The following is a 72089-nucleotide window of genomic DNA, read 5'->3' as shown; positions in this document are numbered from 1 at the left end:
AAAAAAACTGGCACAAGGTGGAGTAAAAAACAGTAACGTTCCTTATTTCCTGTTTGCTCCAGTAACGTCTTGTGATGGTGAGAGAAGTTTCTCTTAATACAACTGTTGTTGAGTGATCGCAGGTGAAATTTTAATTTCGATACTTTACGCATGCACTTAGTTATAAATTGCAACAGTTGATGTCATTTGTTTTGCTCAAGAATGATTAACAGAAGTGATTCACCTTTATATTAATGCGAGTGTACGTGTCCAGTGTGTCCCACCGGGTACTTCACCCTTTCGATCTGATGTCAACAAACAGCGACGTGAACTCCATGTGCACACAACTTAAAGGTAAGGGGCTGAAAATGAATACTCTAGTTATTACTATCAGTTTTATTATAATGATAAAAACATGAAGATAAAGACGGACACAGAAAAAGAGAAAGCAGAACAAGTTATGAAAGAGAAAAAGAGGGAGATGAGAAAAATATGAGGGGAGAATAAATGAGAGATGAAGGAGCAGGGTGAAGTAACAAAGGAGACGAAATATGGAGAACGAAGGAAGAGCAAAGCAGTATGAAGGAAAGAAAGAGAAAAAAAGGGAAGGCAAAACGAAATACGAGAAAGGAAAGTAGGGAAAGGAGGAAAATGGAGTACATATAGTAGAAAAAGTAGGTATCTCGCTAGACACAATATAATTGAGACTTAAATCTTCCGAATTAGGAAACCTAATTAGTTTTGTCGGTATACAGTATGAGGTCATGCAAAAGTCAGAATAATAGCAAAGGCAAGGAGAATGGGTCATATTAGAAGCCGGATATCAGAGAACAGTGCAATATCATACAAACATTGAATAATCAAACGTAGTAAAGATTGGAATAGTTATGTCTCCAGAATGGGCGAAAATATGATTACTATACTTTGTTCCATAATGTCTGACAGGAGAAGTAAAGTTTGCCGACATAGGAGAAGAGAAGTATAATTACTATTCAACCAATGGCAGAGGTCTCATACCATGCTTGACTTGACGTTGGGCGGTCTAAAGCGTTCTACCCCCCTATGTCGGCAATATTTACTTCTCCTGTCAGACATTATGGAACGAAGTATAGGATTATCAGAGATAATCGTTGTAATGAAATACCCTGAAAGAACCCATAAACCTTGGTCTTACTCGTTATCTATGGAAACGTGATTGATAAAACTGCTATCAGAAAACAAAAATGAAGGAAAAGTACAAAGAAAGTGTCGCAAGAAAGCGTGGTACCGAGAAGAATATTATCTTAATGAGCATTCCTGCTTAGTTAATTAGATATCGATATAAAACACTTTGTGACGACTAAAAAGTAGTTTTGAGTGCAAGTCATGTCTTTAGGTCATTTTCACTCAGTCGCATAAGTGAAGAATAGAAGTGGGGTATAAAACATGTATTTCTTGAATTAAGATGAATTCGTGAATTTTGTTACCAATTTAGGCCTGTTTTATAATGAAAACTTGGTAGTAATGAATGTCAAGAAAGTGTCAGGAGATTTATGAAATCCCTTGGATTCCACGAAATACCTTTATTCTTGGTGTGTAATTTTTATGCAAGGTAAAAGGGTGGATTTAAGAATTAAATATAGGCCTATACTATCACAGACAGGAAGAATAGTATGCCTACAATAATTAGATAATGGAGCGAAGAAGACTGTGAAATGACACTACGAAAGAACGATAAATGAGAGGAAAAAGATACGCGATTGCACGTCCTTGCAAGGGAGTTTGGGGTTGTGAAGAAAATCTACGTGATCTCCAAGCTTCTTGGCCACTTTTGCGCATTCCACTTTCAGCCCGTTCTGTTAAAGGAACTTAAAAGAATTTGAAGGAGAAAAGCCGAAAATGGACGTAATCTAATAACTACCACATGAATGAAAGGACCATATGGAAAACAAAAATAAATAAACAAACAAGTAAATAAATATAAACAAACAAATCAATCAATTAATCAATCAGTGATAAAAGAGGGAGACACACCAGTACACGCCTGTGTAAGGTCTTTTGGAACTCATTTCAACATTTATTTGAGCACCTAACCTAAAGGTAACTCGTCTCACTTCGTTTATACCGTCCTACTTAAGGGACTTAGGTAAATTTTGCAGGGGGAGAAAAGCCGAAAAACCCGTAAATTAGCTAGAAAGTTAAATGGCTGGACAATAAAATTAAGCCAGCCGCGCACGATCATCCGCAAGAATGAGGAACAGCGACTAGAGCTGCATCCCAAAACAACCACGTTCCGTCAACGAGCCGTGGGAGGCACCGCCTAAGCCAAGTCCACCCTGCCAGCCGGAGATGTAATAAGCATCGCCGCCAAGAATGAAGTCAGAGTAAACTTTTCATGTCAAACTGTTACAATTTTTCTCTCCTTGTAGGTCTACTATAGACGTTTCACATCAAAACAAAGAGCCGATAGTTCCACCACAAAGTTAGGCTCAGTAGTGTAACGTTTATAGTGTGTGCAGAGGTAAATCTTTAATTATTGTTTGGTACGGTAAATCTGAAAAGAATGATTTGATAGGTTCTACTACTAAGTTAGCCTCAAGAGAGTAGCGTTTATAATGTAGGGAAAGGAAAATCTTTAATTATAATTATAATAGGCCTAATAATAATAATAATAATAATAATAATAATAATAATTATTATTATTATTATTATTATTATTATTATTATTAAAGATTTTCCTAATAATAATTATTATTATTATTATTATTGTTTGGTACGGTAAATCTCAAAAGAATGATTTGATAGTTCTACTACTAATTAGACTCAAGAGAATAGCGTTTATAATGTGGGCAGAGGCAAGTTTAATTATTTTTTGGTACGGTAAATCTCAGAAGAATGATCTGATAGTACTAATACTACTTTAGACTAAAGAGAATATCTTTTATAATGTGGGCAGAGGTAAATCTTTAATTATTGTTTGGTACGGTAAATCTCAAGAGAATGATTTGATAGTTCTACTACTAAGTTAGACTCAAGAGAATAGCGTTTATAATGTGGGCAGAGGTAAATCTTTAATTTATTGTTTGGTACCAGACACTGATAATGTGATAATTGAAAATAGCAATAAATACGAAAACAAAAGATTGCACAGTCCAAAAGTTTCTCACCCTGGTTTATTGGTTTATTTTAACTGTATCCTGTGATCGTGCAAGTATACACTGTGTACTTTTTCTTAATCGCATGTGAACCTCGGACACAGAAGATGAATTAGCAACTAAAATTATGTGGATTTACTCACCTCTAAGAACCAGAAATATCAACTTCCCTGAGATTATACAAGAGAAAGCAAATTAAAACACATGTCCTGCATATGCGACTGTCACACTCACACACTGAAAGCGTTGCCGGTCTCAATAATGGTGATCACAACGTCGCAGTGTAGTTCTCTGTAGTGAATATCTAACGTCTATAAGCGCGAAGATTTGAAAGTGGGAAGCAAACAAAGTTGGGTGCAAGAATTGCTTGGGGTAGGGGGTGAGAAACTTTCGGACTACCCTATAGTACCACCAAGAGCGCTGATACAGACGTGATCGCTACTCTATATTCTTACTTCTAACTCGTTGAGATAAATTGACAATTACCTAAAGCTCTTGGACCTTTTCAGCCTAAAAATATTTACGTAAAGATTAATTTTCGGTCCTACAGAATTTATCTGTTTTGGTAACAATGGTTATTAAAGTAGAAAAAATTCAATGTTTATATTATTGTTACTGGACATCGGATAGAAATATCTTTTAGCCAGGAAAATAGCATTATTATTATTATTATTATTATTATTATTATTATTATTATTATTATTATTATTATCATCATCATCATCATCATCATCATCATCATGTCATTATTACAATCACAATGGGGACTTTTGGATTTGGAACATTTCCACTGAATGAACACGGAGGATGGGAATATAATACACATTATACAGAAGAAGACAACTACACGTATAGATTTGTGAGATGTATTAATGCATCCAAAGTTACCCAAGGGCACAAAACAGGCTTCTGATAAAAAAGATAGTAAAATCTTCGTAGGCGGTTATACTGTTGCCAACTTTACGAGCAGATTACCTGTCCGCCAGTATGGGATAGTGTAGCCCAGGGATGTTAAGGTCAGAAAACCGTACACAACTCTCCGTGCTATAAAACACTGAGTGGTTACAATGAATCTATTCTACAGGCAGTAGCGATAAACAAGGAGTGAGCAAAATCAACTCTATTGGCCTACCACTCAGGGGCGGCTCGTCCATAAGAGCTGCGGAGCTGCAGCACTCCCTGCTTTGACAGAAAAATAAAAATAATGTTTAGTTTAATTTTTAGAAGAATTGTTACAGCTTTTATTGGTAAATTGCTTTATATATCATCTGGCCGGGAATATGTACTATTATCTTATGCATTATCTTTTTGCGCGTCGACTGTATTGGAATTGACACTGCATTCAAAGTCATCCTGGGATCTGCAGGGTGGTCAGCTCATAGAGAGTGTGTCTTGCATGGTCAGGGGGTAGAGAGGTGAAAGGAAGCAGAGGGAAACTGCCGCTGTTTAAAACCCATATCTCGCTGCAGTGGCTTGCAGAGCCAGGCCGCAAGGGATCTTTCCTCTCCTCCCACACCGCTATTGTAATGCTACGTCAAATGGATTCTCTATTCCCTTGAAACTTAATGACAACATTTTTATTTTCTTTTCACATACTTATTGTTGTAGAATCTTATCGAGTTAATATAACGAAATTAATATTCTCTTTTGCCTTATTATTACGTATACAGTACCTGGCCACATTATTATAATCACTCACATTTGTACTATATTTTACATATTACTTCCTCATTTGAACTCTGGTTTCCATTCTTAAGCAGAATTCACATTACATATTTAATTTTTAAACAGTATTATGTATAATTACAATTATAACAATGTTAATTCAAGAAATATTGATAAATAACCAACCACACCTCATTTTTACAGAAATTTCAGTATTTCGTACGACCTCCTTTGGCTTTAATTACAGCTTCAATTCTCTTTGGCATGCTTACATTATACTTCTGTATATTTCCTGGATCCTCTCATTGTGATTCAAACATGCATCAGCCTTTCAATAAGTCGAACTCTGGTAGTAATAAATTATTTTGCCATCTCTCTTTTTACGAGTCCCCAGACGTTCTCAATGGGATTCAAGTCCGGTGAGTTTCCCGGCCATGGCAAAAGTGGAATGTTTTTGGAAGCCAAAAACGTTTTGACTCTCCTAGCAGTGTGGCAAGGTGCACCATCTTGCATAAAAATATATTTCTCCCCATTTGGGAACCATTCGTTCAGCTGAAGGATAAGCCTGTTTTCCAATACCTGGATATATTGATCTTGTTTCATTGTTCCCTGAACAATGTAGAGTCGTCCTGACCACAGACCATATCATGACTGATATTGGCTGTTTAACTGTGTTAACCAGGCATCCAGGAGCAAAAAGTTTCTCCCTTTCGTCGACGAACAAACATTGCTTTGTCCATCCAACACTGAAAGGTTGATTCATCGGAGAAGCAAACCTGAAAATTGTCAAAGAAACTGATAAAAACTCTAAATTAAATACTGTATTTAATACTTAAAGACAAAATTTAGAGTTTTTATCAGTTTCTTTGACAATTTTCAGGTTTGCTTCTCCGATGAATCAACCTTTCAGTGTTTGATGGACAAAGCAATGTTTGTTCGTCGACGAAAGGGAGAAAATTTTGCTCCTGTATGCCTGGTTAACACTGTTAAACAGCCAATATCAGTCATGATATGGTCTGTGATATCAGGCAAAGGTTCAGAACGACTCTAGTTTGTTCAGGGAATCAATATATCAATATATCCAGGTATTGGAAAACAGGCATATCCCTCAGCTGAATGAATGGTTCCCAAATGGGGAGAAATATATTTTTATGCAAGATGGTGCACCTTGCCACACTGCTAGGAGAGTCAACACGTTTCTGGCTTCCAAAACATTCCATTTTTGCCATGGCCAGGAAACTCACCGGACTTGAATCCCATTGAGAACGTCTGGGGACTCGTAAAAAGAGAGATGGCAAAATAATTTATTACTACCAGAGTTCGACTTATTGAAAGGCTGATACATGTTTGAAATCACAATGAGAGGATCCAGGAAATATACAGAAGTGTATTGTAAGCATGCCAAAGAGAATTGAAGCTGTACTTATAGCCAAAGGAGGTCGTACGAATTACTGAAATTTCTGTAAAAATGAGGTGTGGTTGGTTATTTATCAATATTTCTTGAATTAACATTGTTATAATTGTAATTATACATACTATTGTTTAAAAATTAAATATGTAATGTGAATTCTGCTTAAGAAAAAAACCAGAGTTCAAATGAGGAAGTAATATGTAAAATATAGTACAAATGTGAGTGATTATAATAATGTGGCCAGGTACTGTATATCCAGCCTCCAGCAGAACCTAATATTTGCCTTAACTCAAAATGATTGCACGAGTAGAATCCTTTTGATATAGCACATAAAATACCAAAGAGACTTCTTTTCCAGTTGTAGAAAATTGTTGACCATCAGTATATCTGAGTGTTGCTTTGGTGTGACGTTTTAGTGGCGTAACTTAACCAGTGCAAATGTGTAAGCATGAGTGTGTGTGAATTACAGAATATTAATTTTATTTTTCTTAACTTTCCCTTGCCGAGAATATTGATGTAATGAAGTGAAATTAAAGGGTCGTCCGTTACCCGACTTAAATCTTACTTAAGCTTCATCCAGCCGAAATAGTGCTTATATGTGAGGAAGTATAACAATGAAATTTACGCTAAGCATTTGTGGTTACGTGGATGTGAACAAAAAAAATCTGTATTTTGTTTTCCTTGCCTCCTCTTCGGTGGTGATGCCGCATGGACTAGGAGTGGTGTGACAGATTTAGGACATTTGCCCCTAAAAAGCAAAATGCACGAATCTTCGCAGTCTCACCTGAAAAATGTTGTTTCATTGGCTATGTTACGCAACTCATACTGCTGTGCAATTAAGTGAAAAGAAACAGAACAAACATTCTCAAACATAATCAAGAAGTGAGAAAAAATCCTGAAATTATTTTAAAAAATATTGATTGTATCAAATTTTGTGGCCAATATGAACTTCCCCCTAGGGGACATGATGAAAAAACGATTCGAAGAACCCTGATGTGTTTCGTGGGTTGCTACAGTTCGTGAGTAATCTAAACGAGCCTCTCAAAAATCATTTGGAACATGCCACTGTTTAAGGTTATTCTAAGACAATTCAGAATGAACTGGTAGATTGTAAGTTGAGTGTCTGCCGATCTGAAATTCAGACTGAAATCGATGGTATTAGTTTTGTTAGGGATTAGCAAATGGTCCCACAGACATCTCCCAACTAAGCCAGGAAGTTTTGGTTTTTGGATATGTAGTGCATTTATTTTTGTCCTATACTTATTAGTAATGGTATCAAGAAGTGAAATTTGTATGTACCGAAATCTACTGCAGCTCTCTCCCAATCCACAAGTTCACGAGCCGCCACTGCTACCACTGCCACTGCGAGATGACTTAGAATGCATGTTTTGCAGCAAGTTCATCTCTAATAGATGCAATTAAATACAAAGAAGTACAATTTAATAATAAACATAGACTCTCCTTAACTTATACAGTTTCAGATAATAACTAGGATCTAATTAACTGTTACACAGTTATCTACTGTAATAATGCAATTAGAACATAAACGCTGCTTTTCTGTTTTAAACTAATACAAAAGGAAAAGAAATCACAGGACATTCTTCATATGGTACAATAAAATAATAGGCCTGCAACAAATAATAAACATATATTTCCTTCAACTTAAGCAGTTTTAAATAATGAGGCCTATCTAATTAAAATTGTTATGCAATTATTACATAAGCCTAATCATATACGTACTTATTATATGAAGATCACACTTCTAGAAACAAATTGAAATTCCTGAATTCTCGCCTAATTCAGAAGTGTATTTTTTGCTTTTTGCAGACACCAATCTTCTTATGTCAGGCGAAATGTTGTTTCCTAAAGCAACATGTAGCATAACCTGCATATTATCATCTGATAATCCTGATCTTAGTCTTAGTTTTTTTAGGTTTAGAAGTGAGAAAAATTGCTCACATTCGTACGTACTGCCAAATATAGAAATAAATTGGCCGCAAATCTTCGTACCCCCGAATAGAGTATATCAGGATTCAAAGCTTTATAAAATATGGGAATAACTTCACGATCATAGTGTGTCTTTGCTGGTGCATCACTGATGAAGTCAATACTTTTTATCGAAAGACCTGAATTGGCAAACATCCCACGTCCATAGAAGTACATTTTTTCAGGACAGCAAAGAAACTAAATAGGCTTGCAATATAAGAATACATATTGACTTAAAATACTTGTATACTTAAAAACACAGGCTTACACTTGGATAGAATAGTATTTTTTGCAGGATGGTAGTCTATGCAAAACACAACATGTCAGGTAAAACGTCGAATTTGGTAAATTTTAGACTTGGAACTCGTAACTGACATATAACAAATCTACGCTATTAGCAACACATTCTTTTCTTTGCGCTTCATTCTGTAAACATATATACAATGCACTAAGAAAGAAGTTCCACAATACATCTACACATATTTTTACTACTATTTGATGTCAACAAAAGCAACAACACAGTAGAGCCCCAATTATTCACCGATCGGTGGATTAGCCGACTGTCTTTCTTTCGCTCTTTTTTCTGCAGGAAAAACCCATAATACTGTACAGTATCTTATATTAGTCCTTATTTCTCCTAGAGTTTGTTATTACAAGCATTTACCCTGACACAGTATTGTTGCTGCTGCAATTACCTGTGCATGTTTTCCCAACTTGTAAAATCGCCACTACTTGCTTTCAAAGAAATGATGTCACGAATTTCCCCACAATTTATAGCCAACCTATGCACCATTCAATCCTTGTCCTACTCCGTACTGTGTAACTTCTACGCAAAATGTCTTCCATGAATATAAAGAAAGAAATGTTTGATAAGTACGGAAAAACGAGCCTATAACTGAGCTGTGTGGGAAAAGGGAAACCTAACGCGTCTCGCATCAGAATACGGGATGGCGTTATATCTGTGCGCGATTTAATAATAAGAAAAGGCAAAGTGTATAAAATAATAATTATGTGGATCCACAACACGAGACCTGTACTATTCCTATCTTTCCACAAATATCCATTACAAGGCATTTCCTTGCCCCTTAAAAACCCATTGTTGACACCCAGACTTACATTAGTTAACTTTTGATCCATTATCCAGCATGTTAAATACATCACCACTGAGGAAATTACGAAACTGTGAATTATGCATCTCATTTATAAAATATTTTGTGGTACGAATTATCCGAGTTTTTCGATTAACCGTTGAATCCAACCCCTTCATTACCACGAATAATAGAGGTTCTACTGTATTTGAATACATCATTCTGTAGATTGGCTAATAATTTCAGGAGTTTGACACTGCTTCTCTCTGTAACTAAATAATTTCCACATACCAAACAAAGAGTACCATTTCATTTTTCACTACATAAGAAGTCAAGAGTCTAGTCAGCCTGAAACTTACTTAATGATTTCTTCGTCAATGTGTAATGTAGAACCCTTGTGTTCATAAGTGACTTGTACCTGCGTGCTCTACGTGCTCTGATCAGCGCATACGGGCGGTGAGGCACGTTTGCACTCTTGTTGACATCACTGGACTGCAGTCGATTACTAGAATGTAATGTCATTGTTTTAGTACGTGAATTTGTTCCACAAAGACCATTACGAGCTAGACTCTGAGAACAATAACTCCAATAAGAGTTACGAAAATGTGTGATATTTTAGAATGTTACACTTTACATTCCCAACGAAAATATCTGGATATTTTTATGTTTTAAAAATATACTGTATAAAAAGCAACAAAACGTGACATTTTTTCTTAACACTGTGACCTATGTATCTTCTGAGAAGTCTACGATTTTATATTAAAAAAAATTGTCAATCCCATTTCTCGGTGTTCAGATACATTGCAACTACAAAATTATTCTCTAAAAAGTAATGGATCCTTGCAAAGAATTTAACCACAGAAAAGCATTATTCTTTTAAGCAACACATGACTTTTATTTGTATTTTTAAGTAATAAAACTAAAGGCTGATTCACAATAAACCGGGAACGGAAAGAACAACGAGAACGGAAATATTGTTAAAATAAATGTATTTAAATATTGTGAATGCTCACATTTAAATACATTTATTTTAACATTATTTCCGTTCTCGTTCTCGTTGTAGTTTTCGTTTCCGTTCCCGGTTTATTGTGAACCAGCCTTTAATGTTTGTAAGTTATTTTGCTAACCCCCGTTAATAAGATGTTTATTGTAAACTGATAAATAAATAAATAAACGGACGAATAAATGAATAAATAAATAAATAAACAGAGAAACAGACACACAGACAAATAAATAAATAAACAAACAAACAGATAAACAGACAGACACGTATACATATAGGCAGACAAAGAAAAACAGAGAAATAAAATAAATAAATACACTAAGTAAATAAAAATAAGCACATAAATAAATATACAAACGAAAGGACAGACAGACAGGCAAACAAACAGACAAATAGTGAAATAAATAAATAATTAATTAAATAAATAAGCATTGTTGTTATACCTCTGTCGGATTTGATGTAGGAACAAGGAATGGAATTAAACACAGTGATCATACGATACAATTGCATGGAATGATGAGCATGTTGGTAACGTAAAAAAGACAAACTGGGAACATATTAATCTTTATCTGCTTTAAGTGACACACCATGGGACAGACGTATCGCTAAAGAAACTATACGTACAAAAAAGTAAAAAAATAATATGGTGAAAACGCAAAGAAAATATAAATCAAACAAGTGGCAACAGAAATGTAATTTTTTGGAGAATTTACAATGTTATGGGAGAGACAAAAAATATGGAAACTAATGTTCGCTGGACATGTGGAAAGGATGTGGAGAGACAAAATGCCACGGGAGAATTTTACAGTGGACGTCAATGGGAAGAACAAAGAGATGAAGGCAATGCGTAGTAATGCACTGTACGGTAGCGAAGATTATGATTGTGTTAATAAGAAAAATTAAGGAAGAAATTGGTGGTTTAATAGATATTAAACTGGCATCACACTTTATGAATAAGCATACATGTGATCATTGTAAAATATCGTCGTTGTTCCTGCATAACCCCTATATGCAAAATATACAATTGTTCAGTAGGAGGAAAAAACACATTTATTCATTCTATGGCAGTCGTACATAGGGGATTGTGAATTCTTACATTTTCGAAAGAAATAAATATAATTACATATAGGAGATTTTATTATTTGCTGTATCACTATTTAAGTTATTTCATAGAGCAAAAATCTGAAAATCGATAAATATGTCACATAGGAGTTATTGCAGGAACAACGACGATATAAACTTTCGTAACACATAATACTTGTTTCAAAGATTATTAAAAAAAGCAATATACCTTATTGACAGACGGTGCCGTTTCGACACTCATGTCGTGTCATCGTCATTGCCTCCTGAACTATTGTGGCTTTAGCTCGTCTTATTTTCCGGTGTTTGCTGTCGTCTGTGTTGGGAGTATGCTGTTCTTATGATAGTGGGAGGTTGTTTGTGTGTTATGTAGGGGAAGGTGTTGTACTTTGGGTCAATTGTACCTTGGGTCATTCATCATTTCTCTGCCATTTGTGTTTTGAAAAATGAAGTATTACAATCAAGTTACATATTTGTACACAAGAGTCCTCTCACAAAGCTTTGGTGATCTTCAGATACAGCGGTTTGCTTTCTTTATGAAGAAATTTGTTTTTGATCTCAGAAAGTATTTAGTTTGTAGTGTGTTCTTTATTTTTTTTACGGGGCTGTGTTATAATTCAAGACATTTCCAATAGTAAGGTAAGATCTTTGTTTCTTTCTTGTTCGAATGGTATACGTATTAGGTTATTGTTAGAATATAACCTAACTTTTGAAACATGATGTTCAGTTCACAATGAGCAGTAGTTGTACCTCGGTCCACTTGAAGCGTTGTACCTTGGGTCGACCCAAGGTACAACATTGAACTGATAATGAGCAGAAGTGTACAAATCATTATAAATTATTAGTTAATTTAATATAGTTTATTGCTCAATATGTTGGAAATATTATATCATCATACTTTTATTTTTATAGAACCATGCCAAGAAGCAAGAATGGAAAAAAGCAGGAAAAAGTAGATGTAGAAGCATTTCGCATGGCTATAAAAGATGTGTTAACGAATGGAACTAAAGTGCGAACTGCTGCCAAAAATTATGATATTTCGAAAATTACGTTGTCTAGGCACTTAAAAAATATGCAGGATTCTAATGAAAATGAGTTTGTGTACAGAGCTAACAATGATGTGAAGAAAGTGTTTACTTTGCCACAAGAGATTGAATTAGTAGAGTATTTGAAACAGGCGGCAAAGCTACATTACGGTCTAAATAGAAATGAAGTTCTGAAACTTGCATATCAGTATGGATATGAAAATAATTTGGCTATTCCAGAGAACTGGAAAATTGAGAAAAAAGCTGGCGACATGTGGCTTAGTCATGAGGCTACCACCTCCCTACCAATAAGGTTAATCTAAGAGACAAACTTCTCAACTACAATTGCAGTTAATTTCAGTAGTTATGATGTTAAGTAGATCGATTTTGTATTTGTTATATGCTTAAAATGCATTATTGCATGAACATGTTGCAAAGGAATTGTATCTTTAATTTGTTTCCTATTATATTCCAGAAGTTTCGTGATTTTTAGATAATATGTACACTTTGCATTCATATTTAATGTTTATCCACAATTTGTATTCTTGTTTCTTTTCTTGTAGGCTAAATTTATAATGTGACCCAAGGTACAACATGGGGTGACCCAAGGTATAACCTCATGTTGTACCTTGGTCCATTATACTTGTATACATTTAATTGAATATAAAAATTATCAAAGTAATTAAATTCGTAAATAAAGATTACCAATGATATCTCAAAGAGTAGCTTCATCTTATTTTATAATTTGGGCAACCTAATAATCATAATATGGTAAAAATAGAAATTAAATGTAAAAATGACCCAAGGTACAACACCTTCCCCTACTATTAGATCCATTAATGAATGTGCGCTGAATTGTAATTGACTATTAAGTATATGTTGTGAATATGCTATTGCGTGTTTGCAGATTTCGTATTTTACTTTTTCGTGTGATATGTAGTATCTCTACATCTGTTTCTATGTTATTGCAATCGTGGTTGTTATTAGTAATGTGTTCTGCGTAATTTGATGTAATATATGGTTTAGTTACTGCTTTAATGTGCTCACTGTACCTTATTTGGAATGAACATCCAGTCAGTCCTATGTAGGAATCTGGACAGCTATTGTAAAAATGTTATGTTTTATTTAACGACGCTCGCAACTGCAGAGGTTATATCAGCGTCGCCGGATGTGCCGGAATTTTGTCCCGCAGGAGTTCTTTTACATGCCAGTAAATGTACTGACATGAGCCTGTCGCATTTAAGCACACTTAAATGCCATCGACCTGGCCCGGGATCGAACCCTCAACCTTGGGCATAGAAGGCCAGCGCTATACCAACTCGCCAACCAGGTTGACCAGCTATTGTATTTTAATTTGAAAACTCTAGTTGAATTGTATTTATTTGTTTATTTGATGTGATTGTTTACATAGTTTTGTATTGTATTATTTGTTTTGAATGCTATCTCGTATTTTAGTTTCTTTAATGGAGGTACAATTTTGTAAGAACAATGGAAGGAGTCCATAATTGTACCTATTTTTAAGAAGGGGGACAAGACTAACTGTAGTAACTTTCGAGGAATAACACTTTTGTTGACGTTGTACAAAATTTTGTCCAATATTCTTTTGAGTAGATTAACTCAGTATGTAGATGAAATTATTGGGGATCATCAGTATGGTTTTAGGCGTAAGAGTTCGATTGTTGACCAGATTTTTTTGTATTCGACAGATATTGGAGAAAAAAATGGGAGTATAAGGGTACAGTACATCAGTTATTCATCGATTTCATAAAGACATATGACTCGGTTAAGAGAGAAGTTTTATATAACATTGTTATTGAATTTGGTATTCCCAAGAAACTAGTTCGATTAATTAAAATGTGTCTCAATGAAACTTACAGCAGAGTTCGTATGGACCAGCTTCTGTCTGATGCTTTTTCAATTCATTGCGGGCTAAAGCAGGGAGATGCACTATTACCTTTACTTTTTAACTTCGCTCTAAAATATGGCATTAGAAAAGTTCAGGATAACACAAAGGGTTTGGAATTGAACGGGTTACATCAGCTTCTTGTCTATGCGGATGACGTGAATGTGTTAGGAGAAAATCCACAAACGATTAGAGAAAACACGGAAATTTTACTCGAAGCAAGTAAAGCGATAGGTTTGGAAATGAACCTCAAAAAGACAAAGTATATGATTATGTCTCATGACCAGAATATTGTACGAAATGGAAATATAAAAATTGGAGATTTATCATTCAAAGAGGTTGAAACATTCAAATATCTTGGAGCAACAGTAACAAATATGAATGACACTCGGGAGGAAATTAAACGCAGAATAAATATGAGAAATGCCTGTTATTATTCGGTTGAGAAGCTTTTGTCATCTAGTCTGCTATCAACATCAACATAACTTTTAGCCTAAATCATGTAATAAAAAAGGATAACGTACAAAACTACACCAAATTTCTAGGACATTTTATAGATTCCAGTTTAACATGGGAAAAACATATCGAATATATATGCAAAAAGTTATCAAAAGTTACATATTTATTAAAGAAATTAGTGACGTGCATTTCTCAAAATTATTTAAGATGTGCCTACTTTTCGTTCTTTCAGTCGATAATTCGGTATGCTTTAATTTTCTGGGGAAATGGTAGTAAAATTGGGAGTGTCTTGATTTTGCAAAAGAAAGCCATTAGAATTCAATGTCAATCAAACTATACCATTAGTTTTAAAACTATATTTTATAGGCTAATTGGCTTTTAATTAATCCTTTCTACTCTGTAAATGAGTTTCTTAACATATATTCATATGAAATTGTTTTTTAATAAATAAAGTTGTTTACATTTAATTACAAATTTTACATTAAGAGTGAAATGTTTTCATTAATTTTTAGAGTTTCAAAATGTTTTATGTTTTCATTTTAATTAAACTTTACTGTTTTCAATTATACGTTTATTTTCAAATGTATTTTTTCCCTTCTCTATTGTGACGAAGCCCCTTACTGTATGTTTAATGGCTTAATGAACTGAATTGAATTGAATTATTGTCAAAAAATCTTAAAGTTAGAAATTATAAAACAGTTATATTACCGGTTGTTCTGTATGGTTGTGAAACTTGGACTCTCACTCTGAGAGAAGAACAGAGATTAAGGGTGTTTGAGAATAAGGTGCTTAGGAAAATATTTGGGGCTAAGAGGGATGAAGTTGCAGGAGAATGGAGAAAGTTACACAACGCAGAACTGCACGCATTGTATTCTTCACCTGACATAATTGGGAACATTAAATCCAGACGTTTGAGACGGGCAGGACATGTGGCACGTATGGGCGAATCCAGAAATGCATATAGAGTGTTAGTTGGGAGGCCGAGACGTAGATGGGAGGATAATATTAAAATGGATTTGAGGGAGGTGGGATACGATGATAGAGACTGGATTAATCTTGCACAGGATAGGGACCGATGGCGGGTTTATGTGAGGGCGGCATTGAACCTGCGGGTTCCTTAAAAGCCATAAGTAAGGTACAATTTTGTGTGTGTTGGTATGTTAATATTATATAGGCTATTTATTCTGTGTGTGTTGTTTGTGTTGGTTTGTTGTGTTTCTGTTTTGCCTTTTTATTAAGGTGTCTATTATATTAGGATTGTAACCGTTATCTTGTGTTATATATCTTATTGTATTTAGCTCTTCAATGTAGTTTTCGTTGTTCATTGGTATGCCAATTAATCTATGTGTAGTTGTACGGAAAGTTGCACGTTTATGTTGTATGGAATAGCATGATAAATTGTGTATATGTGTTGTGGTTGTAATGGGTTTCCTGTTTATCTTAAATGTGCTTGTTATTTGTTCTGTTATTGCGATGTCTAAAAAAATATATAGATTGCTTAGGCTATGTTCTATTCAAATTTATCAGAAGGAAGAGAAAATAACTGGTAATTATCTGAAATGATTAACAGAATGGCGGCTTGGCGACTTATATACTACAAGTTATGATTTTCTGTATTGCGTAGAATGAAACAGCAAATACATTTATATAGACTAGTTAAGAATAGGTCTAAAAAGAAAAATTTTCTTCCAGAGAGATATTTAATCTTTAAAGAATTATATCTTCTCTCATTTGCGATTTCCTTCTAAGTTCTAATTCCGTCACGGAAGAACAATCATGGGCAATGTTTAAAGAACTTTCCCTTCAACTATTTGATTTTATTCTTCTTCAGAAGATACAGCTTATTAAAAAACAAATTTCAGCCTTCTCAAATAAATTTTCTCCATTCCTTCCTATCTGGACTATTTTCTAATTTTTCACCTTCAACTCTTTAAAATCTTCAATCACATCATCTCTCCATCTAATTAAATTTTAGGTCTTCCATGTGCTTTTGATAGTAATGGATTCCAATTATAAGTTGTAGTATTTATTATTTGTGGAAAAGTATAGCTGATGCAAAGGCGAGACCTGGCATGTGAGGTACGCGTGATGGGAAAGAATGAGCTATCAGTAGAGGGCGGAAAAATGTGCGTTACCATGCGATACAGGTTAGTTTGGTCTGAAGTACGGATGACGTCACAGGTACAAGCGCAATAATATAAATGCACTACGAGAGGGCGGCAGTACAAGTAAGAACCAACAAAAGACCTTCAGTGTCAACTTCTAGTCTTGTGGGGAAGGAAGGAAGGAAGTGTTTACAATAGGCCTACTGTTTATTGCCTTTGTGCAGGTGATAGTGTTGTGTAAAAGGGATTTAAAATACCTGAGTCGAAGGATTTGGAATTAAACAGTCTAAGTACTAAATACTGAAGAGAGATTTTGATTCCGCAAGGGGAAAATATTTTGTGTGCCGTGCGCAAATGTGAAATTAAAATATGTAGGAAATATTACATAGAGCGGCATTATAACAGCAAGAAACATACCGAAAACGTACAAAAGTCTTCGACATCAAATAATGAAAAGCAAACACGATCTGAATTTAATGTATATTTATGTAATATGATGATTTCTGCAAATATCCGATTCAAGTAACTTGATAATTCACATTTTATAGATGAAAAGGCGAAAGAAAAGTTCCACAAATTCTGCCAAAAAATACCGGTTATACAGTAATTATGTGTAACATTTTGAGTGAAGGGAAAAACGACGAGACTACGATGCTTTTTTCATTTGCGTCTCTAACATCTTGTAACATGGAAAGAAACTGTTTGAGTGAGAGAGATGTCGAAATTTCTCTTTGGATAATTTAGGAATGTATATTGTGGTTCAGCGTAATGCATCCTTTAATCATCCAAGTGGTGGCAGTTAGCATTTGAGGTAAGTTTTTAAATCATCAGAACTATATTACAATTTCATTCCAGTATTTATAGATCGATTGAATAGAGTGATGAGGTTCTCATTACCAGACTGTACTCTCTTGCCTCTGTTTACGTGAGTGAATGACAACAGTATAGTCCGTTGACACTAAACTTAAGGCATAACGCACATTTTTCCTCCCTTTAGCTATAGTAACAGAATTTCTCTCATGATGGTTAGTCTAATATCATACGAATCTACGAAAGTGTATCTCAGGCTAAAACCTATCTTCCCCCTCCATACCCATTGGTGATAAAGCCACGACACATGATGCGATCACAGAATAAGTCTTACCTCCCCTGTTGTACTTAGAATCTCATTAAAAGCAATTAAAATCATTTATATTATTCGTGATATTTTAAATTGATTTTTTAATAATACTGTATCAGCTGCGCGGCTATCTAGCGTTGGTGGAATTAGTTATAGCGAAATAAATCCCTGCGGTGGTTGCATGCTTAGTGCATGCCACCAGCCTGTCACGCAGGCGGTCGGAGTTTGACACTTGTGGCAGACAATAATAGCCGGTGTGTGGAATTTCCATTCCTACATGGTTGTTCTGAAAGCCTGCATTTCTGGTAATGTAAATATTTCATTATTTCCTTTTTGTCGAAATTTTACATCTGTGTACATACTCGTATATCAGTATTCTCGAAGTTTTATATACATTTTAAATTTTGTTTCGATGGTTTGAAAACATATTCATTACGTCTAGTCTATCTTCGTCTCTAATAGTCCAACTTCCACTATCATATAATAATAGCACAGTTAGGAGCAAAGTGCTGGTAGTCTTGTATTCTTTGGAATGCAAAATTCTGCATTTAAGAAATTGTACGCCACACCTGCGATGAGATGAGGTGATTATGGAGATTTGTTGGGATGCCACAAGAGAATCGGAGCTCTCAGAGAAAACCCCTGTGTTACCTGGACTACGGACTTACCCAAAACAACTTATAAACAAGCTGTGAACAATAGATACCCACCAGACGAATGGTTACATATCTACACAGATGGGTCTACTATCGATAACAACTCAGGATCAGGAATTACGTGTGCGTTATTCTCATTTTATCAACCAGCAGGATATCATACAACAAATTTTGATGCGGAAATAATGGCTATTCATATCTCACTCCAACACCTACTATACAGAATAGATAAATTTCAAAATGCTGTCATTCTTTCTGATTCTAAAGCAGCATTATATGCAATAAATTAATATAAAATGATGTCAATCCAAATTAAAGAATGTCACAAAATGATCCAACAACTACAAAAACTACAGAAAAAAATTCAATTACAATGGATACCTGCACATTGCGGAATTGCTGGAAATGAAACTGCTGATTTTCTTGCCAAAAATGGATCCAATTTAATTCAGAATACAAATACAAGCCTACCTTTTACATCCATGAAAAGACTAATTAAAACAAATATAAAATCAAGCAAAATCGAGCACTATGTACCAAAGCCAAAGATAAAAAATGGAGCATTTTAATTAAAAAACCAGAAATTATTCCAGAAATCGCACGTAAATCTGCAGTAACAAAATTCAGACTGTTTACGGAACACGATTATTTGGCCAAACACTTGAATAAAATAGGAATTTACACAAATCCAAATTGCCCTCTATGCAACAAAGAAGAAGAAATGACTGAAGATCATCTACAAACCTGTGAAGTTCTACCTGATGGATCCACCACAGAGAAATATTGGAGAGCAAGAACGCTAATGGCTTCGTTGCCAAAGCCCGGCATTAGATAATAACAACAACAACAACAACAACAACAACAACAGTTATAAATGAGCCGTTCAGAGCAAAAGTGGTGTAAGTCGAAATTGGGTAATGAGGTTTCAAGTAAAAATTCTGTAAAATACAGCGGAAAATAGCAATTAATATGACCTTCTTGCTACCCACTGACTACTAATAGTTTAAATAAGTTGAATATTAATTGCTACTTTGCGCTGTATTTACAGAATGTTTACTTTAACCCTCATTATCCATTTTTGACTTACACCACTTTCGCTCTGAACGGCTCAAATCAGGGATACACCGGGGACAGAACCCGGGTCCACAGAATTATAAGTTCAGCACTCTAGCTACTAGATCACCATGGCGGTTTATAGGCTATATATAATATTCATGCCTAAATATTCTCACCGTTTATTTCAAAATGCTTACTGTGTAATATGTATCTATTAGTCAGCGGTGTATAGAATGGAAGGAGAATGGAACTGGCCATCACACCCCATTATCTTCTGGCTTAGTTGCCTCATGAGGGATGCCTTATTGTGTCACTTGTGAGGTTCAAACCTGTTTCCGGACAGCTGACCAACACGCGCGCGCACACACATACACACACACACACACTCACTCACTCTCTCTCTCTCTCTCTCTCTTTCGCTCTCTCTTTTTAAAAATGAAGTGCGACGGGTTAAAGAGAACATATTATTATCTTAAATTCTAAAATTAGTTTAAGCAAAACCTATCAAATGAGCGGACATTCTTGGCAGTCACGAATAGGAGGTTATTATTCGTTTATTGGAAGGTGTCAAGACAGCGTTATCTTATCCAGTAGGTTATGACGGAGGCACGTATACGCAGCTTGGAAATTTACAACCGTCCTTGTTGCTAGTGGCAAGTTCGCAGTCAGCACTGCTCGGTGCCACAGACAGAACTTCACAAAATGAAGACCTCCATATTTCTGGCGTTGATATGCTGGGCCTTGCTACTCTATCACGTGAGTATGACTTGTTTCATTGTGATGGGGTGTGTGAATTTGTAAGCTTAAAACGTAGAATACATAATTAAACATTAGTAAATATTGAAAAACGATTTCAGAAGAAAGAAACAAACATTTTACATGTATCTAGGCTACGTATGATTGTTTATGGCTTTGTGAGTCCCCTAATAACTTACGTATATGTATATGAGAACATATTTTGACCAAACTTGGTATTTGTATGGAATTACACAACGGCACCACAGTAACATAAGTCCTATTCTTTAAATTTAAAAGCGTGGTCCGAAAGAAAATTGTCATCTTAAATAAAAAGTTCTCTGTACTATCAGAATTATTCTGAATAGGCTCTAATTAATTATTTTATATAATTTAAGCAAAATTTGTGAAATTATTACAGACGTCAAGCTACTCCAGAGAAAAAGTAGACAGAAAGAAGAGAGATATTGATGGTTATTTCACTGATATGAATTATGAGCGAAGACACTGAAGTTAAATGTTACTCAAATATTGAAATTTGCGTTGATTTTACTGTATTTATACATGGGTACACTAGTATTTTTTGCATATTTTATTCTTGTCCGTTACTACATTCTCTTTTTTTTTTTTTTTCATAAATTGTGTATGTGTCAATTTATTATTATGAATTATGGTTGAAAACGAATACAGCAGTTTTATTCTTGAATCTAATTTCGACCTTCAAGTTCATGTTTGAAATGCTCATTTTATTTTTTTAAATATGTACAATTACTTTATATGAAGGGTTCAGAACCATAGTGGGCCAAGCGCCATTTACTAAAACCGTAGAAAACAAGGGTTAAAATGAAGTTATTACCATAATTCAATGGAAACATATAGCAAGTAATAAAAGTATACACATTAAAACTAAATGATATATCAATCTTCATTAAACTATGGTATTCACTTAACTTTAACCCTTGCTTTCTCCGTTTTTAATAAATGGCGCTTGGCCCACTATGGCTCTCAAATCTACATATACGGCATTTAGTTAATTATACCAGTGTACAGTAAACAGTGTTTCGTGCAGTAGCGTCGTAGTCTAATACCGCGAATTCACGAAGCGAGGCTGCCTTGAGGCTGCCTCATGCTTTTGTTCGGTGGATAACGTCCCTCGCAATAATGAGCAGCGGCCTAGTAAGGATGCCAATTGGATGCGATCAAAAGTGTCTCGGAATGATTAACTCGCTCCGTGTGGACCATTCGTTGGTAAAGATGTAATAACACAACCTGACCTTGGCTGCCTTAATTGCCGCGCACTAACTGATGGCTCACGCTGCTTTGCGTTCTTGTCTCGCTACCAAATGAACAGAACCGCGAGGCAAACAACAAGCGAGAGTGCCTCGAGAGGCGGCTGCGTGTGGCATCCTCGCTTCGTGGACTCACGGTTTAAGGCATCATGCCTAGGACTCGCGTTTTGAAATTTCGGCCAGTTAGGATAGCCAGTGAAATCCGATTTCGAAATCAGCTATAACGACTGGCAGAATTACCGTGCTGACCACACGATACCTCCGTTCTAGCTGGATGATCGTTCACCTCTGTTGAGGCATGTAGACCTGAGGCCAGCAGCCGTCTTATCGGCCTTAGTCCTTCATGAGCAATTTGTGCTACGCACAGATGGATAATGTAGACATGTAGAGTATGTTCGTCATTAATACTCCTGCTTCTCTGCAAGATAAATTATGTAGAATTATGTAAATCATCAATCAGCATTAGTCTAATAAATTATTTTCTCTATTTCTGAAGTGTAAAACATTTGTAGTACTCTCGTAGATAACTGTTTATTTTTTTTTAAGAAGCAAAGAAATCCTGGAAATATTTTTTGAACGGTCAAAATATTAACAAGACTAATGGTAGATTTCACCAAGCTTGAATAAATCAATCCAAATGAAACATTAACTAGTGAACATTAAAATAACTTATTTAACAATTTTTTTTAAAATGCGAGCTGTTTACTAACCAAATTTTCTTAACATTTAATGAACAGTAAGTAATGCTTGATTACCGATAAATAAGTATGTTCAATAAATTGTTCATAACTACCGATTAATAAGTACGTTCAATAAATTGTTCATAACTACAATCACACAATTTTATGAAACCACAGCCTAATATATCGCAAATCGTGATCCTGTTATATTATTCGCATGAGGGTCAACAATGAAGCAACGCGGTTACAAAATATAAAACCTGGAGGAAAAAGTATTATTATTATTATTATTATTATTATTATTATTATTATTATTATTATTATTATTATTATTACTATTAAGTTATTATTATTATTATTATTATTATTATTATTATTATTATTATCGCTACAAATATAGATATTGTAAATTATTGTATCCCTGATTCCAGTGGTCTCCTCATTTCAGAGAGGAAAATAACTGCAATTTGAGTACAGATAATATTCTTGTAACCTATTATCGAGAATAAAAAAAAAAAAATAAATAAATAAATAAAATAAAATAAATAAAGACATGAATTTACAGTAGGCTATTGTGAAGTATAGTTGCAGAGCTGGAAGAACGTGGAAACTTAATACCTATGCTGTGTTAAATAACTTGCAGTTTTCGAGGTAGACTTTTAATGTCTAATAAATGGAAGTTAATAGCTATACCAATTAAGTTTTGTTATGTTTTAATGTTCACTGTGTATTGATTTGCTAATATTTTTAGATCCTCTAGTTATAATAACCACTTTCATATGTCAAAAACTAAGTTGTATATTACCTAGTTGACCGAGTTTCAGCTTTGTCTCAGCCATTCTGATGATATTCTACCATATGATCAGTTTCTTGTAACATTTTGAGTACCACGATCTTCGTGACGCTATATCTTTCGTGAAATTTTATGTCATTCAAATTTTCTTAAATGGTTAACATTATCTCCATCTGGCTCTTGATTTTTGAGCAGTTCTAGATGTAAAAATTCTGCGTCCAAACGTTCCGCCATTTTGTATTGCAACTAATGCACCATTAAAAATTTAAAGACGGAAATTTCTATCACTAAACTAATGATAGCTTTACGGGTTCATTAGAGCTAAAGATGCTTGGTGAGCTATAAAATAATTTAATGAACCAGTAATTACATTAACGAATCATTAAAAACATAGTGAAGCTTGGTGAAACCCGCTAGTGAGTATCAAGTGTCAGATACCTAATTTTATCATAATATTTGTGCATAAATGAATGCCGCTTTTAATAATTAGTAACATGAAAATAATATAGTGAATATGTAAACTAATTGACAAATTCTGCAGGCTTAACGTATAGTGAAGGCAACGGTGTTGTTTCAGTTCCTACTCATACTTAAATATTTGTTCGTTATTAATGCTGGAAACTCGGCGTTATGTTGACCTAAACGTCGTAACATTTCCACAGCATGTTTAATATTTTTTTAAAGTTAAACGTGCTTCAATGGTAAAGAAACTGCATATAGAAAAACAATATAGCTATGCTTAATCTTTCTTTACGTTCGTCTCTTCTGATTCACACACTGCAACGAATTTCAGGACATCCATTTGTTACATATTTAACGAAATAGGCCTACTTCTAGCCAGCAAGATTCCTATGGGAGGTGTCACGATAAATGGTACAGTGTAGTAATTTTTCGTTTTCAATAGTGAATATATGTATGGGAAGAATTATTGAAAATATATGTAATAAATACAGAGAAATTAAACTTACCCGGATAAATTTTGCTCCAGCATTACCTTCCCTATAGACAAATTCCATCTAAATTCTCTGGAGTTTGAAGCCGTTTTCCAATGAACTACCATTTCTTTACCAGTAGGCCTCTATGTTGATATTTTGTATGTGATTACAAAATGTTTTATGATATACAAGGCCAGCTGTACTAAATAACCATTTTATCAAGTTTTATTACGGTCATTAAAGATAGCAAAACAAAACATACCACACACGTTTTCAAAACATACAGGATGATCCATAAGTTACTGTACAAACTTCGTGGGTGTAATGTACAAGTAAGAATAAGAGTAAAATGTTATATAGCACTTTTTCTGAAATTTGTTTATTTCATACTTATGCAGCAGAGTAGGGCTCACAAGTACAAGACAAACAAAACAAAATTACTTCCTCCCAGAGTTCAACTAAACAAAGGAAGCAAAAATTCAACAGAAATAACGTAAATACATTTACCCAAAACACGTTCGAAGTGACGTCCATGAAGGTAAAGGCAGTAACGTGATCGTCGTCGTACTGCTCTTGGAAAGTTGCACATCCCGTTGGACTGATTCCGCACAGTTTCAAAGCTATTTTCAATTCGCTGCTGTAGTTACACTATGTTCGGAATTTCAGTACCATAAACGAGCACCTTGACGGCTCCGAAGGTAGAAGTCCAAGGGGTTAAGGTCTGGTGATCTGGCTGGCCAAGCAACTGGTCCTGCACGACCTATCCCTTATCGGGATATGCTACATTGAAATACGCCCTTGCCTTACGCCTGAAATATGCAGGGACAACATCGTGCATAAACCATAAGGTGGTTCGTGTAGCGAGTAGGACATCTTCATGAACATCCAACTCATGTTCCAAAAACTGTCGGTACACTGGCCCAGTCAGGCGCGGTGGTAGAACATGCGGTCCGATTAACTGATTGTCCACCATACTGACCCATGTTTTTAATACATTACGCGTCATAATTCTAAAATAAAGCAAGTTCAGAAAAAGCTCTGTATAACATTTCATTCTTGTTTTCACCTCTACATTTCACTCACGAAGTTCGTACAGTGACTTATGTATATCGAACTAATTAAACAGTACATAACACAATTTTACTATGAGTATTACACTTTTACTACGTCATACTACTTTTGACCAATAAAACGGTACGAAAGGACGTCTTTCAAACAATCATGGGTCCTTATCGTATAATTTTATCACTTCCCTAACATTTGTTTATTTTTATCACTTCCATACAATTTGTTTGTTTTTATGACTTCCCTACCATTTGTTTCTTTGTTTGTCATCATTTCAAACTGAAAATTCTGTACGGTACTATAAAATATGCTTTACGATCGTCATTTGTTTACCGCATAGAAGACAGTCAACTGAAAATGGCGACTCCGTTCAAACGTTTTGGGGAAGCTAACATAAGTGAAATAGAATTGTAGTAAGTCGATTAATATTTTATTGTATTAGAGTACTTTATTTCTTCTCATCTTTATATACTTTATTCTAATCGTGTAGTAGTCAATTAAATCCCACTGGAGTTTTGATTTTCTCTGGATAAATCAAACCCTCTAGTGAGATTACTGTTGATAAGATTTAAGTAAAGAATTAACAAATTCAGCAATTTGAGTATCCAATTAAAACAATTGTAAGAATCGTCATTTTTAAACAAAAGCATAAGTACTTCAGTATTTAATAAAGACACCAGAACTCGCTATGAATCTGTACACGTTGTAGGCCTATAAAGGAAACAAGCTATGTCATCATCAAACTGCCTTATTGTTCAAACAGTTTTATGATTACGGAATTTTACGGTTGCAATGATAATAATAACAATAATAATAATAATAATAATAATAATAATAATAATAATAATATTATTATTATTATTATTATTATTATTATTACAACCCATAAAGCTGTTGGGACCTGAATATAATATAAGTTAAATTTTTACATTTTAAACGAAAAATCTTATCAATAATAAAATTGTTTAAGCTTAAAAAATAAAACTTTTACAACATTATGAACATATTCCAATCACGACTTTTCTTGTCGTTTCCTTGAAGTTTTCTTTCCAAGTCTAGTTTTATTATATTTGTGGTGAACATCCATTAATTCATAGTTTTCTGCTCAAGGGCAGGTTTTTCACTGCAAACCCAGCATTTTCTAATCTTTCTTATTTTCCACCTTTCCCTTGCTCTCCGCATACGATCCATTGACTATAATATCTTAATGTTGTATCATCTGATACCGTCTTCTGCCCCGAACTTTTCTTTCGTTAATCATTCCTTCCAGTGCATCCTTCAATAGGCAATTTCTTCTTAGCCAGTGACCCAGCCAATATCGTTTTCCCTCCCTGATCCGATTCAGCCATACTGTATTCTTTCTTCACCCACTCTTTGTAGCACAGCTTCATTCTTTATTCTGTCTATTTCACACGCTCCATTCTTCTCCGTATCCACATTTCAACTGCTTCTAATCGTTTCTCTTCACTTCGTTGCAGTATCCATGTTTCTGCCACTTACAGCGCCACAAAATCCTCAATCTACAATTTTATATCCGATTCATGACAATTTAATTCGTCTTTCGGTAGCCAAACGTGAATTGTGTGTTTTCTATCACTGTTCTACTTACAATATTCTGCTACATTTCAGAACTTCTCTCCGAATAGACAACTAATTATGGACTATCGTTTGTATCGTCTTTCTTTCGTCATGTTTTTCATGATCATTCCAAATTATCTGCCTCCTACTGCTACATAGCTATTTGTGTATAAACGTAATTCCAAAAGTCGTAATACGAACATGTTTAATTTCTTCAGGAGCAATTTCAATTTACTTCCGAATGAATGAATGAGAACCAGATGTCCCATGTTGGGCAAAGGCCTCCTGTACTGGGATGGAAAATGTTATGTTTTATTTAACGACGCTCGCAACTGCAGAGGTTATATCAGCGTCGCCGGATGTGCCGGAATTTTGTCCCGCAGGAGTTCTTTTACATGCCAGTAAATCTACTGACATGAGCCTGTCGCATTTAAGCACACTTAAATGCCAACTGGGGTGGATCTTGGGTACCGGTATAAGCTTGGTGAGCCAATCCGAGCGAGCTAATATAGTTGTTGTGGATACTGTCGTGACATGGTTATTAATACTGTTAAACGTTAATTAGTCTCAGCACTTTGTTCTTTATTCATTTTATGCAGTGTCCTCGTATTACTAACACCAGCACTTTGACAAACACTGACTTTACTATTTGGAATATTTTAACTAGCACTTTCACAAACACTGACATTACTATTTGCAATATTTTAACTAGCACTTTCACAAACACTGACTTTACTATTTACAATATTTTAACTAGCACTTTCACAAACACTGACTTTACTGTATTCTTTAATTCTTTATTTTAATAATAAAATTATCGTCGTGATTTAAAACATACACACGGATTAATATTTTTGTTGCAGTTCGTCAGAAGGAGAAAATGATATGTTTTACACGATCGTATTTTTTGTTGTATTTACTTGCTTCTAGGCAAACCATTCTTTATAACATAAAACTATACCGAAAAAAGACCCATTACAGTGCACTTATTGTTACTTAGTTACCATTACAGTACAGTTTTGCGAAGGCTTTGGAATAATATTGCTCTAAATTTTCAATGCGAAATATATTGTATTTTTCAATTTTAAAAATATGATCGTGCAAAAAATGTTGCACAATACACGTTTGTGAAGTGCATTAAAAATTTCGGAAATTTTCCTCTATTTTGTAAAAGAACTTCCCAATCTTGTATCGTAATATACTATTACGTGTTGTATAGGTGAAGATAATAGTGTCTAAGGAATTTCCGTCACCAGTCTTTGGTTCAGTTTTCCTTGTTAGTCATAGAAAATTTTCAAATTGTTAAAGGTGTCACATGTCCTATAATACATCGACCTCAATTGAAGTGAACTATTCCACATAGAGACGTCTTTACTTTTCTTGGAAGTTGTTAGAGACGTCTTTGCTTTGTTAACTGAATTATAAATTTCGATGAAATTAGTTAGTAAAATAAGCATATATCGTATTTTTATGTCATAGTTTTTACTTTCATTTACTTCTTAATCGATCAGATTTTTAATACATATTTTCTGTTTATTAAATGTTTAGTTTGTTAGAATGTTAAATTATGCTACAGTTGTTTTGATGTGGATTTAGAGGAAAGGTGAATCAGAACTTCACGAGAATGTAGATGCAGTAAGATATTAAACAGAATGACGAGTTGAATCATGATTCTGGTGAAAATATAGAGATGTATAGATACTGAGCGGCCACAAAACTCTTCATAAAATTCAAGGCAAGCAGAAGAAATTGAATCGTTTATGATGGTGAAAATGACGATGAAGATGAGGATCAAGGTGTTGAGAAGATACAGAAGTTTTATTAATGCATCAGGAAAGGAAGACTGAGCCAACTGCAACTCCCAAATCTGCCTCTGAAAATGACATGGGTTCGATACTGTAAACATGCATCGCATAACTTATCAATGAAAGACAACAATGAGAAGCCGTTTATGCTGTCCTCAAACAGAATGCAGTTGCATAAATTATGATACCTGTTTCCGCGTGGAACATATTCATTTTATGTATTGACTATGCATGAATGAATTATAATAATTTATTTATTTACTTATTTATTTACTGATATTTATGTGTTGAATAACAGTCATGGCACAATGTTACAATTAATATAATAATAAAATGAACAACAATTATACAAATTAACTATATAACAGTGACAATAGAAACAATTTTATGAACATGTTTTGCAATGATTAATTTAAACACACAATATATAATTACATTTATAGTAGGAAGTTAAATATTACAGAAAATATTACAATTTTGTGTAGAAAAAGTTTACAAACAATATAAAAGCAAATGACATTGCCATGATCTAATACTTCTATATATTAAATGGATCGAAATCACATGCAAGAAAGTTAGCATTTTTAATGCATCTGGAAACCGTAGAAACAGGTTTAGAAATTCTAAGAGAGAAAAGTTTGTAAAGTCTCATGTCCTCCATCGGTATACGAAAGCTGACATTTCTTAAGAAAGTTTCACAGTTAATATCACCTTTAAGAATTTTATATAAGAATAAGTAATCGAGTACTTGACGTCTAGCATGCAAGCTTCGACATTTAAAGTACTCGCATTTTAGCTCATAGATATACCCGGAGTTATTACGCAGAAATCTGTACGACCTAATGATATAAATTTCCTTTCAATATTTTGCAATTTAGCGGAATGAGCAGTTGTAATAGAGTTCCAAACCATAGATGCATATTCGAGTTTCGATCTCACTACTGTATAGTATAGCATTAACAGAGAATCAGGAGTAGAAAAAGAATAAGTAATTGACTTATTATTCCTAACATTCTTATTGCATGATAATATATATATTCAGTGTGGTTGTGAAAACATACTCTCTCTCATACAATACTTTCTGTTATAATAATATATTGTTTAGATGATAATTATATTTTAGAGTAGAAGTTTTCCATGAAAATGATATTACGTAAGTTTTGGAATCATTAATCTTCATACCGTTATCTATTGACCAATTAGCAATTGAATTTATGTCATCTTGAAGAGCTTGACAGTCAGCATTATTATTGATTTTACGAAAAATTTTAAGATCGTCAGCGAATAACAGACAGTCAGAACGTATTCTTTTGCAAATGTCATCAATGAAAATTAAAAATAGGAGAGGTCCCAAAGTTGAGCCCTGGGGCACACCAAAAACCTTACATGGATTAGAGAGATTATTCGACAGTCGTACACATGATTGTCTATCATGCAAACAATTTTCAAACCAGTTTACTAAGCTTATAGATAGACCTACATTATCTAATTTATATAGTAAAATATAGTGAGAAACTACACCAAATGCTTTACTAAAATCAAAATATAGTGCATCTGTTTTACCCTGGATTTCAACAACTCGTACAATCTAATTAAAATAAGAGGCTAGGTTACTTGTAGTAGATTTTTATTTAGAATATCCGTGTTGTGTAGTATTTATTTGGCTTTTCAGATGAAATGAAATATGTTTGTGAATTATGGTATCAAAAATGTTTGGAAAATTATTAGGTCTGCAATTGCTTAATTCATTTCTTTTGTCAATAATAATAATAATAATAATAATAATAATAATAATAATAATTATAATTATAATGGTAATAATTTTCTTTATTTTCTTCCTCCTCCTTTGTTTCTTTCTTTCATCTCCACGGTTGAGGGAAAGAGAAGATCTTATGGCCATAACTCTGCCAGGCAAAATAAAACACTACTACTACTGTTACGCCGTCTTACAAGACACTACGGTATATTCCTATTTCATTTTATCATTACTAGACATATTCAGATCGTGTGTCCCCTTCAGCGTGGAATAGGCAAAACTGAAAACTGCCGCGGAAACATAACAGGAACAATCACAAGTCAGGCGTCAAACTACCAATCCCATGAAATCGTGATAAATCCTCGCCTACATAAGGAATCGGACCATAGATCGTTGGGCTGGGAAGAACGTACGGTATTCTCAGAGCCATTATGTAGGACTAGTGAATAAGAATACAGTAATGCAGGAAAAATATAGAATTAATAAATGCACTCCATTCTCAAAAGCTGTTTCTTTATATTTTATAAACCAAGAAGTACCACAAGTGTTATTTCATGATGATACCACATGAATCCGTTATTCTACCAGAGCATTCGAAAACTAATAGCAACATAGTTACTGATTCACACTACATTTATTTAGGCTACGTTTGGCATTACACACTTCAAATATAGTCCCCTGGCATGTCAACAATATGTTGCCAAGTCTTTGGAAGACGATATACTCCATCTGCAGCGTCATTTCTGGAGCTCTCTCTCACTGATCGATCTAAAATTCTCTGGATGTCAACCGTTGATTGAAAGCGAATATCTCGTCTCCACCCATCTTACAATAGTTCGGTATGGTTGGATTACTCTCCTACAAGCTTCTTATAATGCCGTAAAGCACTGAGTTGCATTTTTTCTCTTGCAACTTGTACTTTTATGAAGCAAATTTGTTCATATCTACTGAACATTTTTAGGGAGGTATTGCTTAATACAAATCAGAAACAGTCCTTAAATTCACAAAACAAGGTTACTTAAAGACTTTTAATATTCCACATTTGAGCCGTTGAGAGCAGAATTGGTGTAAGTCAAAAAAGGGTAATGAGGGTTAAAGTAAACATTCTGTAAAATACAGCGCAAAGTAGCATTAATATTCAATTTATTTAAACTAGTAGTAGTCAGTGGATAGCACGAGGGACATATTAATTGCTACTTTGCGCTGTATTTTACAGAATTTTTACTTTAAACCTCATTACCCAATTTTGACTTACACCACTTTTGCTCTGAACGGCTCATTTATGCAACAACCGTTCCTCTATTACGTATTAAAAGACTCTGATGTTTACCACTAGGAGCGCTGATTTACAGTATTGTTGCCATTACGTACTGAATGCCGTAGTCCCTAGTATATTCTAATTCTGTAGTATTATACTTGTGAGAAATTTTATTCCATTTTCCTGTTGTTTTCATAGACTATACTATGACTTCTTACGTTCATCATCTCATATGATATTAGTATTACTTCTTTGCTGTAGTCAAGCAGTAGCATAGCATGTGAACCAGAATTTTATTTATAGGATAAAATGACGACCTAAGGTCATTGGGACTGGGTGTCTGTCTTCTGCATTCTGTTTTCTTCTCATTAACATCCGTTATCTATTCAATATTTTGAGGGCAGAATGGACCGAGAGTGGTTCGAATCCAATCTGTATGTATTTGTATGCTGATTGATCAAACTCCTAATGATAAATAAGACAGGATACAGATAAAGGACATAATCATTTGAAGTATATTGTATTAGATGCACTACAAACAAACCTTGTTGTTGTTGTTGTTGTTGTTGTTGTTGTTTAGTCAAATGTCCGAAAACAGATCTGAATCTCAAAAGTGATACCAAGAAAGCACCACTTATGAGGCAACTAGGCAAGGAGATAATAGGGTAGGATGGCCAGTTTCTTTTCCCCTCCATTGCATACATCGCCGACTAGCTACATATTACACTAGTCAGACTTCAGATGCATTCAAACAATTCTTTCTCTGACACGTAACGTCAAGTGAGATGTACATATCAGCCAGAACCTCAATCAGAGGATTAAAAAAACCTTAAGGTCTACTTATTCCTATCAGTAGAAGAACAACTTTCACAAGGGCTCTGCGATATGGTAGTAATTACCTTGACCTTCATGTTCCTAACGTACAGTCTGGGAATGATTTAGTACGGTAAGTTTACAAGAACTAAACTGACATATAGAAAATAATGCTGGAAACATAATTACTATCGTAATGCAAATACAAAAGAACAATACTGATCTCAAGGGACTAACCATAAAATACCGTAAAACGTCTTCATTCCCACGTCAGTTTATTTACTTAAAAATATCAGCATTTAAAACTTTGCGTTAGTACATTCAGAACAAATTACTAAGTTATGTAGGTATTTATTTCAGATCTTGGAAATAAGAAGGTGACTTAAGCAAGGCAATGTATAGAGGGTAATGAGGGATATGAGATAGAAAGGAGTATGAATAATAGGAGAAAAGGACAATGAAGAGATGAATAAGGAGAAGGATGAGGTTAATAAGGAGGAGAAAAACGAAGAACGTGATATGAAAGAGAAAAGAGAGAAGAACGAAGAGGGCGGCAAGAAGAGGGGAAAGTAGAGGAGGAAAATTAATAAAGGGGATGAACAAATGTGAGAATAAAGAGGCGAGGATTGATAATGATGTGAAGATGGAAAATAAATAGGAGAAAGAAAGGGTCGGAAGATAGATATGATTGAAGACAGGTAGAAAAAAAGAATGAAGATGAACAAAAAGGAGAACATAGAAGAGAATGCTGGAAAACTTGAATGGGCAAAGGAGGGAAAGATGGGAAAGGGAGGACGAGAAAGAAAAAAGGAGATACATAAATGCAGGGGCGATTTCTCAGGGCATGCTATGCTTGCTGCGCAAGCCCAATATTTTCGTAGAATGTGTATTTCTCAAAATGGCGTTACGTAGCCTACATTAAAATTTATTTTGACTTTTGGAATACTGTATAGGCGTAATACCATCCGCAGGTTGCACATCGCAAGTATCGCAACGCTTGCTCGTTTCTTGGAGCTACAGGAAAGACTTAGAAATAGCGAGAATATGATGCGCGCGCAAGTGCCTTCCTTCTTGGTCCGTCCTAGGCGCACATGCTTCTGTTATATGTTGCTTGAATCTCTGGTCCAAGAGCTACACCAACGACTATTTAACGTTACACAGACCAGTATTGACAGCGGGAATGTGCTGTGATCTTCGAGTACAATGTAATAATTGTATGAGCGGAATGCATATGTTAGCTGCTGCATGCGTTATTAATTCTTAAAGATTAATTTGAAGTATTGCAATGAGTTCGGAATTGTGTGTCATTGAAACCTTATTATTAAATCCATTTTCCCGAAGGCCTATTCAAGAGAAGATACACATTATAGAGAATATGTGCGCTCGTTCAGTGCAGCTCAATGCAACAATGTGCATTGGTTGGCAGGGTCGAAAAAAACTAAATAAACTATTTTTTTGGCCATGTTGGTTATATTATATCAAACTTCTACATCTTATAAGCGAATATGATCCATGAGTCATAATGATTTCATAATTATAAAACAAATTATTTATGTGGGTCTGATTATTTTTATTAATTATGAATTATTATATCCTTCCATCTTCCCCTATGAATAAAAGAGCAAGCCTAACTTTCGTGACTAGCATTCGCCCTTGCATAAAGGTGAAAATAAAGAAGAGAAGAATAGGGAAGATGTAAATGAACGAGAGGAAGGTAAAAAAGAAACAGAAGGAAGAGAAGGATCAAAGGTTAGAAAATACTCGCACCTGGCACCTCGCATGCGTCGGTTCAGAAAAACCAAGGCTTTAAAGAGTTTAGTCCGGGTTTACGCCCAGGGACTTGGCCATTGCCAGTGTAATCTCTACTAGACGGGACTCGAACCTACAAGTGTAACTTTCATGAAAACTACAACTGTAAAAACTGCGTACATATGATTTCGGAAGGAAAAAAAAAAACATTGAAAACAAAGTTGGATCATGACATCAGACAAACGTGTTTCGAATTCTGATACAGAAATGAAACTCACTGAAGTCTCGAGTTGCAGTTCCAGGGATTGTGAATGCTTGAGGTTCTCACACGACTCTGGAGCACCGACCCTGAGAATGAAGAGGCTCTGTTTCACCGAGTATTATAGTGAGGGTCACATAAGAACAGTTCCTAAACAGCAAATATTGCCGTCTTGTCAGTGTTGCCAACGGTTACCAGATATCACACGATCCTTCGTACTAAATGACTTATTTACTTACCGTACTTTATGTTGGAAGGTTATTCTAAATAATTCAATAATTTGTAACATATTTTCTTAGAAAAGGGATCAACATGTCAAGTATTTTGTGCGGCAATACGAAATTCTTTGGTTTGGCTAAACAATTTACTCACAAGACCTAACCTAAAAATGTATTTTGTTTGATCATATGAAATTATTAGTAGGTACTAACTCCGGAAACTTACCTGACTATAGTCTTGAATTATAACCACAACGCAACACATAAAATAACTAATATGTATTAATGGCTATTAATTAATTATGGGTATGTTCAAATTTCACTACCTTCCAGTAACAGGCTCAGAAATCTAGTACAATTTCAATTTCATGGAACTCCAGTACCGACAAATATTGTCGATATTTGTCTCAGGTGCCAACATACCAGTTACAAAATCACTACCATTTGTAGTATTCGTCAGTATCGAAATTCGAAACGAAGTTGGCAAAAGAAAATTCAATCTGTAAATTAGAAAATCACCACAATCCACTAGCATATGTAATAATGGGGGAAAAATAGTTAGGTTTCACCCTTACGGTATGAAGTAAGCTGACCCGAACTATATTCATGTTTGAGATACAGATAGAGATAGAGACGGAGAGAGAGAGAGCCTGTCCTCCCGTGTTATAGTTTGCCTTCAATCTCTTCTCTTTTCGATATTTTCCAAGTTACTTTTGTTGAATGGCGTACCTTGGAGTGAGAGAAGTGGGCAAGATACTTGAAGCTGACAGAGCTATTTCATTAGTCCCGAGAAGTCTCGCGCATCTTTTAGTTACTTCCCCCCCCCCATTTTGTTCCCTCTTGCGATTATCTTCGTTAAAGAGAGGAAATGGCGACTAAAGTATTTTAAACACTGTCCGTAAAGCACCACGGAAATAATTTGTAACAAGGATATTGATAAGTCATTCCCGGATTACAACTGGTTATCATGCTCGTCATTCGGTTCGAGTTCGCGAGTTTACAGTCAAGGGCATTGTACGTGAACACATGGAAAAATCATTGTAACTTTAATAAATTTCGAACTGCAGACTCATAAAAAGTTGCATCCATGATTTGATGTAATTTTACAGTGTTATAATGGATCATTTAGGAATATTTTAAGGAATGATATATATATAATTCTTAAGTGAATAGGGCGTTCTTTGCGACTGTGGGAAACGAAAGAATGTAAGTGATTCCTATTTGTACTTCCACTAAGTACGAAAAGAAATGAAATCACAGTTCCTTTTTGTAAGTTTTAACGTTAACTGAAATATAAAAATTATTGAATAATGTTTGATTCAAGCAATTTTGATGAAATGGAAATGATGCAGGAAGCTGTAAAAGTGAGCAGTAGTTATTACCTGCAAAATCAAATAACTTATATGAAAAGGCATATGGGCAGTTCATGCATTGGAGAAGAGTGTAAAATGTTTAATCATATTCAGAGAACATTCTGCTAGTTTACTTACAAAAATTTTCAGAAAAATTGAAATCACCAACACTATGGACAAATTATTCGATACTCCTCCTCCAACATGCACCAATTGCCACATTAGGATCTCTGTACGACATTTAATTTCTGAATGTCCACTATATCACCTTCATCGAGATCAATTCCATATATCAAAAGACTTATCAACAGTTCTAAACAACCCATCATTCAGTTCAAACTTAATTAAATTTCTGAAAGCTATCAACATTTACAAATGTATCTAAATGATTATTGTAATACAGTAAACTCTATGTAAACTGTAAGAATTGTTTATGTACGTATTGTCGCGATATGACTTCCTAAGTTAAAGCGACATAAAATAAATAAATAAAAAAAAATTATTCGATGTTAAAATCTACACTGAGTATTAAACATCGGATTTATATATCCAAGTAGATGAAATTATATTGCTTGTTGAAACCAAATATTAACATCTATCATCTCGAAATCAATAGTATTTATTGAAATAAGAAATCTGTATCGAAATGATAACCTATATCGAAATTGCATAATAACTTCATTTCATTATGATCGTCTTTATCATTAGTGAAAATCGTGCATAATATGCCACATTATTGTACCAGGGCCGTAAAATATTACCATACCAACTAAAATGTCATGCCTTCTATTATGACGGCATAACTTATGCCATAAAGTTAACATTACGGAACGATTTGCCATGCTATACTATATAATACATCATTGTTGTCGCAGAAATCTCTTTCTTCATAGACCATGATATCAAACTACCCATCGTTACAAATTATGTTATTTATTTATTAATTGTTTTATAATACTTTAGTGTTTTTACATATTTTAATGCTAGGATAGCATAAAACATAGTATGTAACACATGTATAATCTTCATTATAAACAGTCTTGAAAATTAGCGCGTGAGCATATTAAACTGTCAAGAAACTAACAAAGTTAAAGAAAGTTGGCTTATAAGAAGCTATTATTGATGTTTTATACTCTACGGATCTGACCTCTCTTCCTACATGACTTCTGTGAAGTTGACATTTGTGAAATCTGTACGGCAATTGAGTGTGTAATGAGGCGTTACGTTTGCAGTGAAAGAGAAATTTGGAAGTTACTCCATGTGGCACTTCGTGTTTTTTATTCATTTTATATTGTACATGTGTATACTATAAATTGTACATGCATACAAATATATATGGTTACCAATTAAAATAAATAATAACAGCTTTCCCAATAACGATACTGCCTCATTGGACAAAGCATAACAAACATACAGAGGGGGGAGAAAAAAAAAACAGACCACAAAAGAGAATATATGTGTTGGTATTTCAAGGATGATAAAGAACTTTGTGTTATTGTAACTACAGTATATATGTGTGTTGTTACATAGATGTTAAAGAACTTTCCGATGTTGTACATAACAATATATATGTGAAATGTAAACTTCATTGTTTAACATGATGCATAATTGAAATAAAACACACAAGAAGTTCAGAAGAGGTACAGATTGAAATTTTTGCATAGCCGTTAATGAATAATTGAGAACATATTTCTTATGAACTGTCCTCATTCTACAGAGTGTTCCGAAAAATGTTCCGATATTTAGAGAGGAGATAGTATGCATCAAAACAAGAATAAAAGTCCTACAAGCATGGGTCCTAAAATTAATATCTACTGAGAAATGAGCAAATGTTTACCATTACTGTAAGAGCAGCCATCTTTCACTCTGAGCTCTTTGGCAAGAGAAAAAACAGAATGCAGCCGTTTGTCACTACGTAATACACTGCATACCTTTGTTTGCGTTTGTATCAAGAGGACGCTTAAGTAGAGACAGTATATTAGAGTTCGTAATCGTACTATCGTAGTATTATTACTACCTATCAGGTAAGTTAGTTTCGTATGTGTTCAATAGTGCATGCTTTGTTCCTTGCCCAAAAGCTCACAGTACGTAAAAGATAAGCATGGTAACATGCTCAGACTGGCATGTATGGGATACAAGGGCGGAAACAGCGATGTAAAGTTTCAGGTGCTCCAGTCCAACACTGTAACTTCGTGACTAATAATACGATTGAAATAAACGCGGTCTCGTTCCATTGGGCATACGATTACGATGCGAGCATAATCTTGAGTTGGAGGGTGTACGCCCGCGGTGACTGGGGACCATTTTGCGCATGAGCGAAAATTTCCAGGCAATATATCTCGCGTCTCCGACTTGCTAGAGCTCTGATTGTGATGGCAAACTAAAGATCTCGTGGGATTTACGTGAACAGGTCTGGCTTAAATCGGCAATGATGCCAGTTCTGGATAAATTATTAAATGTTTCTTTTTTGCAATAAATCCTGAAATTCTTGTCAAACAAACGTAGCAATCGGTCACATGACCTTTAGGTTCTTCAAATCATCGGAACTGTAAAAGGCATAGCTCTCGTGTTTCCTTCCTGGCACTCGAATAAAATGACAAAGCAAGAATAACAACATATCTTGGGGGCCCAAAGCCTATTCTGATCACCTACAGCCAAGTAGAGTTTGTAAGCTTTTGTCATAGTGAGTTTAATGTTTTTCTTTTGTGATTTCGGAATGAATTTCCAGAAAAACTATAACAGAAATTAGGCCTATTCGGATAGTTTACAAACCTGAAAACTTTAGAATTTGACATTATATCTCGTTTCTTCGTTATCTTTTTCACTCTTTATCTCGTTTAAAGTACTTGGTTCATATTCAGATGATGGTTCTTCATTTGGATTCATTATTTCTTCTTGCAACAATAACTTATTCACAACACGAATGGCGCTTACCATTGTCTTGACTAGAGTGCAATGGTGTCTCTATTTTCAAATTGATCTCACAACCTTCATAGATGGCAGATATGACCAAATAAATTACAGACATAGATAGCAGAACAAGGGAACATTCAGAAAGTGGTTTCATCCATACATGGTCCATATTGGCACTTACCATTGTTTTGCCCCAAGGCACAGAATTGTTAATATTTTCAAACATTTATGCGACGTTCTCTACTTTCAATTTTTTCTTTGTGTTCAGATTTGTGAAACAAAATACAAGTCTAAACGTCTGCTTTTGACTATACCTACTTGCTTTAGCTTAAAATGTAAGTGTTACCTTGACAGATTATGTTTCCTAATCTAATATTATTGGAATTTAGATGCGTTTCCTTGCAAATTATTCATTCTCTCTTGAAATGTGAGAAGAATAACATTAAAATAAAAATATACACCTACTTACGCAATAGTATGTATTCAAGGTAATCCTTGAAATGGAAAACGTGGAACGGATGAAGTAACACTTGGCTCTGAGATATAGGAAGGAAGCATCAGTACAGTAGGCTGCACGTGGTTGTCAGAGTGCTCTATTATCTCCTTTTCCACGCGGGAAACAACCGGTTAAAGTCCTGGTGTCTTGACCTGTTGAAACATCCTAATCTTAACAGGTTGTTCGGAAAAATACCACTTTACCCGTTCTCTTAAAACAGGCGAGGTCTGTCATCAGTGATGACTCATAACCAGACATCGGATTTTAGGGCAAACATCTATTTCGTTCCTTAAGGAGAAAGGAAAAAATGATTAATATTTACGTTTCATGAAAATTGAAAGCTTTTCATAGAGTTTGATAGTGCCCTAAAATGATTGTTAGAGTCTAATTTCGACTTAAAATGCTTAAATCAATGTAAAGTTTCTTTATGTCAGTATTTACTCACGTGCGCTTATGTGTAAGCAAAATTAATATAATTTTTGTTGACGTCCTATAAAATTTTGTCGAATATTATTTTGACAAGATTAACTCCATTTGTAGATGAAATTATTGGGGGTCATCAGTGTGGTTTTAGGCGTAATAGTTCGATTATTGTTCAGATTTTTTGTATTGACAGATATTGGAGGGAAAAATGGATGTATTAGGGTACACTATATAGTTATTCATAGATTTCAAAAAGGCATACGACTCGTTTAAGATACAAGTTTTTATATAATATTCTTATTGAATTTCGTATTCACAAGAAACTACTTCGATTAATTAAGGGGTCAGAAGCAAAGGGGTACAAGTGACATTTCTAAGAACATGAGTTAAATGCATTCAGGGAAGCTAACACACTTAAAAACTTTAGTGGCAAAGGGATACCCTCACAGTAAAGGTCAGTTTTTAATGGATTAACACTACCAGTAAATGCAACAATGGCTGGAACGTTGTATTTTCGCAAATAGAATTTCAACAACAATGCTGTATAACGGATATCTGGTTTGAATGTCCTTTAGCTATTCTCCTTTCCCTTCCTTATTTGTGTTGAGAAGTTCTAAGTGGCAGGACGTTATCGTGCAGCTTAATGCCGAAAGGTAAAAGTGCAACATACATGCTGATCCGGCAGTGGCTAACAGAATTTACATAATTCACTTTCGATGAAAAAATAATATTCTGTGATATTTGTAGCAAGGAGGTATGTAACAATAGTTGAAATATATTTTAATGAGTAGGCCTAAATATTTATACATTGACTGAACTATGCTTAGGTGAAATTCTTTTAAAGACAACTACACTTTAAGCTTTCAAATTTCGACAGTTAAAGTATTTACTTGTGCAGCATGAACATGGAACTGAATTTCAATAACTTACAAAGTGTAATAATTATTTAATTTTTTCATTATATTAAATTTGTGGAGCTGTGTTTATATAAATATACAGTTTTGTGCCTTCATTTCTTAAATATACTTTTTCTGTGCCATGTTTTATATATTTTAGTGTATAATTTCAGTGAAATAAATAGGTTTGAAGCATTGATCATATGTGCCTAAAATGCCTAATTTTACTAAAGTAGACCCTAATTCATTAAAATTTGAGCTTATTTTAGGTAACTAAAACTACAATTTTTAGTGCCTCAAAGTCCGATGTCTAGTCATCACGCTGTAAATTTGCTACGTATGTTTTAGGAGTAGCCTATATCGCCAGCTTGAATTTGTTTGACGTTTAAATATTTCTCTGTTTTCATTGATATTCTATATATAGCTTAGGTCAGTCTTGCGATGGTGACTAATATTTGCGGGCGAGAGCTATTTTCTTCCCGCAGCCCGCGGGAGGAGCTCTTTTATCTGTAAACATTGCTAAAGAATGTACAGATCTTAGAACACAGTGCATCTTGACGGAACAAAAGCGCTCATACAATAAAGTTTCAAGGAAGAGTGGAAGATACAATATTTATGCTTCGAACATGGTGATGAAGTCCAGTGTTTGTGTAAAAAAAATATCATTTGCAAAAAAGCAACATAAAACGGCATTATGAGACGCGACATTAAAATATATATATATATATATATATATATATATATATATATATATATATATATATATAGGCATTATTCAGGAGAAGAGAGAAATAAATTGATTTCGGAATTGACATCGAAGATAAATTAATTTACATTTGGGACAGTAGATTGTATCTAGATTCCTTTTATTTCTTTATTTTAAATGTATTGTTGATGTTTTATTTGTTGCTTGTTTCTGGATATTTACTTTTATTAGACTACGTGTTTCTTTAATTTACAAATAATATTTTATCTTTGATTGCACTTTAACTTATACTATTACTAAGCTCAAAAAGCCAATTCACTTTTATTTCAATAACTATTTTCAAGATTTTGAGTAAATATGAACTAAACATTTTGAAAACTTTGATGCAAGGAGCTTTTTTTTAGTAACGTCAATATAAAATATATTAAAAATATAATTTCAAAACTATTAGACCTAATTGCACCAAATTTTGTACAGATGATATTATTATAGATCTGTTTATATAGTTTAAATTTCACAAATTTTTGGCTGAAAAGTGTGGAAGTTTTAAAAGTCATACATATCCCCTTAAATGATTGACCCCACAAATTACGATGGCTCTCAACATCTTAATTGAATCAATTTGTTTTTTTTTTTTTTTTTTTTTTTTTTTTTTTGTGTGTTACGTGCATCTCACAAATCACTCTAAGAAAACTCATTACATAATCACGACTGAAGAGTAAGGACTACATTTTCACAATCATACTATCAATATTCTCTATTTCAATCAATATTGTCGTTATTATTTTTTCAACAGATACTCAAAAGTACTTAGAGATCACACACGTCGAGCAGGTAGACCCTATTAGTTTCTCCTAACCAATGAAGTGAAGTATTTACATAATAAATAATTGCTTTTAACAAGAAAATGGTTTACATACAATTAACTTTTCCTATTTCTCTTTTTGTTCCTAAAACACCCTTCCCATTGCGATTTGTTTATATATGTACATGTATATTAAATAACTGAATAATTAGCCCTATTACATAGCTAGAAATTTAGTAACGCAAGTTATTGTAATAATTGCTGCCTTTATTCGCTGCATGTGCATGTACATCCCTGTTGTCTACGTTACAGTGGATGCGCAATGCGCCCGTGATCAAGGTCGAGCTCTTCTACCGTGATTGGGAGCTAATATCGTCTCATCCCTGGCTTAGGCCATGTCAGCAGAGTCTCTTCGTGTGCTTATATACGTAACGTTAAGCTCGGCTCTCTGCCGGAACACACACATCAGACATGATTACATAACAGGCGTAAACTGAGTCATTATCGATCCATAACCTCCAGCGTATCTATAACCCTAAGTTGTTAACTTTCCTGTAAATTGACTGCGAAAAGTGGTATAGACAACCCTTCACGTCAGCATTTGGGAAATTATGTACTATGACATTCATATTTTATATTTCGAAATCCACCATAACCTTGCTTGGCTGGAATTCCCTTCCTTGAGTATGGGCTTCACGCTGCAGCTATTCGTAAATAGTAGAAAAAACATATTCAGTTTTCCTTACCATGAAACAAAAGATCAATGGAAAGACAGTATCCTGAATTATTCCACAAATCGAGAATAGTTGAAGAAACTGACTTGAAACTGTCTTGAACGTACCATCTGTAAATATATTTTCGGATGTACATAGCCTATAAATTTCATGTTAATTCAGTAACGAGTTATTGGGAGTCTTGTAAGATGTTTTCTAGTAGAAAGAGAATGGTTGTTCTTGTAGAAAAGGAAGCTGATATTGACAAAATTAGGTAAATGTTTTAATAAGCGTATTTTCTGTAGATATTTATATTTAATATAAAATAGGCATATTGAGTCGTTCTATGAGTTACAATCAAATTTACATGATTCCAGCGACTGGTACTTATTTACTACATACAACTGGTTCCGTTCTTGTTCATTACAATAAAAATGTTCTTCAAATTTCACTTCTCATAATAATAATAATAATAATAATAATAATAATAGTAATAATAAATACAAGAGAGTAAAAGCGCAATATGTAGCGAAATTTATAAACTTGCACTTCTTTTTGGGGAAAGGAAATTGTAACAGAACAATGGAAGGAGTCCATAATTGTACCTGTATTTATGAAGGCGGAAGAGACTAACTGTAGTAATTTTCGAGGAATATCATTTTTGTTGACGTCCTATAAAATTTTGTCGAATATTATTTTGACAAGATTAACTCCATTTGCAGATGAAATCATTGGGGATCATCAATGTGGTTTTAGGCGTAATAGATCGATTATTGATCAGATGTTTTGTATTCGACAGATATTGGAGGAAAAAATGGGAATATTAGGGTACACTACAAAGTTATTCATATATTTCAAAAAGGCACACGACTCGTTTAAGATACAAGTTTTTATATAATATTCTTATTGAATTTCGAATTCACAATAAACTACTTCGATTAATTAAGGGGTCAGAAGCAAAGGTGTACAAGGGACATTTCTAAGAACATGAGTTAAATGCATTCAGGGAAGCTAAAACACTTAAAACTTTAATAGGAAAGGGATAGCCTCACATCTTTTAACCAAACCACACACTAAAATTGAAATGGAAAATTTCACGGAATTTACGAAATCTTAAGTAGGCTACTTTCAAACACATTTTCTCACAAATAAATTAAGTGCACTTATACTCTTTTGCTTCTGACTATCTCAATTAAAAATGTGTCTCAGTGAAACGTACAAAAGAGTCCGTACAGGACACCAATTCACTGCTGGCAAAAGCAAGGAAATGCACTCTCACCTTTACTATTTAACTTTGCTCTAGAATATGCCAATAGGGAAGTCCAGAATAACAAAGACAGTTTGTAATTGAGCGGCTTATATCAGCTGCTTGTTTATGCGAAAGACGTGAATATGTTAGGAGAAAAATCCACAAATGACTAAGGAAACACGGGGATTTTATTTGAAGCAAGCAAGTAATGAGATAGGTTTAGATGTAAATCCCGAAAAGACAAAGTATATGTTTATGTCTCGTGACCAGAACTTAGTACGAAATGGAAATATAAAAATTGGAAATGTATCCTTTGAAGAGGTGGAAAAATTCGAATACCTTGGAGTAACAGTAACAAATATAAATGACACTCGGGAGGAAATTAAACACAGAATAAACAATGAGGAATGCCTGTTATTATTCGGTTAAGAAGCTTTTATCATCCTGTCTGCTCTCAAAAAATTGTAAGTGAGAATTTATAAAACAGTTATATTACCGGTTGTGAAACTTGGACTCTCACTTTGAGAGAGGAACAGAAGTTAAGGGTGTTCGAGAATAAGGTGATTAGGAAAATATTTGGAGCTAAGAGGAATGAAGTTACAGGAGAATTGAAAAAGTTACACAACGCAGAACTGCACGCATTGTATTCTTCACCTGACATAATTAGGAACATTAAATTCAGACGTTTGAGATGGACACGTATGGATGAATCCAGAAATGCATATAGAGTGTTAATTGGGAGGCCGGAGGGAAAAAGGCCTTTGGAGAGGCCGAGACGTAGACGTAGATGGGAAGATAATATTAAAATGGATTTGATGGAGGTGAAATATGATAGTAGGGACTGGATTAATCTTGCTCAGAATAGGGAGGATGACTGGCTTATGTGAAGTCGGCGATGAACCTCTGGGTTTTTAAAAGCCATTTGTAAGTAAGTAAGTCTTCTCGCTGAAGGGAAACACAGCATAAACAATTTATTTCTTGATTATATAACTGGTTTGTTGATACGTTCGTTCATAAGTCATTAACTTGTTCTTTTTACGTTGTGCTCATTACAAACAACACAGCAGAACACACCGCCATAACACAACATTGCACGATGTCATTCCTCTCACAATTCCCGTCATTTACATGAACCTATCAGATTCATTGATGGCGGCTGATAGACACAGCCACCACCCCTGCACCCTAATGCAAGCTCTGCTACAGCGCTGGAGGATCAATGACGTCATTGCTGAAATTCAGAACACCGTGATGCCAACTGATTGCTCAGCGCTGAGATTGGGGATACGCTGAGCACTACTGAAACAACCTCTCCCACCCCCAGCGACGGAAGTGAAAAACATACCCCAAAACGTAAGAAGAGTGAGGAAGAATTAAAGGAAGAAATCATGTTATTTCTTTTCCTTCTTTTGAAAGTCATTATTATACTTAAAACCTCCGCTATGAAGATTTACAGAGTATGGTAAATGACCTGGAATTTGCTGAAAAAAACAACTCTTTGCTTCCCATGTCACAAACAATCGGTCGAGAGATTTGTGAAGTTAAGTCAGCGATGTTTCAGCTACAATTGTTTGTTTAGTTAACTGTCCGAAGACAGGGCTGAACCTCACAAGAGATACCAACAAGGCACCATTTATGGGGCAACTAGGCCAAGAGATAATGGGATAGGGTAGCCAGTTCCTTTCCCCCTCCATTGCATACAACGCCGATTAGCTACATATGACACTAATTAGCTACAGTTTGAGGTGAAAAAGAAAGATACTTTTATAAGGTCCAAACTGGACGCAAGAAAGGAACGCCCATCCTATGAGAAGTAGGCAGATAATTTTTCACAGAGAGCAAAATGAAAGTAAAATTATATTATAAACAAATAAAAACAAATAGTACTGGGTGGGAGGGTGGGTGGGTGAAACTCGTTAACACCCATCTCCCTGTGGTGTGTTATAGGTTGATAGAGGCTACAACATATTTGTACATTAGTCGCCTGGAATCTGAAAGCATAGGAGCCGTTAGCTTCGTCTGTAAAACAGAGAGTGCGCTTGCGCGAGCATATAGGCCTACTATAGTACTGCTTCTACCCACCGAGTGACGTCACTCATGCTTGAATTTCTACCATGTCTTGAAACTTAAAGATAATATTCTTTCTCCTTCATCTGTAAGTAATAACAAATCATACCAGTCTGTATCAAGCAATTATGATGCAAATATAAAACAATAATATAACCAAAAAGAACCCCTCTGCGTCCTGGTTGAAACTGCTTCTAGCAAAGGTAAAACTTTTTTGTGCGAAATGTTGGCACTATTATGCAACATTTCTTTGTAAACAGTTCAATTTTTAATTTCGGGATAAAATTGTTTCAGCTTTTCGCAATACACCATACTCAAGACATAGTAACGGCATATGTCGGCATAAGTCGTTGATACCAACACTATGTTAGATAATAAGACTTGAGGAAAATTGATCATTTTACTTCTATTCCACACAGACATAAACCCGTAAAACCAAATGAAAGCTGAAATTTTTTTCTTAATGACTTATCAGAAACTAAAAATTGTAAAAGAAAATGTGACTTGAGCGTCTATGACCATACATTAAAATTATGAATATATATAACAATCTTTACTTCAGGCCTAGACGCCAAACTTTAGACTACTTCCGACTCAGTGAAATATGTAATTAGAGACCTGAATTTTTTTTTACTGCATGTAGTAGAGACTACAAAGCAATTTTTGTACACATTTTCGTTTTGAAGTTCATAATTATGTTTCGATATACCCTATTGCATATCCTGAATCCGGTCCTCATAAAAGCATTGCTATTAGAAATTACTAATGGAGGCAATATTAAAAGATAATTTTTATTGACGAAATTGCACGAGCTCATGGTCAAGAAGTACCCTACTGGAGCAGCCAGACATAACGAGCCCAACACAGCAGGTGACCCCTCTGGTTTTACTTATCTGTCCTGATTATGGAACCTGAATGTATGTCGTTCCGAAACGTTGAAGATGTTAAGTTCCAGGATATGGTGGAATACCTAAAGATCTATTTCTGATATATAAATTAATTATTATTAATTAATAATTCTGATATAGTAAACTGGTGCGTTTTATACTGTAATCATATTCTGAGACAAAAAGTAAACGTAACAACAGCGCTTTACGTGAAACCTACAGAGCAAGAGTCAGTCGGCAAAGTTAGATTTCCGAAGACCACCACAATAATACTAGAGAACCCGTATTGCTCCACAACATTCATTTGCACAAGCCTATAGAACTTCTATCTATATGAAATTTGCTGTGCTCCTGCCTTTCGGTTCTATTTCAACATAGGTTGTGGTAACTAAATCCCTACTTCATCTATTAACTGACCTTAAGCTACATTGATCGTTATACAAAAAGCCAAACGTATTGAAAATTGTCTTCTTTTGAACGAAAATGGCAAAAAAAGGATCTGATGGCGATACGTCAATGCGAGGAAGTAGTATTTTTGGCCAACATTTAACACAGTAATAACGCCCAGATCTAAACAATTCTGTGGTGTTTGGTCAGAACATAATAACTCCAAAAATGAGCTTTTCTTATCTGAAAGCGCAGCCTTGTATAAAAAACAGTTCCCTTTCGTTTGGTATAACCGTGTTATCTCCATCTAGTCTTATGTTATTTTTATTCCCATTTGTATGTAAATTAGGATTATGATTTATATCGGAAAAGTGAAAATAAAATCCTCAAAATAGGTTTTTTTGGAGTTATCATGTTTGATCAAACAGCAAAAAATTATCGTGTATATTCCAAACCATAAGTCGAGTGCCATTCATCAGGCCTTGCGAAACATTAAGATTTTAATAAAGTGGATTTATTTCTTTTCCGTCATTGACTTAACATGCCATATACAACGTACAATTTCTTTATATTACATAATTAAGTATTCGTATTAACGTTTTCATCGCTCTTGATTGCAACATCATCAAATACGTCGTTGTTTTACAAATTAGAATAAGTTAACCTCTTTTTCTTTTATTGTAATTTGTAAAACAACAAACGTATCTGATGATATCTCAATCAAGAGCGATGAAAACGTTAATACGAATATTTAATTATGTAATATAAAGGAATTGTGTCTTGTATATGGCATGTTAAGTCAATGACGAAAGAAATAAAGGAGAGTCGGGTAGTATCGGACATCCGGTAATATCGGACAGTGCGTTTCTTTCATCTACCACCATATGGTAGTACCTGAATGACATGGTTACGTTTCTCTATACGACATCACAGAAACGTAACCATGTCAATCAGGTACTATCATCGTATGGTAGAAACTCACTGTCCGATATTACCCGATGTCCGATACTACCCGACTCTCCCCTATATATAAAAATCACTTAATTGAATTTCAAAAACTTATCTGCAAATTACCTCAAAATGAATTGCAAAATTAAGATTTCGCAATAACATCACAATAGAAGCTTCTTTCAATTATGAAATATGAAGCTGCAATCCATTCATATCTAAGCTACCTATTTAGGAATTCAATTGGAAACTACAAATGTTCGCTCTCATCTTCAGTAATTAAAGTTATTCATATTGATGTAACTCCTAGATGCTCTTGGAATAAGGCATAAAACTATTGATTTGGTAACAATATTCACTTTTAGTGTTGAACACTATCCACGAGAAAATTTTACTCACTTCGCACTATTTCACTTTACTCGAGAGCCCTGATTACTTTGAATGTCCATTCTAATATTCTTCTTTCTGAATTTCATGTTCAAATTTACAGAGATAATGTGCTTCAGCAATACAATAAATACTGCATAAATTGATGTTTGAATCTTAATTCACACAATATGTCATACTCAAATTTCTTATCCACATAAAAGAAACATGAAAGTAATCATAAAATACTCTCTTAAGATTTTAGTGGTGATTGAAAAATATAGCCTATGAGTATATTTTACTCATGATTAGTATGCACGGGTATAGAATACCGTTAGTATTCTAGGGTTAATTAGCTATTTAAAAAAAGAGAAAAATGATACATCTTTCAGTGTGGCTACTTTATTTCAGTATATTTCAATGATATCACTTTCTGAAATTATGAAGGGTGGTAAATCGACCAAGTCTGGTTTTTCGTGATCAGCATGGGAATATTCGCCATTACTAATTTGTAGTAAGAAGTTGGGAAGGTCACATTCTTTTTTGCTTCGCTCGCATATTTTTACTAAATGTAAATATTTTGAATATCGGTCATAAAGGAAAACCGTATAGAATTTTGGACAATGGTTGTTCTCGATCCGTGAGACACAACAGGCAATACCTGCCTGAAATCGCTTCCAAAATCATAATTTTGTCGTCATCATTATTCATTATATCCATGGGCAGACCATTTATATGCATTAACGCATGCATGTTAGTCATAGATGTCTAATCCTAGATTATTAGCTTTGCTGAACGAATAATATGAGAAGCCTCTTTGCTGTTAACTTTTACACCTGATATAGAAACTTCATGTAAATTTAGAAATAATTTGAATCAACTGCGCCTACATACTCGTACGGTCTTGATGTAGTGACATTGATGCGATACCAGTCTATGCAACAGAAATTACATTGAGTCCCAAATTTTTGCAATTGTGAATCAAACATTGGTACAGAAAAGTTTTCCCAATGCTACGGACCGTTAATCAAATATGCATTACTGATACTCCCATCATTTTTGGTACCGAATCCATAATTTTACTAATTGTAGCGCGTTATTCTTCATTTTCTTGGCCTGTCATTCGTCTTAACTGATCCTCATTAATTTGTGGAGAGTTTACTGTTACATCTGGCTGAAGTAAGGCATCAGGAATGGTTGGCAAATCCAAAGGCTGTGCAGTTTTGATGTATTAGAAATGTCTTAAGAGCGAACTGATAAGCTATATTACAGTAGGTAAAAAGTTAATCTTCTGACAACTGCTTCTTACAATTGTCCCGCAACGGTGTTACATTGGAAAGGACTTGAAAGATATACCTGTAGGAAAATAATTGTTTTTGTTTCAATTCTCGCGTTTTATTGCAAGTCACAACATTCTCATGGCGCCAATATGCTCTAGTGGCTAAAGCGCTGCACTTAGAATCCTGTGGATCCAGATTCGATCTCTGGTGTAACCCCAATTTATAACTTCTATTGGGTAAGCCCGTGGTCCAAGCAACACAGGGGTTTTCTTCAGTAGCTCCGGTACCCCTGTGGCAACCCAACAAATTTTGTTCCTCATCTTATCTCATCGTGCGTGTAGTGTAGACCAGTCCCCTATGGCGCACCCTGGGCTATAACGACTCTGTCGTAAATTGGTCTACATAGGCCTAACTGGTTTCGTATGGGTGAATGACGTAAGTTAAGTACTCGCCATTATAAAAAAACATCATTCTCATTTAGGATAAGTCTATCTGAATTATTAAAAGTCGCATGTCGTTGTTTAAAATTTGTTTGTCTCGTTTTTCTTGTTTTTTACCGACGATCATCTTAGTCATTACTACAGAACTGTCGCGAATCGTCTTTCACTGTTTATTTATTTATTTACTTATTTATTTATAGTTTTTCTTTCACATCATTACACTCATTTACTTGTGTGTGAAATGACAAAGTTGTACAAAATCCCACTTAATTTTAAAGAATTCCCTATGTTTATGCTGTCACAACAAACACGAAATTATAAAAGAAAAAAAAATAATTTCCTTCTTTCATAATTTTATCACTTAATACCTTCTATAATAATGCAGATTATGCCAATTTTGCAGTACAAAAGTTAGTATCCATCCACAGAATACAAGCCTTCTCCACAACAATGCATAAAAACAAAATACAACCTATTAACTAAGCTTTATTAGTTTTTATATTAAAATAATGGACATAATCTGTTCACCTTTTACTTAAACTGAAATATCTCGAGACATGATGGAGCTACGGTGATGTACATGGACCTATAGCACTCGGGGCATTACGCATTATCGATTAAGCCCAAATTTAATTGATTCGGTCAATTTGAACCAAAGTTATGGTGGAACATCGAACAAATATTTATTCACCGTAACTCTGGTCCAAATTGTCCGATTCAAGTAGATTAGGGCTCAATCGATAATGCGTTACGTCCTGAGTGTTTTGAGCCCAAGTACGTTATCGCAGCTCCATTAAATTTCGAGATAGGCTATTTCAGTTTAAGTAAAATGTGAACAGATTTTCCAATTATTTTAATATATAGATGAGTGCGGGACTATAATACGGGAAGTAGTTAAAATGCAATATTACGATTTTAAAGAAACAGGAAAACCTAAGAATAATAACAACAACAACAACAACAATAATAATAATAATAATAATAATAATAATAATAGTAATAATAATAATAATAATAATAATATGAGCCACCGGCGTAGCTCTGTCGGCTAAGGCGCTTGCCTACCAATCCGGAGTTGCGCTCGGGCGCGGGTTCGATTCACAATTGGGCTGGTTACCTGGTTGGTTTTTTCCGAGGTTTTCCCCAACCGTAAGGCAAATGTCAGCTAATCTATGGCGAATCCTCGGCCTCATGTCGCCAAATATCATAGCACTATCACCAATCTCTTCGACGCTAAATAATCTCGTAGGTAACACAGTGTCGTTAAATAACCAAATAAAAATAATGTATTCCATCTTTCCAGCATCAAAATGCTAGTAGGCCTATAAATATTGCAACAACATATTGTTTATTATAAAAATAGCTTCATTTAGTTTATAATACGGATTGAGCCTAATATTTTGATTTCCTTCTTTGCAGGAACATGTCCATTGCGATGAAACACAAGCCAGTAAGTATACATTATTACAAAATCTCCTGATCTCTTTATATGAGGATACTTGGAAGAGTTTCACGTTCTAATTTTTAAAGTATATCTTATATTATATTATGTTGATACAGAAGCTCGTATCGTGTTAGTTCATCACAACTCTCCAGTGTTAGGAGACTGTTTATAATTTCGAATTTGATATTTTACATTTGGAGTGTTTGCCTGTAAAAACGCCTTGAATTTTGCGGATTTGAGAAAGATTATGCTATCTGTGGACTAAGGAAGATGGAGTGTTAAGTGAAAAAATACGAACACTTCCGACATATTCTGAGTTTAATATAGAAGGAAAGGCGGCGGAGGCGGATCGAAACATGCGTGCCGTGTGCGGGGAGAATGCCATCAGAGAAAGCACTGCAGAAAATGGTTCGTCGTTTCAACATACATCACCCCATACAAAAGTTAGTGTCCATCAACAGAAGATAATGTTATGCGTCTGGTGGAATAAAGAAGGCATAGTGTACTACGTATTACTTTCCTGGAATTATCCTGAACTGAGACATTGTGTTTGCTTCCAAAGTATATTCTAACATTTGATTTCTATCTCGTAGTCATAAATACAGCTTTCATTTTGTATGATGTTGTCATTCAAGAAGTTTATGTCATTCTGGATAGAATGGTTGTAACTGACGAAAGCATATCGGAAGACGACGGAACTTTTGTCAAATGTTCAGGCACTTACCTTGCACTAACTGTATGAAAACCAGGAAAGACATTTGCTAGCGACGAGGTTGAAATTTGATGCCTTATTGTAGTGTAGTTTCCTACCGTTTTCTCTTGTAACTGGCTTGTATTTCCTTCATATCAGTGGTTAATGCTGCGTGCGAATTGTATCCACCACACTTAGCCTACTACACTATTTTTGGATATTTTCATCCGCTATTATACAGAGTGTCTCAGAAGAAATGTAAAACACTTCATGATAATGTAGTTTGGATTAACCTACATCGATTTAATCTGATATACCTATGTATGAAATGTAACGGTTGGAAAGTTATTGATGGACGAATTTTTAAATTGAGAGAGGCATTATGGACGTATTTCTACGTTTTAGAACATTCTGATATGATATTTATTGAAAAAGCTGTTTCTTGTGTTGTTTAAATAAGTTTATTTCATAATTAAGTACAAACTCAGTAAGAAAAAAACATTACAAAAGACAAATTACTAAGGTTATGGATTCCTTGCATTGTAAATTCATATTAGGTACCGGTATCGGATCTCTTTCCGACCTCAGTGAAACACTTGATAGTTTGCCAGTTTCAAATAACATCCGGAAAACACGAGAAAACACACAGCTAGATGGAAACCTTCGATTGGGAAAACGTCATCTGTATTCCTCAACAGCAGCCAATGCATTGGCCATCACAAAATATATATAAACAAAAACCATGCCTGCAGAATATGCGAATACACGAATTAAATGTCATGTGAAAGTGTATTCAGTTGTGTGTGTTTGCAGGCGTTGCAGTGCTCAGAAGCCGCCGTGTGTAAAAAATCTGGCGTAACACGTCAAGTATAATACACGGAACCGCAACACGTTCCAGTATTTCACCCCGTAATTTCTTCTCAACCGTTAGACTTCGGACATATATATATATCAGGTTTAATCGATGAAGGTTAACCCAAACTACATTACCCTGAAGTATTTTACTTCTATTTCAGTTTCATAATTTTTATACATAAAAAACGTATGCCTATTAATTTCTCTTCCACGTTCTTGGCATACATTAAAAGCTGTGCGGCTATGTTCAAGAGTCTGTAGCGAAAGAAAACTAAACTCTGTTAGTGTATCGAATCACAACGTTCGTACAATTTTCCGAAATGGAAGCGAGTTGCCTAACATTAGTAGCATGTAATTAAGTGATTTCTTTAACTATCCTAGTATTTTTTTCACACTAATTCAATTTTAATTAATTAATTCAGTCATTCATTCATAAATATCCGCTCAAGGGAAGGTATTTCACTGTAAATTCAGCATTCTCCAATGTTACTTATTTTCCTCCTCTCTCTTAGTCTCCTCAATATGATCTAAATATTTTCTTAACGTTGTGTGTCATCTGATATCTTGTTTTGCCCCGAACTATTCTCCCGTTCATCATTCCTTCCTTGCTTCAGTAGGAAGTTTCTTCTGAGCCAGTGACCCAGTCTATTTTTTTTTTCTTCCTGATCAGTTTGAGCGTCATATTTTCTTCTTCCACTCTTTCTAGCACAGCTTCATTTCTTATTCTGTCTGTCTATTTCACACTCCATTCTCCTCCATATCCATATTATTTCAAATACTTCGTTTCTTTTCACTTCGACGTAACGTCCAAATAATTAACTATTAATTAACCTCTACTTTTTAACTTTGCTCTAGAATATGCCATTAGGAAAGTTCAGGATAACACAGAGTGTTTGGAATTGAACGGGTTACATCAGCTTCTTGTCTATGCGGATGACGTGAATATGTTAGGAGAAAATCCACAAACGATTAGGGAAAACACGGAAATTCTACTTGAAGCAAGTAAAGCGATAGGGTTGGAAATAAATCCCGAAAAGACTAAGTATATGATTATGTCTCGTGACCAGAATATTGTACGAAATGGAAATATAAAAATTGGAGGTTTATCCTTCGAAGAGGTGGAAAAATTCAAATATCTTAGAGCAGCAACAAATATGAATGACACTCAGGAGGAAATTAAACGCAGAATAAATATGGGAAATGCGTGTTATTATTCGGTTGAGAAGCTTTTGTCATCTCGTCTGCTGTCAAAAAATTTGAAAGTTAGAATTTATAAAACAGTTATATTACCGGTTGTTCTATATGTTTGTGAAGCTTGGACTCTCACTTTGAGAGAGGAACAGAGATTAAGGGTGTTTAAGAATAAGGTTCTTAGGAAAATATTTGGGGCTAAGAGGGATGAAGTTACAGGAGACTGGAGAAAGTTACACAACGCAGAGCTGCACGCATTGTATTCTTCACCTGACGTAATTAGGAACATAAAATCCAGACGCTTGAGATGGGCAGGGCATGTAGCACGTATGGGAGAATCCAGAAATGCATATAGAATGTTAGTTGGGAGGCCGGCGGGAAAAAGACCTTTGGGGAGGCCGAGACGTAGATGGGAAGATAATATTAAAATGGATTTGAGGGAGGTGGGATATGATGGTAGAGATTGGATTAATCTTGCTCAGGATAGGGATCAATGGCGGGCTTATGTGAGGGCGGCAATGAACCTCCGGGTTCCTTAAAAGCCAATAAGTATGTAAGTAAGTAAGTAATATTAATGTACAAATTATCATTAAAGTTAACCTCCAAGTCTGAAGGAAGCGGTCCAATAAAAATATGTGTACGCAGAGATGAATATAGTTTCTCATTATATGCTTTAAATAGACTTGTATCGCAATAATTTAATTATTTTATCGCGTTACAAATTATATTACTATTTATACGTTATTCTTTGAACAATAATTTCAGTGATATACGTAAACGAAATCATTTGCTGTGCACGAACGTAAGAAGATGCAGTTTGTCCCATCTCATAAAAGCCTTTGTTTGTTGTTCATAACTTCTAGCTTACCATTAACATCTATAAACATAATTCGGCCTACAATTGTCACGTGTCTATACTTCGTTCCATGATGTCTTACAAGAGATGTAAACATTGTCGGCAGAGGAGGAGAGACGTATAATTGCTATTAAACCAATGGCAGAGGTCTCATTCCACGCTTGTCTTGAAATTGGGCGGTCTGTAGCGTTCTACCTCCGAATGGGACCTCTGCCATTGGTTGAATAACAATTATATTTCTCTCCTTCTCTGTCGGAAATGTTTACTTCGCCTGTCACATATTATGGAACGAAGTATAGATACAATAAGAACCGGTTTTCCAGGTTTCCATTTTACGCTTCAAGCATGTACATATGTCGAATAAATTTAGACTGAAACAATTTTAAAAAATAATCTGATAAGGGAGGGCGTACCTTTAAATACTGAAAAATTGGTGAAATTCAATTTTTTTTCTCAGTAATGAATAAGCCTGTAGTCTTGAAATTTTATGTGCTCAATATACGCTATTTCTGCAATTATATTATTTTATTTTCTGATTTCGTATAGCTCTATTACCGTTACGGGTAATTAGCATTTCAAAATGGCAGCTGCATTTTGTCCATTGAAATGCCATTTCCCGGTTAATTTCTATATCAACATTTCTGAGCGATTATTTTTTTCTGTTTATACCCGAATTTTGTGTGAAAAAATTACGTAGAATGTTTGAAATACGTTCAGTAAAAATATTTTTTTAAAATTTAATTTCTTTTTTAAAGACAATTTTTTTAAATTATATTATGTCAAAAATATTTTTTTAATAAACTATAAGCGTTAAATCAATAGTTCTAGACAGTTTTGTTCACAAGTATGAAATACAATTGCACGCAAAATTTCACTCCAATTTCTTAAAACATTTTTTTGAGTAGTCAGAGAAACCGTTCGATTAAACAGAAAGTAACGGGTTCCATTCTGCATTTCTAATACCCTATAACGGCAATAGATTTAATAAATCTGAAAAAAAATACTATTTCAGAAATGGCTTATATTGAACATATAAAATTTTTAAGTTACAGATTTATTCATTGCTAAGAAAAAAATTGAATTTCACCATTTTTTTCAGTGCTTTAAGCTGTATGTTCTCCCTTAAACATATCTACCCATATATTACTTGAATGGGGGGGGGCACACAATTTTATTGATCACGTATACATACGAGGCGCATCCAGAAAGTAAGTTTCCCTATTTTTTTTAAAGAACACACACTTTCAGGAAAACATTTATTGGCAACAGGTACAGCAATGTTTCAGCTATTTTTCAACATAGCCACCATCAGAATTGAGACACTTGTCGTATCGTGGGATCAACTTTTGTATCCCTCTGTCGTAGAACTCTGCCGCCTATGAATGGAACCAGCGTGTGACAGACGTCTTCAGCTCTTCGTCGTTGCCAAAACGCTCACCGGAGGACAGGAATTTCTTGAGGTGTAAGAAAACGTGAAAATCTCTGGGAGCAAGATCAGGACTGTAGGGTGGATGATGAAACAACTCCCAGCCAAATTCCGTCAAAACAGCTGCTGTGCGCCGAGCCGTATGTGGACGAGCATTGTCATGGAGGAGCACAACACCTGCAGTAAGCATTCCACGCCTCTTGTTTTGAATGGCACGTCGCAATTTTCGCAGTGTTTCACAGTAACGGTCAGCGTTCACTGTTTCACCTCTTGGAAGGAAGTCAATGAGCAGCCAATGCATTGGCTGCTGCTTGGTTTCCGGGGTGATCGTGATACCGTTGCAGAAATGTCAGTGCTGCTCCTAAACGTTGCATTTTGTGTTCGGGTGTCAGGTTTTTCGGCACCCATCTGGCACACACTTTTTTGAACAGCAGGTGCTTAGTGACAATCTCATGCAACAAGGATCGCTATATCTGCGGAAAATGGCTGCTCAGCTCCGTAATCGTGAAGCGACGGTTCTCCATGATGCACTGCCGCACCAGCTCAACACGATCATCATTGATGAGGGACGGTCGCCCACTGCGCTCTTCATCATGGACACTTTGACGACCTTCGGAAAACTGCCTACACCAGCGACGCACCATCTGCTTACTCATGATGTCCGGCCCATAGACCTGACAGAGCTGCCGATGAATTTCAATTGGCGCAATGCTTTGTGCATTAAAGAACTTTATCACTGACCGAACCTCGCAGGCGGCGGGAGAAGGAATAAGAGCTTCCATTTCGGACCACTGCTGCCACGCTACTGGCACCAGGCGGGACCTGTCCGTCTGGAATATGATTGATACGTCATAGATCTGTTACGCATGCGCAATTGACACGGCTAATTACGTTTACTTTCAAGGGGAAAAATCGGGAAACTTACTTTCTGGATGCGCCTCGTATTATTTTAATGATGATGGACCACTGAAAACATTGTTTTGGGGTCAAAAATAATATTTTTTAATTTTTATGTTAAAAAATTCTCTGCAGTTTAAATAGCATATTTGCGAATTTTGGTGCACCTGAGGGCACTAGAACATGTATTTGTGTCATCATTTTTAAAAGCTTGTGCTGCGTTGAAATCTCCCCAGCCACAGCCCCACTAACCACTATGTATGTAAATTTAAAGGTCATGTTGATTCAGATGAGTTTTGTGAAATTAAGTCAATAATAGTTTTGTATTCTCAGTCAAACACTTATCAAGTATATGAAGGCAGAAAATTAAATTCTGTTGCATCATATTACAGTTTTAAAATATCACAAATATTTTCGACTTTTTATAAGTCATCCTCAGGTGAGTTTTCTGACAGACAATTAATAGAACTAGGTGAAAAACATATCAAACACATTTATACACATATACTTGATAAGTGTTTGACTGAGAATACAAACTATTATTGACATACTACTATGTATGTAGTTTCGACATTTTTCTTTACTTCAACCTGTTTTTCTCCTGAGTGTTTTAAGATACAGTCTTGAAATTTGGTAGTTATGTTCAGAAGGGAGTGGAGCATATATCCCGATACTACTTTCTTTCTCAGTAAAATATAACAAAATGTATAGGCCTACATTTTTTACGTAAGTGTATATCTCTATTATTCGAAATGGGGGGGAATATGAATAAGTAATATATATTTTTTTCTCATGACGTAAAGGGAGCAAAAAAAAAAAAAAAAACAAAAACAAAATACAAATAGCGGAGTGCATGGATCTCATTATTGGCTACACTTTGAACATATACTTATTACATCTTCCCACTTAGTAGTAAAAAAATGAAAATAATCCCACCAGTAGTTTAAAAAATAAAAATTTCAGTCCTTCATCGCCGTAAGACTGCTATACAGAACCGTACAAAATGGAACATAAGTGGCAACATAGGTTTTTAAATAACCCATACACATACAGATCCCTTGAATACGTCGTGCTCATACGTCTATAATGAAAAAGAAAGATCAATAGTAAAATATACTGTGTAGGCCTGCCTAATTTCAAGAACAAAGATAATCAAATCTAAGGGATAGGTACTCCTGCCGTCTCTCGGCACTACAATAATTTGGCAAGAAGATCGCCAGCTACTGCGGATAACGTTCTTGCCATCTCACGGCACTGCAGTGTGGCAAGTGAACTTTCGCGTAACAAGTGAATTATTTATTTAAGAACAAGGACATGGGGAGAATCTATCCTGAATTTCAGAACTTTTGCTCAAAATGCTCTCCTTTATGTTATACACATGTTGCAGCAATGTACGGAGTTCTGGGAGACTCGCTGGAGCTCAAGCTTACTGACATTTCATATTAGCTGTGTTATTTTCATCCTTATTAAATAACTAAACAACATAGTGTGCTTCGATAACTGTATAGTCTCTGGAATAGGAAGGACTGAACAAAGATCATGTTATAAGTTGATATTAGTTAGTCTAGCTCAGTCCTTCATATAGGCCCCCACATGAAAATTACAAAATAATATTTGTAGATAGACGGTTAACTATCAACCAGGTTACGGCAGGTTAAGATCTCACTTGAACTATCTCATCAAGTGATTTGATACGAGCTATCCCAGTAGCTATATTTACAGGATGTCTTTGTCCTTGTGGGATTCTATAGGCTATTTGGAAGGCGTCACCGAAACTTGCATAAACGCAACTCGTACGACATCTTTAGTATGAAATTTTCAACGAGGAAAATGCATTGCTGTGCTGTGCATCTGAATATAGCTGACGGACAGTGTAAAGTGCCAGCAGAATTTGTTACCAGCTTAATGAAAAAAACTGGCATGGAAAACCCGTACATCATGTCCTAGGCTGGGCTTAGAGCAAACCTAAGTTAACGGCATTCTTACTGAGCTGCGAGACTGCTATTTGTCAAATAGTGCTTTAGGTTTTAACAATATCACGGATAAAATGTGATGGAGGACATTTTGAGTAGCGTTTTGGGATTCGAATACGATTCTCTCCATTTCCTTAAATAAATAATTCACTAGATACGAATGAGGCCACTTCCAGATTTTAGTGCCGTGAAACGGCAAAAATATTATCTTTAAGAGCTGGCGATCTGCTTGCCAGATAGCAAACCAGAGTGCCGATTCCTTAGAATTGACTCGCTCAGTAGAATTCAATACAATCCTCAAAATTCACTAAATTTATTTAAATTCAGAAAGAAAGATATTTGATTTCGTTTATACATTGCGCGATTTAAGTCTGTAGTTAATTTTGTTGTGTTGATAGCTGAAAGCACAAAACAGAGACAGAATGAGTGCCAGTGACATAATCTACACTCGCAATAGCACGAGACGTCCGGCACTTGGTACAACTTTAAGTAATAGCGTGCATTATTAGCCAGATCCCCTGTGGTGACTGCGTGGTCTAGACAATCAGTCTGTTAACGCATGCGATCCGGTTTCGAGTTCCGGCCATGCTTGGGATTTTCCGTTTTCTTCAGCATTAGAAATTTCATTCTACCAACATTATTTATTTCGCCTTCACCTCCCATAATACTATGTAATGACGAATATGCATGTATAAATCAATTAAATAAATGAAAATAAATGAAATAAACTTGTTTTCTCACAGGATCTCAAGTACATTTGGTGATTACAAGGACCCACGCCAAGTAGAATTAGGAAGGCGGTAATGTAACTTCTTACGAAACCAACTGTACTCTCACAGTTCCATCCCACCACATGGGTCATGACGTCATGTATACTCTGTTCGTTCCAAACTTCAGTGTTGCGAATCGGTGACCCTAGGCCGCAATCTGATTATCACGTAAAATAACGCTTTTTGTTATCTAAACTCGCGTCTTACTATCGCCTTAAAGAACTTTCCATTCCGGAGTTCAGCGCATCTACAGTAAAATGTTGCTCGGTTTTTCCGGTAACGTCAAGGTTTGTTGTTAACGCAAATGTTGACACTTTGATCTTGCATACTGACAGATGCCTTCTAGAACGGTATAAACTTGACAAGATTTATAAATCTGACGAATCTGGCCTCTTTTTTCGGCTTATGCCCGACAAATTGCTCGTTCACAAGATGAAGAAATGTCCTGGTGGAATGCTGAGTGAAGAGTGACTGACTGTCCTGTTGTGTGTAGGCGTTGACTTCCAAGATTTCATCACTGCTGACGATAATTTTGTTACTGCTAAACAACAGAGATTATCGGACATCATTGCTAAGAACACTAACAATCAAGAACAAAACAACTAGGACATTAAAGTGCCGCCTCACTGTCGAAATAAAGGTACGATCACACGTCACTACTTTTGCAGCGTTGCAGTACAAAGAACTGCACAACTCTCGTACTGCGACGTATGAACAACTGTGCAACCCGAAAAGTAGCGGCTGTCGAACCTTCTGCCCGCTACTTTTTCATGATGCGCGCAGCTTAAAAGTAGCGACGTGTGAACAGGGTTCTCAGGGTTGCAGCCGCAGCATTTTTGATATCGGTTTTGTTGAAATTTTTGCAGCGGTTGCGAGCAGTGTTACCACTAAAATGTGCCAATGATACTTTTATTGTTTGGATATATTTTAATGTTTGATGTGACGAAAATACATGATTTGTAGCAGTTACTAAATGTACAACAAAGTCAGAGTATATATGCTGACAATATAATAATAATAATAATAATAATAATAATAATAATAATAATAATAATATTTTTTTAATTTTTCGTAGCGTAGTTTCAAACAGGAGGCTTGCCAACATTGATTACGTGAATATCTGTTGGTTACCATTTAAGTATATAGGCGTTTTTAATAGCTTTATAGTAAACGTAATGCCAATTTCTGAATGCTAGTTAGGACAGAAAAGCAAATAATATATAAGTAAGTTATTACATGAATTTCATAATCCAAAATTCTAATGAGAACATAATCACAAAATGTATATTGAAAAGTCAACACGGACATGGAAAGCTGCCAGCTAGACTACGGCTGCAAAAGTAGCGCCTCCAGTTGCTACTTTTGCAGCGCTCGGGTTGCGCAGCACGAAAAGTAGCGTGCAGCTCGCTACTTTTGGCTTACGTGTGAACACGACATGCAACTTTTGCAGCTGCAGTACAAAAGTTGCGCAGCAAAAGTAGCGACGTGTGACCGTACCTTAACATGCACTGAATATGTTGTCCGCCGTCAAAGCATATTTCACTTCTCGTCCTGTTGTGTCGAAATACTTACTTCGTAAACTCCGCCACATTGAGAACGATACTGTATTGTATTTTATACATAAATAAATAAGATGTGACAGATGTCATTAAAATTCATTTAATAAACACTTTAGTACCTAGTGTCCGATAATCGTTTCAATGTAAAATCATTCATGTTTTACTGTTAATGCTGTCAATATAACCTTTTCCCGCTTATAAACTTTTTCATTCAGTCCTTTCTAGAGAGTTACATTGATGTTCTACTTGTTTTACTTAATTCGTGCAATGTGTAGACCTAAAGTAAGTAAAATGTTATATTTTTGGGGTTATAGAGAATGTCTTTTGTAACTAATGTAGAAAACGGAAGTTCATCTACATATATGGGTGCATATTAAATAACCTCATGTGCGCATTTTCAAGAGAAGAACATAAACCCTGAACAGTAATAGGCCTATACCTAATTTGCAACATCAAGTTATCAAAAAGGAACTGAAGCGTTACAAGACGCGTAAAACGTGTTGGCCCGGAATTGTATAATAGGCCCTAACTTTATTAAGTCAAACACCAATTTCTAATTAGAGATCAACAAAATATATAAAAAGAAAATACTCGAACTCATAAAAACATATAATTATTCATGTATACTACAAATTCATGTCATGTGACCAGAATATTGTACGAAATGTAAATATAAACATTGGAAATTTATGCTTTGAAGAAGTAGAAAAATTCAAATATCTTGGAGCAACAGTAACAAATATAAATGATACTCGGGAGGAAATTGAACGTAAAATAAATATGGAAAATATGTGTTATTATTTGGTTGAGAAGTTTTATCATCCAGTCTGTCCTCAAAAAGCTGAAAGTTAGAATTAAAACAATCATATTACCGGTTGTTCTGTATGGTTGTCAAATTGGACTCACTTTAAGAGAGGAACATAGGTTAAGGGTGTTCGAAAATAAGGTTCTTAGGAAAATATTTGGGGCTAAAAGGGATGTAGTAACAGGAAAATGGAGAAAGTTACATGATGCAGAACTGCATGTATTTTATTCTCCACCTGACATAATTAGGAACATCAAATCCAGACGTTTGAGATGGGCAGGGCATGTAGCACGTATGGGCGAATTCAGAAATGCACATAGAGTATTAGCTGGGAGGCCGGAGGGAATAAGACCTTTGGGGAGGCCGAGACGTTAGGAACAAAAAGAGAGATTACTTGAAGGGAAAACAGAATGAGGTAGAATCAAATAGCAAAAATAAAAGCATTAGAGTTTTATATAAGGGCATAAAGGAATTTAAGAAAGGATATCAGGCAAGGGTAAACGAGATCAAGAATGAGAACGGTAACTTGCTTACAGATTCTCATTCCATGCTGAACAGATGTAAAAAATACGTTGAGCAACTACTAAATATACATAGGCCAAATAGAAATGATTGCGATGATATTAAAATAAATATTGCTCAGCCATTTATTCACACTTTCTGAAGTTAAAATTGCGATAGAATAGCTGGATAAGTACAAGTCTCCAGGTATTGATCAAATTCCAGCAAAATTAATACAAGAGGGTGGAGACGCATTATCTAGTGAAGTATATAAACTTCTACTTGCTATTTGGGAAAAGTAACTTGCACTAGAACAATGAAAGGAGTCCATAAATATACCCATCTTTAAGAAGGAGAAAAAGACTAACTGTAGTAACTTTCGAGGAATATCACTTTTCTTGACGTCGTACAAAATTCTGTCCAATATTCTTTTGAGAAGATTAACTCCGTATGTAAATGAAATTATTGGGGATAATCAATGTGGTTTTAGGCGTAATAGATCAGCTATTGTTCAGATTTTTTGTATTCGACAGACATTGGAGAAAAAAATAGGAGTATAAGGGTACAGTATTGTGGGGAGCTCACGAGATCAGCCCTGGTAGAAATGTGGAGTAATGCCAATCCTACACGCAGGCAACATTCAACGTAACGCCACTCTTGCTTGCAGAAAACAACATAATGACACACTACTACCTACGTTACAGTAACTAACCAATATGAAACATTGGCTCAACTTTTAAAATATAAACTAACAGTTTCAACTTACACAACACACCCACACAGAGCCAGTTTCAAACTATCTGATATTTTTAGCCAGAGTATAATTAAATAATATGTGGTGACTGAGATGTCATCTGTTTAGTGTCATAAGACTCTAACTCATAACCACTTATCATATCTCTGGTCAGTTCTAGGAAGAGCGGTCCTCCATTCATGAATACCTCCCCGCACAGCACCTAATTAAGATACATCTCGAAGAGATTTTCTCGTCAGCTCCCCACAGTACTAACATCGTCTTTAGCGCAAAGTGGATTCAATAAAATTACTTATGCATAATAACCAGGGAACGGATTTATATGGACTAAAAATATATGAAATATGTAAATATATATGTAGTTATTTTTACCAAAATATGGAATTAAATATGGATTTTTACCAAAATATGGAATTAAATATGGACTTAAAATTATAAAAAAAATGACTATGTACGTTAAATATTGGTACATTTTAATCAAACTAAACAAAAAATATAATGGACGTACCTTATCTTCCAATGTAGTTTCAACAAAACACAATTTTTATTGTCTGTTACCATAACAATAGGTTACAAACATTTCTTTCAAGTGCTGAAAAGTGAATCTTCTTCTATTGTCTCTGAGGATAGATTTATACTGACTAAAAGAGCGTTCGACGTCACAAGAAGTAACTGGTACATAATTCAATTTCACAATGTCTGCTGGGGATAAGTCCAAGTTAATCTTCACTGTTGATTCACCACTCATCACAGCAACAACCTTTTGTAGTTCTTCATATCCAGGGTTTTTTGAAAGTACAGTGTCCACCTTAGCTCTTACTGCATCTGCAACTTTACCTCTACCACGATTCAGTTGTTCCACAGTACTATTTATAATTTCAAAACTTTCAGATAGTGAAAGGTGCCTATTTTGGAGACTTTTGAGCGTTTTTATGATGCATGAAAATGTATGCTGAATGTGAGCTAAGTCATTCTTCACACTTATGTCACAGGTAACTGTTTTCGCAGTATCAATTGAGACTGCATCTTCAGAGTCCAATGCAAGGAGAACATTGTTAATAGAGTCTATATGTTCGGCATAATATTCAACTGCTTCTAGCCATGTACCCCATCTAGTTAAAATTGGCTTTGGTGGCAATGGAATTTCAGGGTACATTTCTTTCAACACGTTAACTCTACTGGGAGCTTTGAGAAATACTTTTTTCACTGATGAAATCAACAAATCTACTTTAGGGAAATTGTCTCTGACCACTTCTGCCACACGATGAAATGCATGCGCCACACAAGTAAAATGAGTCAATTTAGGATATACAACAGATAATGCTTGTCCAGCTTTGACCATATAAGGGGCAGCATCGCTAATAAAGAATAACACATTATCGTACATAATACCCTTTGGCCACAGGATACCCATAGCTTCGTTGAACAGTTTAACTATAGTTTTGTTATTGCACTTTTCTAGAACATCACAATGTAAAAGAATTCGTTCAGAATATTGTTCACTTAACAAACCGATAACTACATTACCAACAAGTCTACCTTCTTTTTCGGGAGTCTCATCAATGGAAACCCAAATTGAACTATCTTTAATTTCATCTCTTATCTTCTGTATTGTCTCATCGTAGATGGATGGAGCATACGTCTTCCTAAGTGTTGACTCATCCGGGATTGTATGTTGAGTATATTTTTCAAGGAATTCCCTGAAGACCTTATTCTTTAGTTTGTAGAGAGGAATATCAGCAGAGATGAGAGAACGGCACAGGTCGATGTTAAACTCAGATCTTACATTCGATGTTGTTGGTTGTGTTAAAAACAATTGTCTCTGCTTGGAATTTAGTTGTTTGTTGGCCTGATGTTTACTAGTTGTAATGTGTTGTTGCACCAGGAACTTTTGTGTAGATGATACTGCACACTGACACAAATTACAAAATAATATTTTATTGTCAGTTGATAAACCATCTTCTTTAAATTCTGAAATGTAACTTGTTAGTTTTGATTTTAAATTGACTGAATGACGTACTTTTGGCATATTTACCGTCTTTATAGTATGATTTACAAAACTGAACCTATGTGTACTCTGACTGGCATTTAACTGTTGAGCTGCACAACTGAAGTCTGTTAAAAATTTTAAATTAAATTAATACAGTTTTGTAACTTACTTTCCCATTGTTGATAGGACTGCTAATTTTCAAATAACTCTGATGTTAAAGGGATTACTGAACATGTGTTTAAATCTCTATTGTTGAAATGTATTTTTAAAAGTTAATGGAATTTTGTTTTGTTTTATTGTTAAACCTAATATAATATGGACTGTTTTATATGAAATATGGAAAATATATGGAAATTAACGAAAATATGTACTAAACTCTAAAATATGGAAAAATATGGAAAATAAAAGTAGGATTTTTCAACCCTACACATTGTGAAACATAAAGATAATGCAAAATATAAATTATATTAGCTTTATAAGTAAATATGTATTTACATATAAATCCTTTCCCTGATAATAACCAATATTGGTGCCTGACTGGAAATGCCATTGATGTAAGATTTCGTGTTATTTAAAACTGATAGCAATACATTCCACTACGGTTATATTGTTTTGTTTAGTGGAAATGAAGATGAATAGAGTGCACAGTTCGTTAGAATATAGTGTGGAAGTTGTGGAAACTATATCGTAAAATATTTCATTTACAGACCTATCAAAAATTTGATTATAAAATTCTTCACAACATTGTCCTACCTGTATTATTGTTCCAATTACTTTGTATGAAGCTTATTGCACTATTAAGGTATATTTGGGCATTAATTAATTTATTGTTTCTATGCCTAAGTATAATACATCAACCATATACACGGCCATCCTCGGCGCTTAAATGACTGACGCGCATCAATATGTGCCACAGTAATACGTATGCATCAACAATGTAAGCGCCGTATCTTGGCGTTTAACCGGTTGATGCGTAACTATAATACAGTCGTTTCTATTCCGACTTAGTGCAATATTGAAATATCGTCCATAATAGTGCATATAAATCACATTTATGCACATAATATAAATCATGAAACATTATTACATGTATGGTTATCAAGTCTGCAAGAATTAAATTTATGTCTCCGGGATTAAAAATGTTTCAAAATCATCTAACACGTTTTTCTCAAAACTAACAGAATGTCGCATAGCCGGTTGATGCATACCGCCGTCCAATTATAAGTATGATGAAGATTTTTGCTCAAATAAACCTCCATATCCATCTTGTCCGTCTTATATTTGTATATAGGACCACAGCACATGTGCCTACCAGATTATAAAACAACGTTATTAAGAAAATAAGCCGTCAGCTGCTCCTCTTGCCATTCAAAATTTTTGCTCAAATCATTGTACGATGCAATAAGCATATAATATTTCGGTTATTACTTTTCTATTTTAATTTAATTTTCCTATATAACTTCTTTCCTTATTTTCTTACTTCTTTCTTACCCAGATAACATTATAGGTATATATAGGCCTACAACTTGGTATGAATGTTTGTACATGTCTTTTCTTCATATACAATCATGCGGAATGTGTAAATCAACTATTTTAATTGCTAATGTATGTTTCATTTCTTCTTTTCAGTAACATACGATTGCAAAGACGCTTTATCTATGGAAGCAGGCAACAATTCCTGTAACTCCCACTGCATTCTGCAGAACTTAGGAGGAGGATACTGTCAGAAAGGAATCCTGAAATGCATATGCGAAAAGGATGGCGTGGATACGGGTACGGAGACCGAGAAATGAGCGAGGCTTCAAGACAAGTTGAGGAACAAGACGATCTCTAACGGCGTTATATGACACGGATTACGAATATATTAAAAAACATACAGACAGTTATGCATATCGTCAATAAGTATTACCTTTGAGATTTATGACTTCCAAGGACCTTGATTTAGGTGCAGTTTCTTAACATTTAGCTGCGTGTTGTAAGAGAATCTATCAGACGTTTCAGAAATCCTGATTTATCCATTTTCAAGAATTCAAACGAAACTGAAATGCGTCATATACAGACTGTTCCTGAAACTTCTGGCCACAATTTAGGAACGTGTTCTCCTGACTCTGAGGATGAAAGAAGTTCTTATGAATCTAGGTCCGGGAACGCTTTCGTCGGAGTTACAGCCCTTCAATCCCAAAAGGAACGTTTCTCTTCCGAGTTCCGATAACTATTTTAACCCATAAACTTCCGCATAACCTTCCCATCAGATGAAGTTCTGTTACAGACGCGTCGCCAGATGTGGTTCGTGCATGATGGAACTCCCTCTCATTTTAGTCGAAATGCTAGGTACTACCTTTAGGCCTGCCTACGTTATTCTGACCATTGGATTTGTGGAGAAGGATCTATTCTCCAGACCTCAATCCCCTATATATATTTGGCTATATCTCGAGAAGCTTGATTATGCAACATCTGTTCCTTGCATGGAAGTTCGGAATAGTCTCAGAATTCTCGAACGTGTTCCGCATCCCTGTAAAACATGTATTTTTGTTGAATTAGGCTCCTTACACATATTCTCTATTGTCCAGATATAGGGATTCAAGGGCTGTAACTCGGATATGACTTTTTTTCGTACTTGGGTTCATATATGTACTTATTTCATCCCCAGAGCCAGTAGAACGCGCTCCCAAAAATTTGACCAGATATTTCAGAAACATTCTGTATACATATCGTTATGTAGTTACGTATAAACTCCTTGTAGGGACTCTAGAGTAATTTTCAAAAAATATTTAACTTTTTAAAAGTATTTAAATAGTTAAGTGTTCGCGTAGGCTTCCGCGGCTGGTGTACATGGTGTGTGGATAAGCTTCAGGGCTTCTACCAGTTGTTGCTCTGAAGATGGCCACAACACAGCGGTCGAAACGTCAGCCAATAACACCAAGACAACGCGGTAGAAGCCCTGAAGCTTATCCATACACCATATTTAAATAGTTATTTAACGGCACTGTATCAACTGCACTGTTATAAAATATCGATGGAAGTGATGATATCGAGATGGCATTTGAGCGAGATGAGACAGAGTATTTACCATAAAATTACTTTAAATTCGCCTTAAACTTTGGAAGAACCTCAGGAATGAACCTAACCAGGTAATCAAGCAAGTGCCACTCGAAGCACGAGTTTCCCACCCTACCCCTATACCATGCCGTTGGCTTTCTGAGTAGCTTCGCCTGCCATTATGATTTCATAAATACTTCATTACTGCCAAACTGCTATCTAATGGTCTCTGAACAGCTCCTTTAGTTGAAAGAGAATAACAAGAATTATCGTTATCATTTCCTGGTCTATTGTGTTGCCTCATTATGCCAGGCTAATCTAAGTAGAAATGGCTGCAGATAGTAACTTTTCTCTCTATATCTGTGTCAGCTTTGTGATAGAAACCCTAGTCAGCAAACAAACGAGAGAAAAAATGTGAAGATGGACTGGAGCAGTAGGCCTATATTTCCTAAAAAAATACACTTGAAAATATCAATGGAAGCATAATAATTACTTCATTTTTCATAGAATTATGCTTTATATTGCTATCTGGATAGTGAAAGTTCTAATCTAGTAAGTAAGGTAGCGGAGGATAAGTGTGCGCGGTCGAGTAAGAGTGCTGTCGTGAATTTTTCATGGTTGGTATGTCCACTGCAAAATTAGCTTGCATTACTCCATTGAGTATGGATTATTGACAAGGTTGAGACATAAGTTGGTCCAGGCACAGAAGAATCTCTATTTAGAAAGATGTGTAAACTTTTTTTTGAAATCACATGTAATTTTTCAAAAGAAAACTTGAGCTTTCTACAGAGTTACAAGTCAGTCAGGAGGAACATGGTGGCATTAAAATGAAGTCCTATTTGTAGCAATGAAGTAGCATGAACTAATGTCCTATGACCGTATTGTGCTGCTCCTTAGTAACACGTTCTTAAACTAATTCAATGTCGGCTAAGAGTGTGCACAGAATGAGCGGGTAAGAGTGGACGAGTTATGTTTAAGTTACGAAGGATTTGGAGCATTTGTATGCCACTATTGTTCTTGAGAACTTTTTTGTAATCCTTATCTATTATTTCTCATTTCTACAGTTGCAGTTAAATTTATTACTGAATCTCATATTTCTGTTGTGGGCATGTGTTCTAGAATAGTGTAAGAAACTCGATTATAAGTGTATTAGAAAGCCTGAAATTTCTATGTCTGCCTCAAAAGTCTTCTCATATAAAACAAATTATTGTTTTGACATGAATTCAAATATTTGTTTCATAACTTAATCACTGCAAACTCTTTATACTTACTTTTGCCCGCCTGTGCGGCTAAGAGTGTGCATTTGCCTCCTTTTAAAATAAATAAAATTTCATTTGTTTACTGTCTTCTCCTAACGTTCAGCTGCTGAATTTATAATCGGTGTAATACACCATGTCCCGCTTAGAGGGATCGAGAAATAAATGCTAACCATTTAAAATCGTATGAAGATATTGTTTTGATTTACATCTGACAAGATACGAAAACTGTCCAGGTTTATGCACCAATGGTTTAAAAACAGTTGCATGTTCATACAAATGCGCACTAACATTTATCGTGGAAACAAGCCTGGCGCTATTCAGCAGAACATCCATCATTGGACCATTCTTCTTTATTGAGGCGACAGTCACAGGGAATATGTACCTGGACATGTTGGAGAAATTTTTTTGTTGATCAACTCCTTCCAGAGTTGGTTTTTCAGCAGTGCGTGGCTTCTTGAATGCAAACTTCCCCAATAGGTTGATCGGAAGAGGAGAACCCTTGTCTGGCCAATTAGGTCAACCGACTTGACGCCCATTCACCTTTCTCTGGGGCTTTGTGACAAGTGTTGTGTACCAACGTGGTACAGTTGACACTTTGGAAAAACTGAGACAACGCAGTATAAATGCAGCTGCGCTATCACTTCACAAATGTTATGGAACACTTGGCAGAAGGTTGAGTACCTTTTAGATGTCTTCAGGGTAGCACTGGCCATTCCCCGAAACACGGAGAGTTTTTACATCAAGTTGTACAAACAGTTATGTTATAAAACCATTATTTTTACTTTAAATTAGTGTTTATTTCTCGATTCCTCTAAGCGGAACACTGTGTACTATCATTCATTAAATAATTTTTCAATCTTTTATCTATAATTCAATAGATTCCATAGACAATAATATAGTAGGTGCGCACACTTACCCTCCTTTACTTTATTTCATTCAGGCTACAGTAGGCGTTTTGATATTAATAACACATTTCAAGAAACGTAATTTCAAATAACAATAAACAATTAAAACTATTGCAAACTGAATGAAATTACAAACGCTCCTTTTTAAGCTACGTACTGTATATATTTAGAACGAACATAGTAAACCTTTCAAATCATTACAAATTAAGCTAGACAGAAATTGAAAATTTAATAAATACAATATTTATTTCAGTACAACGGCCTCAACTACTGTAGTGTCCATCCATTCTGAACAACTAAATGACGATTTCAATAAATGTGACCATTTTCAAATGTTCTCAGTGTTCAGGGCTACGTGATTTGAGCTGTCTGATCATCTTCGAAGATGATGCCAATATGGAGAATTCACTTTTTGTAGAGATAATTAAAATAGGAGTTGTGGCACATCGGAAGTACTCTCTTTCAATCGCGGTTGAGTTACCGAAAAGCTGTATCAGAAATTAATTAGTAAAAATAATAACTTATTAATTAGCAGAGCTTAATTGTAGTGCATATTCCAGTATAGTGCCATGTTGTATAGAAGAAAGTAGGAGAGTGCGTAATTATTATGTATCCTAATAACATTACTTAAAGATATTTTTAG

General features: G+C 35.0%; 1 long non-coding RNA gene across 1 annotated transcript; it reads left to right on the top strand.

Moving 5' to 3' along the window:
- The first annotated feature begins 20293 nt into the window (after positions 1-20293).
- LOC138715317 (uncharacterized) lies at positions 20294-69136 on the top strand. Its single transcript, XR_011336231.1, has 3 exons — positions 20294-20426; positions 51951-51981; positions 67873-69136. It is a non-coding gene; the product is annotated as an uncharacterized lncRNA (long non-coding RNA).
- Positions 69137-72089: the final 2953 nt, after the last annotated feature.

Source organism: Periplaneta americana, chromosome 15 (genome assembly GCF_040183065.1).
Source record: "Periplaneta americana isolate PAMFEO1 chromosome 15, P.americana_PAMFEO1_priV1, whole genome shotgun sequence".
NCBI classification, from domain to species: Eukaryota; Metazoa; Arthropoda; class Insecta; order Blattodea; family Blattidae; genus Periplaneta; species Periplaneta americana.
The sequence above is the reverse complement of the archived record's forward strand: the minus strand, read 5'-3'. Positions and strand labels throughout refer to the sequence as shown.